The sequence below is a fragment of the Rhododendron vialii genome, chromosome 6a (assembly GCF_030253575.1).
Source record: "Rhododendron vialii isolate Sample 1 chromosome 6a, ASM3025357v1".
Lineage (NCBI taxonomy): Eukaryota > Viridiplantae > Streptophyta > Magnoliopsida > Ericales > Ericaceae > Rhododendron > Rhododendron vialii.
The window spans coordinates 43,517,373-43,587,241 of record NC_080562.1 but is presented as its reverse complement, the minus strand read 5'-3'; the positions used below and the strand labels follow the sequence as shown (position 1 = coordinate 43,587,241).

At 38.0% G+C, this 69,869-nt stretch overlaps 7 protein-coding genes, 1 long non-coding RNA gene and 1 pseudogene across 14 annotated transcripts; 2 read left to right on the top strand and 7 right to left on the bottom strand.

The window, feature by feature from the left end:
• Window positions 1-934: 934 nt before the first annotated feature.
• Window positions 935-5,848, bottom strand: LOC131330260 (uncharacterized). Of its 2 annotated transcripts, none has more exons than XM_058363787.1 (4): window positions 5,648-5,848; window positions 3,190-3,495; window positions 2,880-2,996; window positions 935-2,800 (listed from the first exon to the last, which is right to left on the bottom strand). In XM_058363787.1, exons 2-4 carry the CDS (start codon window positions 3,475-3,477, stop codon window positions 1,406-1,408), a joined length of 1,800 nt encoding a protein of 599 aa, XP_058219770.1. In that variant the 5' UTR covers window positions 3,478-3,495; window positions 5,648-5,848; the 3' UTR covers window positions 935-1,405. The 2 variants fall into 2 exon arrangements, with proteins under 2 accessions (XP_058219770.1, XP_058219771.1); XM_058363788.1 differs by having other exon boundaries at window positions 3,190-3,479; window positions 5,648-5,796.
• A 1,365-nt stretch (window positions 5,849-7,213) lies between these two features.
• On the bottom strand, window positions 7,214-8,760 carry LOC131329281 (uncharacterized). The gene is made up of 3 exons (XR_009200700.1): window positions 8,720-8,760; window positions 7,746-8,460; window positions 7,214-7,597 (listed from the first exon to the last, which is right to left on the bottom strand). It is a non-coding gene; the product is annotated as an uncharacterized LOC131329281 (long non-coding RNA).
• Window positions 8,761-8,866: 106 nt separating this feature from the next.
• On the bottom strand, window positions 8,867-13,794 carry LOC131328772 (pentatricopeptide repeat-containing protein At3g20730-like; annotated as a pseudogene).
• Window positions 13,795-27,370: 13,576 nt separating this feature from the next.
• On the top strand, window positions 27,371-31,275 carry LOC131329217 (putative Peroxidase 48). The gene is made up of 4 exons (XM_058362304.1): window positions 27,371-27,793; window positions 29,103-29,300; window positions 30,175-30,340; window positions 30,432-31,275. Exons 1-4 carry the CDS (start codon window positions 27,479-27,481, stop codon window positions 30,893-30,895), a joined length of 1,143 nt encoding a protein of 380 aa, XP_058218287.1. The 5' UTR covers window positions 27,371-27,478; the 3' UTR covers window positions 30,896-31,275.
• A 779-nt stretch (window positions 31,276-32,054) lies between these two features.
• On the bottom strand, window positions 32,055-35,798 carry LOC131330263 (pentatricopeptide repeat-containing protein At3g24000, mitochondrial). The gene is made up of 2 exons (XM_058363792.1): window positions 32,279-35,798; window positions 32,055-32,247 (listed from the first exon to the last, which is right to left on the bottom strand). Exon 1 carries the CDS (start codon window positions 35,451-35,453, stop codon window positions 32,325-32,327), a length of 3,129 nt encoding a protein of 1,042 aa, XP_058219775.1. The 5' UTR covers window positions 35,454-35,798; the 3' UTR covers window positions 32,055-32,247; window positions 32,279-32,324.
• Window positions 35,799-36,101: 303 nt separating this feature from the next.
• Window positions 36,102-47,784, bottom strand: LOC131329059 (uncharacterized). Of its 6 annotated transcripts, none has more exons than XR_009200607.1 (18): window positions 47,441-47,784; window positions 46,603-46,792; window positions 45,475-45,774; window positions 45,256-45,345; window positions 44,086-44,565; window positions 43,863-43,970; window positions 43,007-43,137; window positions 42,780-42,912; window positions 41,457-41,817; window positions 40,860-41,368; window positions 40,569-40,751; window positions 40,339-40,497; window positions 39,897-39,971; window positions 39,095-39,275; window positions 37,764-37,957; window positions 37,268-37,483; window positions 36,280-37,015; window positions 36,102-36,236 (listed from the first exon to the last, which is right to left on the bottom strand). XR_009200607.1 is itself a non-coding variant. In XM_058362116.1 (18 exons), the coding sequence occupies exons 1-18, from the start codon at window positions 47,647-47,649 to the stop codon at window positions 36,640-36,642; spliced, it is 3,858 nt and encodes a 1,285-aa protein (XP_058218099.1). In that variant the 5' UTR covers window positions 47,650-47,784; the 3' UTR covers window positions 36,102-36,639. The 6 variants fall into 6 exon arrangements, 5 of the variants coding, with proteins under 5 accessions (XP_058218099.1, XP_058218096.1, XP_058218097.1 ...); XM_058362116.1 differs by having other exon boundaries at window positions 36,102-36,678; window positions 36,716-37,015; XM_058362113.1 differs by having other exon boundaries at window positions 36,102-37,015.
• Window positions 47,785-49,995: 2,211 nt separating this feature from the next.
• Window positions 49,996-52,317, bottom strand: LOC131329349 (transcription factor MYB58-like). The gene is made up of 3 exons (XM_058362441.1): window positions 52,132-52,317; window positions 51,289-51,418; window positions 49,996-51,161 (listed from the first exon to the last, which is right to left on the bottom strand). Exons 1-3 carry the CDS (start codon window positions 52,268-52,270, stop codon window positions 50,399-50,401), a joined length of 1,032 nt encoding a protein of 343 aa, XP_058218424.1. The 5' UTR covers window positions 52,271-52,317; the 3' UTR covers window positions 49,996-50,398.
• Window positions 52,318-56,606: 4,289 nt separating this feature from the next.
• LOC131329171 (ubiquitin-NEDD8-like protein RUB2) lies at window positions 56,607-59,315 on the bottom strand. Its single transcript, XM_058362252.1, has 3 exons — window positions 59,010-59,315; window positions 57,089-57,348; window positions 56,607-56,876 (listed from the first exon to the last, which is right to left on the bottom strand). The coding sequence occupies exons 1-3, from the start codon at window positions 59,100-59,102 to the stop codon at window positions 56,765-56,767; spliced, it is 465 nt and encodes a 154-aa protein (XP_058218235.1). The 5' UTR covers window positions 59,103-59,315; the 3' UTR covers window positions 56,607-56,764.
• Window positions 59,316-66,823: 7,508 nt separating this feature from the next.
• Window positions 66,824-69,419, top strand: LOC131330180 (uncharacterized). Its single transcript, XM_058363676.1, has 2 exons — window positions 66,824-67,194; window positions 68,763-69,419. Exons 1-2 carry the CDS (start codon window positions 66,997-66,999, stop codon window positions 69,264-69,266), a joined length of 702 nt encoding a protein of 233 aa, XP_058219659.1. The 5' UTR covers window positions 66,824-66,996; the 3' UTR covers window positions 69,267-69,419.
• Window positions 69,420-69,869: the final 450 nt, after the last annotated feature.

Genomic DNA, 69,869 nt, shown 5'->3' with positions numbered 1-69,869 from the left:
ACAATTCATATTAGATTAATCATTTGTCTCCGTTAAAAGAAGTGTAAAAGATAAAAAAAATTACGATCACAAGTAGAAAGAAATGGACACTGAAAACAAAAGAGTGAAGCAACTATTTTTTTTTGGTCTTTAAGTCTTATCCCAACTTTCTTTTTTAAACTTCGGTTCATGCTACTAAATGATATATTACTGTTTTAATTAATACAAATAAAAACAAACTCATCGCAAGAAAAAACATTATGAGAATTATGAATCTGGATATAGTTCAAAAAAATTATGAATCTGGACAAGAGTGCCCAGGGTACTTGTAAGAAGAATCTTTTGGCAAAATAAGAACCTCAATTATATTTATATTTATTAAACCAAAGAAACAGAGATGCAAGAAAACTACATTATTATACTTCAGTCATTAATGTGATTAGGAACTTAATTGACAAAAACTTCCCAACTTTTTCAAGCAGCGAGTTGATATGAAACATTACTCCTAGGAGTTCACTATAACAAGAATCTGGTAGTAATACTATATTAGGAAGAGGAAGGAGCCAGTGTTAAGATTTTCCTCAACATGCCGTTCAAAAAAAAAAAAAAGAATTTCCTCAACATTCTTCACTTTTTTGATAGGTTTTTATTACTGAGAGAGATTATACTGCAATTAAGTTCTAGTAGTGTATTGAAGAGTCAATCATAGAGACGAGCATGACCAATGATGTTTTTTCAGGAGGTTGGGGTGTTAAACAACATCCGCATAAACCTCACAACAGACAAGACGAATCGATCCACCACTGAATTAGGCACCATGCTTGCACACAATTGAGGATGCTGCTGGCAATCCTAATGCAATGAGGGAGGTAAAACGGTCCCATCCAATGTTTAGCACAATTAATGTCAAGCTAGCCTCACATTAGAGTGAGGTCGTATTGAAACCAGAGTGATATAGCTATGGGAGTACATGCATATCTATTCAACCCAGTCAAGAATGTCACCAGAAGATCACATTTGATTCAGTGCCAACTGATTTACATGCATGGACAGAATTTTGCAGAAACCGAGCTAATATTTACCAAACAAACAAAGTCAGTGGACACGAAATCTTGTTCAAGCAACCAGAATAGCGTAACGAGAAGGATGTCGCCCAAAGTGCTCTGTACCAACCAATTACTGTATTTCAGATATCATCACAAGCTGCAAGGATCCTATTATGTTCCTACCCTATAACCACTAGTGGAATTCAATTTTCGTTCCAATTCCTATTAGAACTATTACTAGCATTTGTCCCTACAAACTTCTTTCATTTACACTCATGCCTAAACCAGAATAATAAAGATGCTTCCCTTCCCCAATTTCCTTCAAAAAACACTTCCTCAATATGTAGAGATTTCAGCACACTTTGGCAATAACCAGTTCTTCAGCACATAACATTGCCAGTTTCAATACTAACAAGAGAAACCAGCTCAGTATCGCAAACCCGACGACGACGTTGGTATGTCTTCAAAGGTTTTGGGTCCACCTCGATAAAACAGTTGGCTATGGAACCATCTTCCTTTCCCAGCATCAAATCCATGTTGGTCAAGCCCCTCCCTTGCTCTTCACCTTTCCCATCACTAGTGGTTGGGTATATGACAGATAATACTATGTCTTTTGGAGGAAACCCAATCTCATTATCACCACTTTTATCACTTTTGGTTGAACCTTCACAACTTCCACCTTTCTCTTTGCCAGCAGAACTTTCCTGAGGTTGCATCTGAACTTCCAAACACCACCTATCGCGTATTTCAGTGTCGACGTTTAACTCGTCTCTAATAATAAGACTAACCAATCTTCTCTTCTTCTGCCTATTTTCAGAAGAACAACCACCCACCTCACCATCTGCATGGACTTTGGCCCCAGTTTCACGCCTCCAAGTGTTCCAGTTCTTGACATTGTTTCTTTGTACCAAAGCAATACTTAAGCGAGAAAAAACACTAGATCTGTTTTTCAGAGTTCTATCTCCTATTCCATGTACGACACTTTCAGTTTTCCTATTTGCCTTTTCCCATTTTTTGTGAGACTTTTGCAACTTCTTCATAATTTCATGAATTGATTCAGTCACTTCCGAGTTGTCTTCATTCTTTTCCAAAGAAGCTTTAGACTCCAAATTTAAACGCGAAAACACACTACCTTTTTTGTCTGGAATATCAGAATATAGGCCCTTGACCCTTGGATAGCTATCACTTTGATGAGCTGGAGAGCTTTCATCACATTGACCCCCATCTGCGTTGTGTACAGAGGATGGCTGAGTTGAATCCCCCACTCCAAAAGACATTGGAAATATACATGCTTCAGCCAAGGACGAATCTTTATGACCATCACAGGTAGCCTCTGAGAAAGCTTGCCCAGTCTCTGTTGGTTCGAACTGTTCAGGGGAAGACAAAGGTATGTAATCGCCAAGGCCTGATGAAGCTGTATAAGAAGAGACATCTATGCACTCTGATTCTTTTTCCAATGGGACTGGTTGACATCCAGAAAAACATGAGCTTGCTATTGCATCACTAGAGGGAGTGATATTTTCATGCAAAGAGGTAAAAAGGTTGCTGGTTCCAGTGGTGAATGGGTGCTTAAAAGGAGAAGTACTTTCATTCAGTGTCTGGGGAACATCCACTAATTTAGTAGCCTGACTTTCAACCACAGAATCCTCTGTAGGATCTAGGGAGGAATTTACTTTAGCCATAGCGTTAGAGTGCCTTTTCTTGTCTTGCTTTTTGCTCAAAGATTTCTGAACTCCAACCATTACAGAGTGAAATAAGTAGAGGAGCCTTTCAACCTGTAAAGAACGAGGGTGTGAACCTTCTCCAAACGAATATGCTTAGATTCTAATTAAAGAGATGTGATAAAGATAAAACCTGATATTTAGACAGACCAATGTTGAACTTCCGCTCTGCAAAGTAATTCTCTCTAATCGCGTCACGAAAATCAGGTTCAGAAAGTGGACAACAATTCCAAATCACAGTAAAACAAACCTGGACAGGCAAAACCCGCAGAATTGAGATAACTAGGTTTGAAAAGGGGAAAAGGTTTACAGCTCAAAGCAACAACGTCCATTGCTTCACATTACCTGAAGGTATTATATAACGACTATAAACCAAGTGGAAAGCATGAAAGAATGAACCTGGCAAGAAAACAAGACAATATGGTAGAACCATTAAGCATTACCTGTGCAGGGAACTTTTTCCCGGTTGACTGATACGCATGGGGTACAATATCCATTCTTCCATCAGACACAGCCCGAAAGACACCATAAAGTTTTTTCTGCTCATACTCAAAAAGAAATAAAATCATTCCAGCTTTGACTTCTTTTACAAACTCAGCACAAGCATGTGGAAGACCAAATAGTTTTCTCTCGAAACACTCATCTTTTGTACTCCGGTTTGACATGAAGATAGCTCCGAAGCCAGGAGCATTTCCACAGGCATTCTTCTTCCAAAAATAGTTTGGCGTCATAGCTATTTTCGTGACAAGCTATCAGTTTAAGGAGAAAGTGTTAACAATGAAGAATCCCAATAATTCTCGTACAAGAAACAAGCACACAATAAGAATGAAAACATTGCACGCAAAAATATACTAGTCATTGGAAAGTAAATTTTCTATTTCAAGAAGTGAACATAACAGGAAAAACGTTAATTCATTTATTTCTGCAAATGGAGTAAGTTATAGGCATATAAGATATCACATATCGAAATTAGACAGGAAGCAACAAGAAAAACACTGCACTTCGTGGAATACATGATGACTGTGCAGATCATAAATGTGTTGATCCAGGAAAATGTGGTCCCGATCCAAAAAAAGAAAATAAAAGGATAATGTGGTCCCAAACTAGTAATAAGACAACATAATAGATACATAGAACTCTTAAGTAATGCCAAACTGTCAAAGCAACTTATGCCAAGGGAAGTGTCAATTCCAATTCAGATGATAAATCTGCAAGTACTTCAATTAGAGATTTAGAGCTATAGATGATCTAGTTCTTAGCTCTTATGGATCCAGAACCCACCACACAGCTATTCCCCTTCTAAAAATCGAATTTAAACTCAAGTTCAATTTTTGGTCACTTCGGCACAATCTAACTAAAGAAACTGTGTCGTCTATTGACCTTTCTTGATGAAGTTGAATGTTCACGTTCTTTCAACTGTCAGTAATTGTCAAGTGGTGTTCAACATGATTAAGAACTTCAACATAATTAGGATTTATTTCGACAAAGCATGTCATGCTTCTTAAATTTTGATAAAGCAGTTTAGGAACAGGTGAATGTCATGCTCCTTAAAAACCACAACTGAACTAGAACGCACATAACAGTTGACCAAGGATCTTGACTTCAATATTCAAGAGATTTATCAATGCATTACAGAAGCTCCAAAATAACTACAAGAGGTAGACATAGAACTCGAAATGCAAGATTAGCTCTGACTGTGATGAAAGGAAAACAAACAACTTTTAAAAAAAATAAGAGATTACGAAGATGACAGTACAAGTTGAAATAGTTGCGAGATATATAAGCACTAGAACACCCATACACATCTTCCGAAGTACCAAAAAAAACCCTTACACATCTTCAGAAGTTCCAAAGAAACAAAAAAGAACACCCCTACACATACTCTCTCTCTCTCTCTCTCTCTCTCTCTCTCTCTCTCACACACACACACACACACACACACACACACACAAAAACACACAAGTGCGCGCGTGCACTCGTAGAGAGGAAACTAGATATCAAGCTTACGCTTAAGTGGACTTAAAGAAGGCAAGAATAAGGTCGGCCAATGACAATAAACCCATTAAGCCTACCAAATTCCTATTAGACCTGTATTGCTAAATATGAAAATGAGCTGTATTTACAAGGAAGACACAGAGAGAAAACCAACAATTCAGAAATGAGCAGAGCAAGCAATGCACATAACTAAGTTCATCTCCAAAGTATAAAAGGGAAAGAAGGTGTAGGTATATCTCTCTTACAAACGAAATGATCGAGTGACGACAGACAAGCTATATTCATTGTACCCAATACAATACATACAAGGAAAGCCAATATTCCTTCAACACGAGGATAAGAAACCTATTTTACCCTGGAAAGAATAAGGGAAATAACTCGTCCATATCTTCAATAAATTACCTAATAGCCCGTCTAAAATTTAGAATGAAAGTTGTTTGTTACATGCAACCAGAGTCTTGTTAAACAAACAGTCATATGTGTTGTATACAGGGATATTTTATATATTTTGATTATTTTCTATTGGATAAGTCGACGTACTCGGGGCAGCTTTCGCACGTGCGCGTCGAGTAATCCATACAAAAACCTATGTAATCAACATTTCCTCAACAATACAAACCAATCTCATGATTCTCATGTATTTCAACGTATCTATTCAAAGGCTATATACGGAGTAGTAGAAACTTAAAAACCAAACTCACGAATGAAATCCAAACCAAACCCATGGAAAATAAAACGTCAAAGCAGAGATACATATATTCGTGTGTGTTTGTGTTAGAGAGAAAAGTAGTATTAGTGAGAAAATGGGGAGAAATGGCAATGATGATGCTCTTAGGAGTGTACTCCTTGTGCATTTGATTGATAAATGCAAACAAATGTGCAATCGGGTGTAGGAGTATATACAACCTGTTCCTTCCGGACACTAGGGAAGGGGAATGCGGCAAACCCTAGCTACTCTACTACTCAGTATTTATTCTCTCTCTCTCTCTCTCTCTCTCTCTCGATCGAGAAAAAGAAAGAAAGAAGGAGCTCAGGCTCAGCTCGTAGATGACGACGACAAACGGTTGTGTGGAAATATTCTTCCGCTTTCTTTCTTGGGAAATGTAGCGAAAATGCAGGCAAGTTACCCGGGTGGGTGAAAAGTTTAACCACTTTTACAATAGTGTGTGTGGGGCCTATATTCTAGCGTATGGGTGTGTATTTTGGTGTGGTTCTAAAATAATTTTTACCCTCCCTTTTTGTTTTATTGTATTTACTTCTAGGAAATTGATTTTTACATCCCTTAATTTATGCACACTTCTTTTTTTCATATTTTAGTTGGTGAATTTAGAAAATAGTCCTACATGCATACACTTTTTACAACTTTCCTATTTCATGTGTTTCAAAGAGAAAAGGATGAAATGGCAGCAAACAATATTATAAAACAAACCATGCAAATAAAAAAAAGAAGTGCGGATGAAACAAGCTGGGTGGAAAAACTAATCCTCAATATTTGCTACTCCTTTCGTTCCTAAATAAATGTTCATGTTACTATTCCGGACATTTTTAAAAATCATTTATATCTTCCAAAGTATATTATTTTTTATATGCAATATGGATCTTATTTGATAGATCTCAATTAGTTCTATTAGACAAAATTTAATTTGAAAATTATAAAAAATGATACTCCATCCGTCCCTTTTTAAGTGTTCTGCTTCGTAATTCCAACTTATTAAAAAGACATCATCATTATACCTTTCACATCAATTTTTTCCTCCACTTTTCCTACTTATCCATCATCATTACACTTTTACTCACTTACTTTTTAAAATGGAATCTACTTTTAGGGACAAAATAGACAATTCACCAACTTTTACCCACTAACTTTACAAAATAGACACTTATTAAGGGACAGCCCAAAATGAAATACCGGACTATAAATAAGGGACGGAGGGAGTATAAATTAAAAGATATAATTAATTTTAAAAAATTTGGGAAAAGTAAAACTGGACATTTATTAAGGGACGGAAGGAGTATTTATTTCAAGTTTTTTATATATTTTTTAGTCAGTGAGAGTGATTTTTTTCTTTTTTCTCAATTTCTGTTCTTTTTTGCAAACTCCTTCCTTTGTTAAGTAAAAAATTGAATAAAATCGAGCTGAAAAGCGCAAGTGAAAAAAATTAAGCTCACATAGATTGAGACATTCCTTTTCGTGGTTGTGTAACTACACTTGAATGCTCTGAGGTCGTGGATGCAATGTCAGGGCCGGCCCTGATTCTATGATGTATGCGTGTTCATCTTTACACTTGTATTTGAATTATGAATTTGTGGTGGCATTTATAGAGCGAAATAAAGTAATAGAATTCCCTCTCAAAAGGCTTCCTTGAATTATAACTTCTCTTATTATCTATCATCACTGTCAGGGAATATGCATAATCATATCTCTACGAAAATAAATGCACATCGCATCATACAAATTTCATTAATATCAGGTCTACATGTTTGAATAACAAGACATTCTTCTTAGGTTACACAAAGAAACAATTGCCCACTGCATTAATTCTTGACCAGGCCCACAGTGCATTCTTAACCACCATGAATTGCATGTCAAAAAGGACAGCGGGACAAGGAGGGTGAGGACATTGCTAATAACTCTTACAATAGCTAAACTATTACTAGATTATAGGCCCCTGAATTCCACTTGAAAAATCCCTAGGTGAGAAAGCAAATACTGCAAAATCTCAGGTGGTCCATGTAGAGGTTTGAGCCCTCCAGTTGTTGCCGGCAAAAGTCCTTGAAGAATGAGCAACTGGTCCCTAGAGCAACTACGATGTGCTCATTTGAGCTTCATCGCTCCAGGAATTTTAATCACCACCACTGAATATACAACATACAAATATAAGAGCTTAAGCGCTAACAATACAGAGCATATCTAACATGCACGACGGAATGATTATAGTTGTACTATTACACTATCAATGAGGTTACTTACCCCAGAGGAATAAGTACTGATAGTGACACTTACTTACCCAAAAAAAAAAACGATAGTGACACTTCTCAGCAGCAATGTACAATCTCTGAAGGCTAATTTATCAATGAAGACCTTCGAGAAATTGGGCCATCTGCAGAGTATGAAACCAGAGCTGCATATCTTAGTTTACCTTTGTGAGGTCTGTCTCCTCTAAATTATACATAATTAAAAACTAATTGCAAGTCTTCACAGCTATACCTTTTTGGTGGTTGTAGGCTTTTAAACCTCTGATATCGAATCAGATAAATCAATATGACATTACTTCCAACTACAAAGAATAATAGAAACCGGATAAAAGTGCAGTTTAAATGGCTAGGGAAAATCTGGACCTGTGTACATCATTCATATATATAATTGAAGCGACTTGTGTCACTTAACAAACAGCAGCCACCATGTACTTTCATTATGCTCATAGTTTGTAAAGATAGAATGCAATATGGAGATAATTGAGCGTCAATTAACACTCTCTCAGTGAGCCATTCATTGCAGTCCAATGAGTACAATGAGATTCATTTCATCAGTACTTGCACTTGCTGGTTGGTTATGCTTCCATGCTGTTCCAATCACGGGGGATGTTGCTTATGATTCTCCATATGCGTCTGTCAATGCATACCCATTATGTCATGTATTACCCATATTGGCCACTGGCAGCAGGGCCAAAGCCTAAACAGGTTAAAAACGCACTTTTGCTAGCCATATCAACTTTCATCTGTAAATAACCAAGCCATGATATTTATATTCTGTCACTGAACCAAAACATATTTGCAAAGTTATGGTCCATTGACTACTTTTACGAAGTATCCGAAAAATATTATGAAAACACAAAAAGCGTCCTTGAGGCAACAACATACAATATAAGCTGACAAAACTTCAATTTAGAACTCAGACGGAAGGACCGAAGGAGTAATGAAGGGGTAAAATGGACAAAAACTACAGGAGGGCAAATGTTACTGGAGATATGGTCCTACCTTATTGTTGTTAAAGCTAAGGAGTACGAGAATCACACAAGTCCTTCGATTATAATAAAATGAATCAACCAGCTCCTGAATGTCTCTGTAAATCAACCTCCTTGAGATAATGAAATGAACCAAGTTCCAACCATCGGCTGACATTCCCTAGAGGCTTCCAAAAACAGGTCTGGCACATCTCCTCATCGTAGAAACAGAGTCCCACAAGCCCACTGAGGCATATATGCTTGCCAAAACCACATAGTTCACTGACTTCTCAGGTTCCATATTAAACAGATGCCTGGCAGCTACTTCTCCAAGAGACATATTGCCATAGATGTGGCATGCCCCAAGAATGGCTCCCTAAAGAGAGGCAGTAGGTGCAATATTCATCTTGCAAATTAGATTATACGCTTCTTCTAACTTCCCTCCACGTTCAAAAAGACCCACCATACAAGAATAGTGCTCAGCTTTTGGAGATATTTCGTATTTGCGAACCATGCTATTGAAGCATTCTCATCCTTCATTTGTCAAACCAGCGTGGCTACATGCAAAAAGAAGAGTCAGAAAAGTAACATCATTTGGCTTCAAACTTTCATATTCCATCTGATTGTACAAGGCAATTGCCTTGTGCCCATAGCCATGCTTCCCATAGCCAGCAATTAATGATGTCCAAGAAATAACATTTTTTTGCTTCATCTCATTAAAAACAGATTTAGCACCTTCGATTTCTCCAGATTTTGAGTACATATCAATGAGAGCATTGCCCATGGCCACATCGTTATATGGTTGACATTTGAAAGCCAAAGATGAATTTGTCTTCCCAAGTCTAGTGACATTATTTTGGCACACATATTCAGCATCGAGCATAGTATCACACCATCAAGTCCCCAGTGCATTTGATGTATTTCATTGAAAAGATCAAAGGAATCTCTGGAATAGACACCTTGGCGTGCATATCCAGTGATCAACGCGGTGCAGGGTATTGCATCTTTTTTAGGCATACTTTTGTAAATATGATATGCAGTTCTAATACTCCCACATTTTGCATAAGCATCAATCAGTGATCCGGTCAAATCATTATGTGATTCAAAACCTAGTTGAATGATGAATCCATGTACTTGGATGACCTTCATCATAGCGCTTCCTCTGAGAAAGGCTTTCATAACATTACCCAGCGTAAAGCGATCAGGGATCACACCTGTTAAAGTTGAGTATTGGATCAACTTAAACGTATAAGTATTCACTATGTTCAGATAAACAATAAAATGTTAATCAGACAAGATTGTCTACACGGTGGGGATTGAAACATATATAACTATATGTCCACATAGCTATGGGAAAAATGAATTTAAGATGAAACACGAAGTATGTTTAAATCTTATACTCCTACATGATCTCATGAGGTTCCCAAGCAATTGAAGCAAATAAACTGACCAGAAGTTAGATATGACTTGAACAGGGATAGTGACTTAAATGAGGGAAAATCTCCTAGCCATGTCTTATCTCTCTTCAAAAACATTGATTGCCCACTTCCCGAATAATTGATGTGCCAAAATTACGCTCTCAAGTCTCAACCCTATGAATCTGATGTAGCCTGACTGTCAAAACAAATTCACCAGTTGTGATGTGCCATGAATTTACTTGTCTGTTCTTTGAGTACTCAGGGACCAATCCTTTAAGAAGATAAAGTTTGCATGCTAAAGTAAGAATAACACATATCGAGACCGCAAAAAAACTAGATGGCCAAATATTATATACTAGATGCATAAGAAAGTACCTCCTCTAAGCATTGAACGAAATAACTGAAAGGCATCATCCGTGAAACCCTGAATGGCATACCCACCTATCATCACATTCCAAGAAACCACATCTCTGTCACGCCCTCGATTTTTAACATAAATTAACAATACCATTTGAAATACAAAGTCCTCACAATCGTACGTACGTAACCCCAAAATACAATACAGTTTCCAAATATCCACAAACTGGCCTACAATTACAACTTTTCAAAATAGGAGTTTCATAACAAGCGGTTTGTTTTACAAGGAATATAAAGTACTCTCCAAAAATAGCTTTACTTGATAACGCCGGCATGCACTTCAAGCATTCCATGACCATGACCTGCAATGAACCTGAAATGGTAGGTTGAGCAAACACGTGCCCAGTAGAGAATTCTATGCTCAAACTATATGTAAATTTGATGAATCATGCACCATGAATGAGTGAATAATGACAGATATGCCTATAGTACGAGTGACTACCAACAAGCTGCAAGCTATAGTCTAAAGGTCCTAAACTCCACATAAATGTCACTAACCATTTACTCATCGGACTAGATACATCAATGAGCCCACGTCCATCCACCTTAGTCTACAACCCATTTAAATCATTTTATTATTCTTCGTACGATATTACAATCTTTCTCGTGTCTACAGTCATCATCAAACCCCTTCATTACATAATCTTTCCTTTCAATCAGATATTTCCATCAATAGTCACTAGGGTCACCTCGGGTCTAGTTCCCTCAAGCGCAGGATCACCCCGAGTCTATTCCTCAATAGCAATAATCAGTTGGGTCACCTCGGGTCTAGTTCCCTCGAGCGCAGGGTCACTCCGAGTCTTTTCCCTCAATGGCAATAATCAGTTGGGTCACCTCGGGTCTAGTTCCCTCGAGCGCAGGGTCACCCCGAGTCTTTTCCCTCAATAACGACCACTTGGGTCACCGTTCACATTTTTCATAATCGTCATCGTTTCATAATCAATTTCATCATCACTCTGCCAAGTGTACCACAAAACTTTAATCAACCCTTGCATAGCTCCATAAATGTGCAGGTTCATACATTTTCATTAGTTTACCCATTCAGACATAGCGTATTAAGCCTGTATGTATATAATCCTACAATACTCTATCCATTAGTTTCTACACTTGGACCTCATAGGGAGGGTGCCAAAAGAATTGAAAGACTTGACGAGTCGTGAGGACACCAGTTATTATATCATTTCAACAGTTGTTTCACAACATCGATTTTCACTTCAAGCATTCTAAACAATCTACCAATCCACCACACGTCCTCACCGTACGTCTAAGTACACCCCTGTACTTTCACATACCACATCTCAACCCACGTCTAGACTCTGCGATGCCCGGTCTTCTAGTTTCTATACTTGGAGTCCGTAAAGCATATACTAAGGAATCTAAAGAATCCTACGAGTCGAGAGAAAATGGATTGCAAGACTACTCATCGGGTCCCTAAACATGATCAAGTGTATTGTTCGGGTATTTCAATGTGTAATAACGCCCATTTCTTATTTCTTAATACAACGAGTTCATTTATGACCATCGGACACTGCTCTAGTGTGAATCATGTAACACTCTTCAAAACACTAGAAATAATGCATAACCAAACCCATCGGAGTCGACGAAAAGTTTCAAAATGTGATTTGGAAGAAATAGGAAAGCAGCTGAAAGATACTGCAGCAGCTCAATCTCCTACCGGTAGGTGAACGAGTCCTACCGGTAGGTTAAAGCTCCTACCGGTAGAAACTGGAAAAAGGAAGGCCAACATTTGAACGAAAACTTGATCTACCGGTAGGCGAACGAGTCCCACCGGTAGAACTGAATACATTGACCAGCTTGACCTACCGGTAGGTGAAAAATTCGTACCGGTAGAAGGCGAACGAGTCCTACCGGTAGAACTGAATACGTTGAGCAAGCTGGTCATTCGTATCGGTAGAAGGCGAACGGTAGAACTAAATACGTTGAGCAGCTTGACCAGCTTGACCTACCGGTAGGTGAAGAATTCGTACCGGTAGAAGTTGCATACGTTGAGCAGCTTTTGAGTTGCTGTTGTACGTTTGAGCTGGTTGAGGAAAAAAATTCATACTTGTCCTACCAGTAGGTAAGAAGTTCCTACCGGTAGGGAGAGAGTTTTTCTGACGATTTTGACAGGATATTCAAATTCCGATCCAATCTCAATAATAACCAATACAAGGCTCGAGAAATGCATAGAAACACTCAAATAACATATAAAGAGAGGTATAATTCCTTACCTCAAGGGTTTTGAGCAAAACCCGACCCTTTGACCAAGTCAACCATAGCTCCACGAGGTCCGATCACGAATTTTCTTGGATATTCGGAAAGTCCGTGCTCCGTATAGCAACTTTAATTCTTGGACTTCGTCCGGAATCACACTCTAAGGTGTTGAGATCGAAGAGAGAAGAGAAGAGGGAGCTTTGGAGAGTGAGATGAGAGAGTTTGGAGAGAGAGAGAGAGAGCCGAGAGAGAGAGAGAAATGAGAGAATAGTCTCTCTTGGGGAAATTATTGAGGTGGGGGAGTAATCCCATACTTCTCGCACCACACACTCACATGTGCACCTCTCGCTCAATTATCGTTATATCCTTCCACGAATACGCCACATCAAATATCCGCACCGTCTATCTCGACGGGCCGTACATTTACAAGAGAAAAATTTGGCCTCAAAATTTCGGGTCTCTACAATCCCTCTCCGCCATTGACTCAAAAATGTAACATGCATCTTCCATCTTTCCACACTTGGAATACAGATCAACCAACGCACTCTGCACAAACAAGTCCTTAGCAAGCCTACTCTTCTGAATACACCCTTGAAATTGCTCCCCTCTAACCAAACACATCAAACTCGTACAGGCCCTCAAAGCACTCCCATAAGTAAATTGATTCGGCCTAACACCTTCGTAATGCATAGCTGAAAAAACTAGTAGAGCTTCCTTTGAACACCCATTTTGAGAATATCCTGATAGCAACGCAGTCCAAGTGACCACAGTCCTCTCAGGCATTTTATCGAACAGTGTACGGGAGGTGACCATGTCACCCATTTTTGAATAGAATATGATTAGTTTTGTGTCCATAAAAGGATTTGAATGCAACCCATTTGTTAGAACACGGCTATGGATCAAACACCCTTCTTTTTCGGCTTTTCTTAGAATGCAGAGTTGCAAAATTCTTGAATACAGAGAATAATCCATTTGAGTTGAGTTGGAGAAGACAAGTGTTAGAGCGTCTTGTAATCTTCCCAAGTCGCAAAGTGAATTGATATATAATGATAATGATATTGGTTGGTGCTTAACACCACAACCTCGCCTTCAAATATAAGGTTGAAACCCCAAGCATAGGGCTAGATCGTCAGTAGCATAATAAACCGGTAAGACCGGGATCTTGCCACAGGGAATCAGAGATAGCTTAATCGGATTGTAGGTATTCGGTAGCATAATAAACCGGTAAGACCAGGATCGTACCATAGGGAATTGATGAGCACCCAATATTATAGATATCTGGTGCGACTAGTCCCGTTTTATGTGGTTTTAACTTGCGTTATTTAGCTTTTATAGCGATATTGCACGTAAGGTAAGTTTTTGTATGTTTTAGGTAATTCGTATAAATAAGGCGTGTTTGAATGCCAAGGAATGCTCTGGGTGCAACCAAGTACTCAAGGCCACGTGCCACCACATTGTGGTGCCCGAAGAGTCATGAAGAGATGGTTTGGAGGTTGCTCGGGTCACCCAAGGGTCAAGGGAATTGAAGGAGAAGTGAGGATTTTACCAAAGCTACTCATCTTCCGACCAGCTGAGGGTAGAATTATCATAACTTTTTATGTATAAATTACTTTTGAACCAAACCACTTGGGTTAGAAAGTAGACTCGACAAGCTTTCTAACGGTCCAAAGAACACCTAAATCCGAGTTCGGGAGTGTCCGAAGCGTGCCATGGGCCGTCGGGTGTCAAATCGGGGCACAAGGGACTTGATCTGCCAGAAAACAGAACCGTATCGATACGGATTCTGGAGTATCGATACTTCATTGAAACAGAGAGTTTTGAAGGCTTCAGCGTATCGATACGGTTATCTGCGTATCGATACGGTTTCCAGAGTATCGATACGGTTCCTCTACAGGGAATCCTGAGTTTCAGCGCAAAACAGCTCAGTATCGATACGGCTTTGGAGTATCGATACGGGAGGCTTACCGACTTACTTTTTGACAACTTTTAACTTTCCATAAGTGGCAACTTTCTACTTTTGGTGTGTTTCTGGATATTTTGGAGGAGAGAGAGAGAGTCTTTTTGTATAAATACTCCTCTCTCTCTCACTTGTAAGGGGTAGGTAGTTAGTTTAGGTTAGTCTTTCTCCATTAATGTCTTCCAAGCTTTCTTAGTTAAATCTTTCAAGAACACTTGTAAGTCTTTCTCGTTTGTTAATTTTCCGTTTATTAAAGTTGTTTGTACGGATTAGATTCTTACTAATATCAAGTTTATTTTCGTTTTTATCGGTTAATCATGTTTTCATTTCCTAGTATAATTTCTAGCCTTTTCAATATGTGTGAGTAGTTTCTTGGCTAAGTCTTGGGCTACTCTTTCCTAAAGACTTAGGGTGTTATTTGGTTCTCGAACCCTCGGGCTTAAAATCATGATTTTCGAAATTTCATTAACCTAGCCATTTTGGTCTAAGCGAGGGGTGTTAACTTCTTGATATGAAGTTTAGTCAAGCGGTCTTGGCAAGCAGCATACCGAGGGCTCGTGGCCTCCTACGTTTTTTTTACATTAGCAAAAATAGGTTGGTTTAGTTCCGTTTAATCACATCTTTTGATAAACGTAGTCGTTAAAGTTAAATCTTCCGGGCGTGAGCACGCGGTCGTGTCTCTTGCTTGAGTTATTTTGAGAACCGGTAGCGGCCTTTGTCAAGGGAAGGATGATCCCTAGACTTACCGTTTAAAGGAAAACCAAGTTGGCCATCTTAAACGCCGAAACCACCATATAAAACCTACAATCCGATTAAGCTATATTTGATTCTCTGTGGGTACGATCCTGGACTTTCCGGTTATTATGCTATCGACGACCTAGCCCTACGCTTGGGGTGTTTCAACCTTATTGGAAGGCGAGGTTCGGAGGCTAAGCAGGAATTAGAGATAGCTTAACCGGATTGTAGGTATTGTAAGGTGGATTTCGACGTTTAAGACGGCCAACTTAGTTTTGCTTTAAACGGTGGAAATCCTAAAGAAAAAGACTAAAAGTGTTCTTAATGAACTTAAAAGAGGCAAGTCTAAGGATCGTCTATCCCTTGACAAAGGCCGCTACTGGTTCTCAATTATAACTCAAGCAAGAGTTACGACCGCGTGCTCACGCTCGGAAGATTTAACTTTAACGACTTCGTTTATCCAAAAATGTGATTAAACGAAATTAAATCAACCTATTTTTACTAATGTATCTAACACGTAGAAGGCCACGAGCCCTCAATATGCCGCTTGCCAAGACTACTTGACTAAACAACATAACAAGGAGTTAACACCCCTCGCTTAGACCAAAATGGCTAGGTTAACTTAACTCCGAAAACCATGCTTTTAAGCCCGAGGGTTTGAGAATCAAACAACCTACGTCATTGGGAAAGAATAACCCAAGACTTAGCCACGATACTACTCACACGTATTGAAAAGATTAGAAAACATGCTAAAAAAGATAAACATGATTAACCGATAAAAATGAAAATAAACTTGATATTAGTGAAGATCTAAAGAAAAGCAACAACATTAATACTTGGAAAAATTAACAAACAACTAATACCTTGAAGTGTTCTTGAACAAATTAACTAGAAAGCTTGAAATGACTTTAATGGAGTATAAGACTAGAAAAGTAATGTGCTAGGGTTCAAGAGGGAGAGAGAGAGCTCTATTTATACAAAAAGACATTCTCTCTCCTCCAAAATATCCAGATTACAGCCAAAAGTGGAAAGTTACTACTTATGGAAAATTAAAATCTACCTGTTGAAAAATGTATGCATTATAATTTGTGAAAATTTATATGCATCTCTATTAATTATTTTGATGATTAATTCAATGATATTTTTATTCGGCAAATACAAAATTATCGAAAAGTCGATTCCCGAATTAAATATTATCGTGACCTTGAAATATAGCATAAAGTCTCTTGGATTCATGATTTATATTTACAAAGACTTTATTGAGCTCAATACATGCTTTAACGGTTTATTTAGATGAAATTGTGAGTCACAGGTTGACGAACCGGCTGACAAGCCGGCTGTCTGAACAGAAAGCTGTGACAACCGGACGACCACCCGGATGACCACTCTATCAAACGGCTAGTTTCCAACGGCTAGTTTCCAACGGCTAGTTTCCAACGGCTAGTTTCAAACGGCTAGTTTCCAACGGCTAGTTTCCAACGGCTAGTTTCAAACGGCTAGTTTCCAACGGCTAGTTTCAAACGGCTAGTTTCCAACGGCTAGTTTCAAACGGCTAGTTTCCAACGGCTAGTTTCCAACGGCTAGTTCCAACGGCTAGTTTCCAACGGCTAGGAAGCATATGGATGGCTATATAAGGCATCAAGAACTCATTAATGAGTACATACACAAGCTACAACATTCCATATTATTGTAAGAGCAAATTCTCAAAAGATCAAAACCAAAAATTCTCATTGTTCTTCCACTTTCATATTATTCTTGAGAGAAAATTTGTACAAGTCGTGAGCGATAATTTTCATACCTTCTTCACATACTTGTATTTCCTAAGTGAGTGTTTGAGTCAAACACTTGAAAGCTTAGAAGACCAAATTCGGGTTGGAATTTGGGTGTTATTGTTTTTGAGAAGTTTTCGGAGAAAATTCTTGCGGTTGTGCTAGCTCCTCGGGAAAGCTAGAGGCATTCGGTTCTTGTAAGCACCCGCAAGACTTACAAGTTGTAATCTTTTAAAGATTAGTCTAACCTTCAAGTAATTGCTTGAGGAGAAGTGGAGTAGGGCCGGACCGTGGACAAATCCGGACCGAACCACTATAAACGGGTTCTATCTCTCTATCTCTCTATTTTGATTGCATACTTATTGTTTGCATATATTGTTAGAGATAAATTTTTATTGGTAATTATTACTAGCAATCCTATTCACCCCCCCTCTAGGTTGCATAATTTGAGTAACAATTGGTATCAGAGCCTCGGCTCTTGTTTGTAGATTTAACCATCTAAGAGTTAAGATCCATGGCAACCACTAGTAATGTTTCTTGTATCGAAGGTCAATCGTCCAATAGACCTCCCTTGTTCACCGGAGAAAATTACTCTCATTGGAAAAATAGAATGATGATCTTTATTCAATCCACGGATTATGATCTATGGAAAATTATCAAAAATGGTCCCATTATTCCTACTAAGAAAGTTGGAGAAGAGACTATGCCTAAACCAGATTATGAGTGGAGTCATTTGGAAAAGGCTTCAATAGAAAAGAACTATAGAGCTATGAACCTTCTTTTTTGTGCTATTACTCCCAATGAATATGATTGTGTTTCCGCATGTGAATCGGCTAAAGAAATATGGGATAAGTTAGAAATGTCACATGAAGGAGATAGTCAAGTTAAAGAGTCCAAAATTGATATTCTTGTGCATAGCTATGAGCTCTTCAAAATGAAATCGGATGAATCTATATCTCAAATGTTTGCTAGATTTGCTAGTATTACTAACGGTTTAAAAGCTCTTGGAAAGATTTACAGTCAATCCGAAATGACAAGGAAGGTGCTCCGTTCCATGCCAACCAATTGGGACACTACCACCTCCATCATCCTACAATCCAAAGATTTCTCAACATACACGATGGACAAGCTCATGGGATCTCTCATGACGGAGGAAATGCATCACAACCTCAAGGGTGAAAAAGAGAAGAAAGTTAAGGATCTTGCCTTCAAAAGTACAACAAGCAAATCAAAAAGCAAGGAGGATTCAAGCAACGAAAGTGAGGATGATGAAATGGCTCTCATCACAAAAACGTTCAAGAAACTCCTCAAAAATAGAGCATCTCACAAAGGCAGAGGATTTTCAAGAAAAGATGGAGGCAAAGAAGAAAATAGTAAAAAGGATCCAATCATTTGCTACGAGTGCAAGAAGCCCGGCCACATCAAAAGTGAATGTCCATATGCAAAAAAATATTCAAAGAATGACAAAAAGAGAGCTATGATGGCCGCATGGGACAATAGTGACGATAGTAGCTCCGATGAGGACGATGAGCAACAAGAGGTCGCTAACTTGTGTTTCATGGCCATCGAAGAAAACGAGGTAGATCTCGACTCATCCTATTCCTTTGATGAATTATTTATTGCCTATAAAGAGTTGAAAGTAGAATTTGAAAAGGTTGTTTCTAAAAACAAATTTCTTAAAAAGGTTGCTAAAGATCTTTCACTAGAAATAGATGATTTAATTGAAGAGAAAGATATTTTGGAGGAAGAAAATGAAAGTTTAAGAACCTCTTTGGAAAAAGAAAAAGAGTATTTGAAGGATACTTCCAAAAACGAATCTTTAGAAAAACAAATTGATGATTTAACTAATTCTCTTTCAAAACTCACTAATGGAAAAGAAAGTTTAGACATTCTTCTTGGAAAACAAATGGTTTCTTTTCACAAGGCCGGAATTGGTTATAATCCCACTCAACACAAAAATCTTTTTGGAAAAGATGTTCCTCCTTCTAGCCATTCTAAATTGACATGTCATTATTGTGGTAAAATTGGTCATATTTCTCCTACTTGTCCTATGAAAGGATACTCATCTTCTAATGCAAAAAAGGTCTGGGTTCCTAAGAACCGTATCAATGCTAACCTTCAAGGACCCAAGATGATTTGGGTACCAAAAGTCAAGAATTGATGTGCTATTGTAGGTATGCTTCAAAAGTTCTCTCAAGGAAGGAAGTTGGTACCTTGATAGTGGATGTTCAAGACACATGACCGGTGACAAGAGGGCTTTCAATTCTCTTTCGTCTAAAGATGGTGGACATGTCACATTTGGAGACAACAACAAAGGTAAAATCATAGGAATCGGCAATATAGGTAATTCTCCTATTATTGAAGATGTTTTACTTGTTAATGGTTTAAAACACAATCTTCTTAGCATAAGTCAATTATGTGATAGAGGAAATCGTGTTATCTTTGAAAAATCCAAATGTATCATTGAAAATGACAAAAGCAACAAGACACTCTTCGTTGGACAAAGATTTGAAAATGTATATGTTTTTAATCTCAATGATTTAAGTAATTGTGATATAAAATGTTTTTCCGCTTTGAGTGAAAATAGTTGGCTTTGGCATAGGCGCCTAGGACATGCAAGTATGGATGCTATTTCAAAACTCTCTAGAAAAAATTTGGTAAAAGGTCTTCCTAAAATCAAATTTGAAAAAGATAGACTTTGTGGTCCTTGCCAACAAGGAAAACAAACCAAGGTTTCTTTTAAGTCCAAAAATGTTGTTTCAACTACTAGACCTTTGCAATTACTTCATATGGATTTGTTTGGACCAACTCGCTCTCCAAGTCTTTGTGGAAACTATTATTGTCTTGTTGTTGTTGATGATTTCTCTAGATATACATGGGTGATGTTCCTAGCTCATAAGAATGAGGCTTATCCTAATTTCACTAAACTTTGTAGAAGAGTTCAAAATGAAAAAGGATTTGTTATTTCTAACATTCGTACGGATCATGGAAAAGAACTTGACAATTCTTTATATGAAAAGTTTTGTGATGAACATGGTATTGGTCATAACTTTTCTGTACCTCGTACTCCTCAACAAAATGGAGTAGTTGAGAGAAAGAATCGTACTTTGGAAGAAATGGCCCGCACTATGCTTTGTGAAAACTCTTTGCCAAAATATTTTTGGACGGAAGCCGTTAATACCTCATGCTATATTTTGAATCGAGTTTTAATTAGGCCTATCCTCAAGAAAACTCCTTATGAGCTTTGGAATGGTAGAATACCCAACATTAATTACTTTCATGCCTTCGGTTGTAAATGTTATGTATTAAACAATGGAAAAGATGACTTGGGTAAATTTGATTCAAAATCGGATGAAGGCATCTTTATTGGTTACTCTCTTACTAGCAAAGCATATAGAATTTATAATAAGCGCACTAATCTTGTTGAAGAATCTATTCACGTTTCCTTTGATGAATCTAATCCTTGTGCTACTAAGGATGTTGTTGATAATGATGACTTAGAAATTACACATGAGATTCATGACTTGACAATTCAAGAAAAAGTTGATGGTGATACTCAAGTAGAAAGCTCTCAAATCAAAGAAGATGAAGTTATTAATCAACCTCAAGATGCCATGGGAGACAACCAAGATCTTTCCAAGGATTGGAGATTCGTGCAAAACCATCCAAAGGACTTGATTCTTGGAGAAGTTTCGAAAGGGGTAACCACTCGCTCGTCTCATAGAAATTTTTGTGAAAATCAAGCTTTTGTTTCTCAAATTGAGCCTAAAAACTTTCCGGAAGCTCAAGATGATGAAAATTGGATTTTGGCCATGCAAGATGAGTTAAATCAATTTGAAAGGAATAAAGTTTGGGCATTAGTACCTAAGCCTCTTGATCACACTATTATAGGTACTAAATGGGTTTTTCGTAACAAGCTAGATGAATCCGGAAATATTGTTAGGAATAAAGCTAGACTTGTTGCTCAAGGTTATAATCAAGAAGAAGGTATTGATTTTGAAGAAACTTTTGCACCGGTAGCTAGATTAGAGGCTATTCGCATATTGCTTGCCTTTGCATCTTTCAAAAATTTCAAGCTTTATCAAATGGATGTGAAAAGTGCATTTTTGAATGGGTTCATAAATGAGGAAGTTTATGTCAAACAACCTCCCGGCTTTGAAGATCATGTATACCCCGATCATGTTTTTAAACTCTCAAAAGCTTTATATGGTTTGAAGCAAGCACCACGTGCATGGTATGATAGACTTAGTTCATTCTTGCTTGACAATGGCTTTACTCGTGGAAAAATTGATACTACTCTTTTCATTAAAGCCAAAGGTAAAGATATGCTCATTATTCAAATATATGTTGATGATATTGTCTTTGGTGCCACTAATGATAATATGTGCAAAGAGTTTGCTAAGTGTATGCAAGGTGAATTTGAAATGAGTATGATGGGGGAGCTTAACTTCTTCCTCGGACTTCAAATCAAGCAAACTAATGAGGGGATCCTAATCAACCAAGCCAAGTATGCGAAAGAACTTATTAAGAAGTTTGGCATGGAAGGATCAAAGCCAACGAGCACACCAATGAGCACATCAACTAAGCTAGACAAAGATGAGAATGGTAAGGCCGTCAATGAAAAGATGTATCGAGGTATGATCGGCTCATTACTTTATCTCACTGCAAGTAGACCGGATATAATGTTTAGTGTTTGCATGTGTGCTAGATTTCAATCATGTCCTAAAGAATCGCATTTAAAAGCTATTAAACGTATCTTTAAATATGTTGGCGGTTCTCATGACTTAGGATTGTTTTATCCACGTGGAGTTGCATTTGATTTAATTGGTTATTCGGATGCGGATTTTGGAGGTTTCAAAGTTGATCGTAAAAGTACAAGTGGGACTTGCCAATTTCTAGGGCACTCTCTAGTGTCTTGGCATAGCAAGAAACAAAATTCCGTAGCTCTATCTACCGCCGAGGCGGAATATGTAGCGGCCGGAAGTTGTTGTGCCCAAATATTGTGGATCAAACAACAAATGGAGGATTTCAATTTGCAATATGATCATATTCCTATTAAATGTGATAATACTAGTGCAATTAGCTTAACCAAGAATCCGATTCAACATTCTCGAACAAAACATATTGAGATTAGACATCATTTTATAAGAGATCATGTTCAAAAAGGGGATATTGAACTTAACTTTATTAGTACCGACAAGCAATTGGCGGACATTTTCACAAAACCCCTTGGTGAAGAACAATTTTGTTTCATTCGACGAGAACTCGGCATGTCTAATCATTTATGAAAAAGTTGTGTTCTTGATGTCAAAAGTTTTTTTTTGGATTCAATGTTGAGTTGATTGAATTCGTAAATATCATACTTGATGGAGAGTACAAATGATCTTGATAAAGAAATCACCCTCCAAACATTTTATCATATGATTCATTTTCCTGTGTTTGGTATGCAGAAAAACAGTTTTATGGTCTTTAATGCTACTCCTCTTAAACGTTTTCTGGACTTAACCTGCATTTGTCAGTGTAGAGACCCGTATTTTATTTCCATAATTCTTTATGTTTTATTAAGGCATGAGTTGTGATATAAAATGGAGAATGAGTTCGGATGTCGAATGTGCTAGAATTTAGAAGTTCGGGATGCAAGTGTAATATGCATGGGTGTATAAGTGAAGGTGTGTGTAGGGGATAATTCTCCCCCACATATATTTCTTTTCTTTTCCGGGCAGACACACACACGTTTCTCTCTCTCTACTCCCTCGACCGACTCTCTCTCTTTCTCACCTCTCGTCCAAACTTCTCTCTTCGATTTCATCGCCTTAGAATGAGATTTCGGAAAAATCCCAAGTACTAAAGTTGTTCTACGCGACGAGATCTTCCTATTGATCGAAGAAGAATCATGATCGGAGCACTTTGAGGTTTCCTCCATGTTCGGGCTTGCTTCTAACCCTCGAGGTAGGGATCTCCTACCTTCTTTACGTGTTTAAGTGTTGGTTAGATGTACAAGAATCAAGTTTGATCATTTATTTTGAGTCTTGAACAAATCTGTTATATGCTGATAATTTCGTGGGTTTTGGAAATCTGTCTTTTGGGAGCCCTCTGCTAGAAATCACTGGCATTTGTCATGATTAAGACCTCAAGGGGCGGGTCAGGGTCGTGACAGTCAGTCGGATGTCCAAGCGGATGTCCAACCGGACAACCGTGAGGATTGAGACTTATTCAAGCTTTTGCGTTGCTAACTCTGATTTATTAAGTCTGTTACACTTAGTTTGTATGAACTTCATGGCTTAGTGCTTAAATTGTCTCTTATATACTTCGCCGATATGAATTTCTTGTCTCTAAGCTTGCAGGGATAATCATTCTCGGTAATACCCCTCGCATTCTTTAAAAAGCTCTCTTTTAGGGGGAGCATGTATTAAGGGGACACAACAATAAACACCCGAACACAATTTTCTTCCCCTATTCTTGTTCTTTTCGGCGCCACCCCTATTCTTGTCCTATTCGGCGCCGCATCCCCTATCCTATCTCTATTCGGTGCCGCATCCCCTATTATCTCTCTTTCGGCGCAGCAATTCAATCAATTCGGCGCACCATTTCAAACAATTCGGCGCAACATTTCAAACAATTCGGCAATCTCATACTCTATAAATTCAACAACACAATCTCTATCTCCTCATCTATCTATCTCTCCTTCTCTCTCGGCCTAAATCTCTCCAAATCTCTATCCTTCCAAATCGAGCAATGGCAAACATACCGCAAGGGTTACCGTTTGAGTTTTACGAAAGAGATGCCGAACGAGCAGAGTTCAGGTTGTTTATCCAAACCATTTGGATGCAACTCTTTATCTTCATTCTGCTGTGTGCGTTACTTACCATGAGAATACCACCATGGTTCGGATGGAATGTAAATGTGGATACTCTGTGGTATTGGATTGGCATTATAGCTGCCGTTGTAGCAGCCATTATTCGAGAATACGAAAATCAAGGACGCCAAGCTCTCAATGAACGAAGATAGAGTGCTACAGGGCAAGAGCGGCATGGTGCTGGAACCATGGCCCTATTGTTTTTCTCTTTTTAGTTTTTTTTTTATGATGTCACAGGGGGAGAAAAAGCCAAGTTTTAATTGATCTATCTTGCCATTTTGGGCAAATTTAAAAAATTGCTTGCTATGATCTGATGATTATTGCTATTACTCGTTGATCATAGATAACTGCTTTGGTGCATGTATTAAGGGGGAGATTGGCATAACTCCTACTTGAATAAAAACTATCATTTTGTGTCATCATCAAAAAGGGGGAGATTGTTGAAAAATGTATGCATTATAATTTGTGAAAATTTATATGCATCTCTATTAATTATTTTGATGATTAATTCAATGATATTTTTATTCGGCAAATACAAAATTATCGAAAAGTCGATTCCCGAATTAAATATTATCGTGACCTTGAAATATAGCATAAAGTCTCTTGGATTCATGATTTATATTTACAAAGACTTTATTGAGCTCAATACATGCTTTAACGGTTTATTTAGATGAAATTGTGAGTCACAGGTTGACGAACCGGCTGACAAGCCGGCTGTCTGAACAGAAAGCTGTGACAACCAGACGACCACCCGGATGACCACTCTATCAAACGGCTAGTTTCCAACGGCTAGTTTCCAACGGCTAGTTTCAAACGGCTAGTTTCCAACGGCTAGTTTCAAACGGCTAGTTTCCAACGGCTAGTTTCCAACGGCTAGTTTCAAACGGCTAGTTTCCAACGGCTAGTTTCCAACGGCTAGTTTCAAACGGCTAGTTTCCAACGGCTAGTTTCAAACGGCTAGTTTCCAACGGCTAGTTTCCAACGGCTAGTTCCAACGGCTAGTTTCCAACGGCTAGGAAGCATATGGATGGCTATATAAGGCATCAAGAACTCATTAATGAGTACATACACAAGCTACAACATTCCATATTATTGCAAGAGCAAATTCTCAAAAGATCAAAACCAAAAATTCTCATTGTTCTTCCACTTTCATATTATTCTTGAGAGAAAATTTGTACAAGTCGTGAGCGATAATTTTCATACCTTCTTCACATACTTGTATTTCCTAAGTGAGTGTTTGAGTCAAACACTTGAAAGCTTAGAAGACCAAATTCGGGTTGGAATTTGGGTGTTATTGTTTTTGAGAAGTTTTCGGAGAAAATTCTTGCGGTTGTGCTAGCTCCTCGGGAAAGCTAGAGGCATTCGGTTCTTGTAAGCACCCGCAAGACTTACAAGTTGTAATCTTTTAAAGATTAGTCTAACCTTCAAGTAATTGCTTGAGGAGAAGTGGAGTAGGGCCGGACCGTGGACAAATCCGGACCGAACCACTATAAACGGGTTCTATCTCTCTATCTCTCTATTTTGATTGCATACTTATTGTTTGCATATATTGTTAGAGATAAATTTTTATTGGTAATTATTACTAGCAATCCTATTCACCCCCCCTCTAGGTTGCATAATTTGAGTAACACTACCAAAAAGTATGTCGGTCAGCACCTCGTATCGATACAAAAGTAACCGTATCGATACCGAGCAGTCTACTCTGCATTTCAAATATTCCCCGTAGTGGACCCGTATCGATACAAAAATAACCGTATTGATATGGGAAAACTTTGTATCGATACGCTGAAGCTTGAGATTCTCTCTGTTTTGATCTAGTATCGATACACACCAATCTGTATCGATACCGAGCTGCTTCCTGGCAGATCAAGTCCTTCATGCCCCGCTTCGACACTCGATGGCCCTTGGAACTCTCCGGCCCTCCAGCTCCACTTTCTCAAAGCCCAAAACTGCGCTCCATATGGCCTTGCCACTTGGTTACCCTCAAGGGTTGTCCATGGCATCAAAACACGTCCTTTTATCGCATTTTGCCTGAAACACTCAACAAAATACCTTATGAGCAAAATTACTATAAATGACAAATAAGCATACGATAAACGACATAAAACGGGACTAGTCGCACTAAATATCTACACAATTGGGTGCTTATCAGTTGGGGTGTTTTGCTGAGATGGTTTAACGTTTTCTGACAGATAATCTTCATGGTTGACTGGTTGTGTTCGTTCCCTGAAGAGAATAGAGAAAAGATACAACGTTGGCCTTCCTCAGCCACTCATGTATAAAATTCAAAACCATAGTGAAATTACACTCATATTTGGCCTACCATCACCATGCATGCTAAAAAGCATCTTGATGTTGGTGTGCATTAACTATTTCTGTCGAGTCACGCGGGAGTAATTATTCAGTAGTCCGGGAGCACCGCCGAATCATTTTAGAATCACATATTTATCTAGTGTTCATACACTTGGTCGTGCACCCAATGAGAATATGTGCTTGTGAATGGTCCGGAGCACCATTTGTCAGTGCTCTTGGACTATTGAATAATTTCACATCACATAGGACCCATGATTGATTGAGAAGATGTTGGGGCATCACGGTGCTCGAGGAGCACCCAATTAATTGTCAACTTTTTTCCTCTTTTAGTCGAGTTAGGAGCAAACTAACAAACGAGCCGAGCAGATAATTGATCTGGTTTGAAAACTTAAACTGAGCTTTAAAAATATGTTCCAACTTAGCTTGTTATGAAACAAGACAATCTCAAATGAGCTTTAATTAAAACAAACATAAGCCCATGTCAAATAACTTGAATTTTCATATAAAATAAGTCAAACGAGTAAAGTAATAGTTTGTTTGAATTTGGTTTGAAATCTTAACGAGCTTCAAAAAATTGTCCAAGCTTAGGTGGTTTAAAGACAAAACCAATTTTGAACAAGTTTTTAACAAACGAGCACGAACTTGAAATCGAGTAGCCTGATTTGTTTAACAACTATAAACTGGACACATAGTGATAAAAAGAAACTTCAAGTATTATTTTTAGACTTTATAAATACTTTGAGTTTACCATCGAGGAGAAAATATCGAAAGTGTTGGGAATATATTTGAGTTTATAAATGTGTAATTCAACTTGTGGGGTGCTCTTTTTAAATTCCTCTGCACATAAATTCTTGTAAAGCATTACCCTTACATATGAGATGAATTCCAAGATGCTAAATTAGCCACAATTAGGGGGTAATCTTGGTATAACCTACCCAGTTAGTTACAAGCGGTTGTTTATGTAGTAGTATAAAAATAAAATACAGGTGGTTATCCAGTTAGTTTTCACAGTTGCGTGGCTCCAACCCTCTGAACCCACTCTCTCTCTCTCTCTCTCTAGTTAGTTTTCCCGCCTTTTCACTCTCTCTAGAATTTCTCCATCATCATCATCATCATGTCAAGCTCCCTAGGGCACAGATGGGACATGATGGCGATGGTGCTCTGTTTTCTAGCACTAGCACTAGCAAAGCCCGTCAACGTTATCAACCTCTCTCCTCTTCCCCTTGATTCACCGTCTTTTTCTCCATCTGGGTTTCCGATTTTGTTTAGACAAGATTCACAAGAGACCAGCCTCCAGTTCGATTTCTACAGAGAGACTTGCCCAAGCGCCGAGCACATCATCCGCTCGAGAATGGCACGGATACTCAATCAGAACAAGAATGTCACTGCACAACTCCTCCGTCTTGTTTTCCATGACTGCTTCATTCAGGTTTCTTATTTCTCTTCTTGAATGTCATTGCTTCCCCTTTTCTTCTTTTTTGCTTCATGATTTTCTATCTATATCGCTTGACTAACAGAGTGATTGAGTTCTGTTTGTTCTTGGTTGCGGAAATCTTATACTATTCCCTATGAGTATAATCTGCGACCTTGTCGTATGCTACTCCTCTTGCTTCTTTCAATTTTTTTTGTATCAAATTTGCGTCGATAATATTCTGCCTTTCCTATCCAATTTATGATCTTGGAATTGAGTTCGTGTTCTTGTCCTCAGCTTTGAAGATTGTGTTGCTTTTGTGTGGTGATTGAGTTCTGTTGCATCTGTACTTGAATTTGTTGACTGTATTTCGTTGAAACGGGGGTTTTATTATCTTTCGATACGCATTTTGAAGGGTACTGATTAAATTCCGTGTACAGAATTTATGTTATTGACGCTGTACTTTGCTAAATGGGGTTTGTGATCTTGAGACGCATGTTGCAGGATACTCTCTTTCTTTCTTTATACATTATCTGATTGGATAAATAAATTCGCTTCTGCCCTGGTATTGGGAGTTTCTTGTTCTTGGTTTAAAAAATAATATTCTTTTGGCCTGGATTTCATGTGATTTATGGTCAATGAGTTTTGTTACCTCTGTAATTGTATTTTAGGGTGTATTTCGTTGAGATGGGGTTTAGATATTTTTATTTGGTCGCCTAATATCATAATTCCTTCTGGGTTTCGCTGATCTTAACCTGTGTACAGTGTTCCTCATCTTCTTGATTATGTGGATATTGCGGGGATTTGTCACAACGAGAACATCTCTTCTTGATTACATTCTTTCCTCTTTTGTTTGCTTTATCATTTTTTATCACTGTTTGAGTACGTTTCATTGTTACCTGGTTGTATGCTACGCTTCTCGTAGCTTACATTTTATCTTCAAATGCCCAATGGAAGATAGGTATGATATATACAACCAAACTATGATCTGGGTGTTGACAGTTAAATTTGAGGACTGTCTTTCTTTGGAGCTGATTTCATGAGACTAGTGGTGTGATTGAGTTCTGTTGCCTTTGCAAGTTATTTTACAGTTTCTAGTTCCGTTGAAATGGTGTTTTGTGATCTTTAAACACACGTGGAGTGTCTGCTTCTTGTCGTAGTGTCATAATCTCAGTTGGATTCTCTGATTTGAATCTCGGTTTTGAGTTTTTCTTCTTCATTATGTGCGTAATGTGGGGTTACTACATATACTTGACCTGGAAATTTCCAACGGATTTACTATAGTGTTGAGTGTTCCTTACATGGGTGGTTTTCATTTCGTTTGAAGGGTTGCGATGCTTCACTTCTTTTAGATGACAGCAACGGAAATAACAACCAGTCTACTGAGAAAGATGCTATCCCCAACAGTACACTGAAGGGCTTTGATTTTATTGACGCCATCAAAGAAGAGCTTGAAGACTCTTGTCCAGGAATTGTATCTTGTTCCGATATTCTTGTGGTTTCCACTAGGGATTCGATTGTACTGGTATGCACCATTCCTTGTCTGCTTCCTGATCATTTTCTTTGTTGTGAAGGATGTTTTGCCTACTGCCACCAACTAGTTTTTCCAATAGTCTGCTTCATATCCTTCAGGCATTATGTTAGGTTTCTGGAAAACTAAATGAGTAGGTAAGTAACCACTTCCTCACTAGTATAAGTATATTTCAGTCAACCATAGTGTTCAAACTTCAAAGTATCTGAACTAGTTCTTGTTAAGAATGCTAATAAGCACATCTATGCTTAGGATTGTGAAATTTTGTGATATTTATGTATTGGTTTAGTGCTGAATTTTTTAGGTAATAAAAGTTCTTTAGCAAAGGTTAAGAGCATCAATGGGATTAGGATCTCTTAAACTTCTCAACAACTTATACCATCACTCTGAAAGCAGTAATGGTATTCCATTGCCTTTTTACTGGGATGCACTACTCCTTATCCGCTTCTTAGATAATCTCCTTTGTGTGATCGGATTATTGCAACAATCTGAAACTAAATTTTCTGTGATCTTCATAATATCATCTCCTTTTTTATTGTTGCAGTCAGCAATAAATTCAAACTAACTCCATTAGTTCCTGCTTAGATTGATAACAAGCACTTCTACGTTTTTGCTCAAGCAAATTGAAGATCAATGTACTTTGTTTCCTGTGTTTCCTATTTTCCCCTTTGATGGCTACAGTTTATAGCTTAACTTCTAAACAACTTCTTAATGGTAGAATTTTTAATTGTCTTCGGGTAATTTTGATTTTGAATCTTGGCCATTTGCTTACCATTCACTTTTTATGTTGGTTAGTTCTTCTTTGTATTGTCCCTCTCTTGTATTTTTGACTGATGTTCCTTGTTTATTTTTTCTTGTGGAAAAATAGGCTGGTGGCCCATTCTATCCACTCTTTACGGGCAGGAGGGACAGCAACAGATCCTACTATGCCACAGCAATGGCTGAGATACCTAAGCCTGATGCCAATATTTCAGAAACGCTCCGGCTATTTTCACTCAGAGGGTTCAGTACAAGGGAGACTGTTGCTCTTCTTGGTATTCACTTTTCCTTACTCAGATCCTATAATATCTTTTGAAATGAATTGCCACCCCTTGCCTAAACTGGACATTTCCTTGTGTTCCTCAGGTGGGCATAACATTGGGAAAATAGGTTGTGAGTTCATTCGGCCGAGACTTCACAATTTCCACGAGACAGGACAGCCGGACCCCACCATACCTTCTGATTTTCTTGATGAAATGAGCCTCATTTGCTCGGTTAATGGGAGCACTTCACCTAATGGAGCTCCTTCTCCCATGAGATCAAGGTCTTTGATGGACTCTGCTGTAGGGTCTTCAGTTTCGGCAGGATCAGTCTTTGGGAAGAACTACTATGATAGTGTACTGAGAGGAAAAGGGCTTCTCTTTGCTGATCAACAATTGATGGCCAATGATAAAACAGCTGATCTGGTGAGGGCTTATGCATCTGATGATGGTGCAACCTTCCGAATGGATTTTGCCAGGGCAATGGTGAAGATGTCGAACTTTGGTGTTCTGACTGGTTCTCAAGGACAGGTCCGAATCAACTGCTCCAGGCTTGTCAGTTCCAATTAATACAACCTGACATTATCAACTTCTGCATCTGATTAAACACACAGATGACATTTTTGGGGGGCACTCACTTGGTTATGCCATCTAAACAATCATATCAGGGCAATTATTACCATTTCAAAGTTTTTCTCCTGAATGCTAGATTTCTAGAGATGGTCTGAAGAAAGAGTTGTACAGAATATTATCTGTGTTGTTTAGTTGTTATGTGCAGAAACTTGCTTAGCCCTTCTAAATGGCATTAATGAAAGCATTACTGATTTCTCCATCTTTCTATCGAGATGTAATATATGTGTGTCTTGAGATGCAGAAATTTACGCGTATGCAGTTTGTAGTTATTTACACTCTTGTGCTTTTCATACCAGACAACCCTTGAGAGTTGTGAAGGTTGGTTTCCTTCAGCTGCTGTGCTGGTTGTTATGTTGTTGCTGTCTGTCTTGGTGTGTTTCTGCTGCTTCTTTGCACCCTAGTGTTGTCTACGTAGACATTCCCTTAGCAACTGTCTGGGGTCCAGCTCTGCCCCTTGTTCGGTGTGCTCCGATATTAATTGTCCTTGTATCAATTGAATCATGCCTACGTTTTATGTATGACCAGTTGGTGTTGTGCTGCTTTCTATGCTTAAAAATATAATTTCAGGTTTCTTTGGGGCCTCTTTTTATTGTTATTATTTTTTAATCTTTTTTAGCCTCCTTGTCATAGTACATATTACACATGATTCTTCCTTCTTGATGACAAGCGAGAGGCAAGGAAAAGCTGTGCAACTGCTAACGGCTCCTCAGAGTCATCACAACCCAAAACACAGAAAGCACTAATTCACATGAACAGCGAAATCATATTATTCCTGATTTAAATTTACAGATGCTTTCCTTCTCGATGACAAGCGAGAGGCAAGGAAAAGCTGTGCAGCTGCTAACGCCTCCTCAGAGTCATCACAAACCAAAACACAGAAAGCACTAATTCACATGAACAGCGAAATCATATTATTCCTGATTTAAATTTACAGATGAGTAAGCTATAAAACTAAAAATGATAAATCGTAGTGCTGAGAAGAGATGGTGTTCCAAGTAGTTACCCAAGAAACTGAACTAGAAATCAATATGCCATTGGTTTTCAAATTCCAATTAAACTCATCTTTGATGGATTAAGGAGTACATAAAACATTAACTTTAGGAAAAAATATATATAACATCCACATCTTAGCAACAGAAAGCATTTTAAGAGCAATATTCGAATTAATTGAAAAGAAAAAGAATATCTTAAATCCCTACAAAGAGGTGATTAATTACCATTGCATTGATTTGGCAATGAAAAATAAACCAACAATTGTGATTCTACAGTCAGCTATTGTACACCAAAAACTTATGGAAGTCATAAGATCCAAAGTGAAACCTCATCTTTCCAAAGAAGTTACAAGAAAAACTCATCCATGGCCTCACTACCAATAGTCACCGCAAGAGCACTTTCCACGGCTGAAATGATGAAACCGATACGGATCCCGCAATATGATTTCCTGCTGGATAATTTCACTGATGAACTTGAAAACAGAATGGCAATCGCCACAAACACGAAGGTTCATGAAAATTCTAAGCTTCAAACCTTTCTTAGCGTTGATCAACCCATATGCCAGCGCAAGTCTCTCACTGTGGTTCCAAAGATTATGTTCCTTCTGTTCTTCATCAGTGTCATGCAATGAGAATGTTGTGTCCGGGACATAACCTGCTTCTGTGATCATCTTCCTAAGCTCTCCCAATTTCGTATAAATTTGCCTAGTCTGAGGGTGGGACTGGTCTCCAATGCCAAATGAACTCACTACATTTTTTAACTTGATCCAACTGCAAGCCGGCTGCTTCTTTACGTGGCGTAATTGCATTTGCCCTCTCACATTCTCAACATAGTCCCAGTTTCCAGACTTCGCACAGACATTGGAATAAAGAACATAAGCAGAATCATCTGATGGGTTAAACTGAAGAAGATGTTCAGTGGCTTTCCTGCCCAACTCCAAATTTCCATGGATCCTACATGACGCCAACAAACTTCGCCAGACAAAGTCATTTGGTGGAATCGGCATTTCTTCAATAAAATTTTCGGCCTCGGAAAGCTTTCCTGAACGTCCAAGAAGGTCAATAATACATACACAGTGCTCTATACCAGCTGGCACACCAAACTCCTTCGTCATCGAATTAAAATGTGCAAGGCCCTCATCTACTAGACCACCATGACTACAAGCGGATAGAAGAGACACAAACGTGACATGATCAGGTTTCGATCCCAGTTTTAGCATATCGTGAAAAGTTTCTCTTGCTTTATCAAAACAGCCAAATCTGGCAAAAGCTGATATTAATATGTTCCAAGATAGTCGTGACCTCATTTTTGGTTCAGGAAGCATTTTTTGAACGTCATCCATTTCTCCGCACTTTCCATACATATCCATTATAGCATTTGTGACATATTGAGATGAGTCGAATCCGAGTTTAGTGGCTAGACAGTGAAGCTGTTGGCCTTCATCCAAAATAGCCAAGTTTGCAGAAGCAGTTTGGGCTGCAGAAAAGCTGAATTGATCTAAACCTATTCCAGCTCTATGCATCTCCAAAAAGAGTTTTAAAGCTTCTTCCCCATCACCATGATGAGCATTTGCAGCAACCATGGCATTCCATGTGACAGGGTTCTTGTCAAGCAATCTGCTAAAGACATAGCTACATGAGTTGAGGTCACCACACTTGGCATACATTGTGATCAGGGAATTCTTCACATAATCATCTGACTCGAATCCTGTTGAAACTGTATGTGCATGTATGGGCATTCCATGTATCAATAGGGCATTAGGAGCCAAGCAAGCACCAAGAACATTAACAACAGTTATGTAGTTTGCAGGAGTGCGTTCCACTCTCATCAACTTGAAAAGCTTCATTGCCTCGTCTAGTTCTTCATTTTCAGCATAGGCACCAATAAGGGCATTCCAAGTAACCAAGTCTTTCTTGGGCATTTTTAGGAAAACCTGCTTAGCTTCACCCATTTCCCCACACTTTCCATACATGGTTACTAGTGCATTTCCAACAATTAAGTTGTCATGAAGGCCAGCCATTATGACAAGCGTGTGAATCACCTTTCCTTCTGCAAGGAACTCAGGGTTTGAGCATGCAGCCAGTGAACTAGCAAATGTCACATAGTTCATTGTACTTCGCATCTTAAGCAAATTATCCAATACTTTTAAGGCATCTAGACACTTCCCATCCAGTACATAGCCAGCCATTATGGAATTCCATGATATTAAATCCCTTGCCGGCATTCCTTTGAACAATTCTTTTGCATCTTCAAGTCTTCCAGCTTCAGAGTACATAGTAAGAAGAGTATTAGATACCCAAACATCGGAATCCAAACCCAATTTGACTGCCAGTCCATGAATCCCAGTCCCCCACTTCAAAGTTTTAGAAGTACCACAGACAGATAACATAATGGAAAGTGTGATTGAATCTATTTCACCATGTACAAGACGCATCAAACAGAAACATCTCAGTGATTCTTCCGAAAGCGCATTATGTGCATAAGCTGAAACCATAGAATTCCATGAAATCGTATCATGCTTAACCATGTGTTCAAAGACATAGCAAGCATCTTTGACGGTACTGAGACTACCGAACATTGATACCAGAGAGTTCGCAACAGAAACATTTGTCTCATACCCTGACATAATAACATGTGCAAGCACTTGATGACCTACTGACTCATCCTCAAGCAAGGCACATGAACCAATAACAGTAGTGAAAGCGTTTTGACTACAACCAACCCCTTTGTGCCTCATTTGTTTGTACACATTTAAAACCTCTGCAGGATCTCCATTATCCGAATAGCCAACCATCAATGAAGTCCAAGTAACTACATTCCTTACTGGCATCTCATCAAATATGCTCTTGGCGCTAGAACAAAACCCACATACGCCATAAAATTGCAGCAATGCAGTGCCCACAAACACATCCCACAACAAGCCGGCTTTGAGTATAAAACCATGAATTTGAAATCCCTCATACACCATATCATTAGACCTACTGCATGCAGTCATCAAACTGGCAACCATATACCCACTTGGCTCAATCCCTGGATCACCCATATCACGAAATAGTTTAACTGCATCTGGGTATGAACCTGCTCGAACATACGACGACATCATGGTGTTCCAAGAAGCTCCATTCCTCTCAGGCATTGTGTCGAACAAGTAACGCGCAGGTTCAAAATTCCCAAACTTTGAGTACATGTTTATCAATGTATTCATATGGAAGGTTGCTAAATGGGTAGAACCCTTTAACCAAACCGCGTGCAGTGCTCTTCCAACAGCCTCGTCGGTGATTTCTGAGAAACCTTTGTGGGAAAAGCTCGAGATTTCCGGTTTCGGGTGGTGGGAAAGGTGATGAATTGTTTGGTCTGCGGTTTGTTGTATGCATGGTTGGAAGTGGTTTGGAAGGGGAAATATCGATGGAGAAGTGGTGGAGAAGTCAAACAGAGAGCCAAGCTTGAGAGACGATGGAATTCGCGTTAGAATTTTCAGATACTTGGGAGGGGATTTGATCATTAGCAGTGGAAAGTTGCAATTCCTTTTGTTTCTTCATAAAAAACGAGCGCCAAAAAGACAGGTTTATCTTTTGGAAAGGGGTACAGAGGGAAAACATCCGACGGCTGTGTTTGGAATAAAAAGAAAGAGAACATGAAGGGGAAAAGATCGAAAGATTTCCTTCCTCTCTCGTTTGGCTTTTAATTTTGGAAGAATAAAGGAAACCATGTGAGAGTTTATTTTACCCTTCAAAATTCCTAAATTTCTTCCTCATTAAGAAGCCTTTTAGTTTAAGTAATGAGTTAAAGTTAAATTAAAAAAAGAAGTTAAAGTTAAAAGTTCAAAAAAGTCATAACCAAACAAGGAAAACAAATTTCCTTTTACCTCTCTTTTTTTTATGCAAATTCAAAGAATTCTCTTATTTTTATTCTCTTCTGGAATTCCATCATTTCGGATTGATTTGAACGATTGGGTATATGCTCTATGCGAATTATGGATTTAATCTTGTCAAAACTACTACTTTTGACAGATTGATAACTAATACAGTATAGTTTTGCAATAGGTCAACATCTATTTTTTGTTTCCAAGAAAACAAGCAAAAATGATAAAGCTTTAAGAGAGAGAGAGAGAGAGAGAGAGAGAGAGATCTAAATCAAGAGAAAAAAGATATTCCAGGTAATAGAAACATCATTTGATCCAATTTTGCCTCTGAAAAAGCTTGTTCACGTTGTTTCCTGTAGTATATACAAAAACCTATGGTGCTCTAGCTGATATACCCCAAATAACTAATGAAGTGCAATGGTGCTCTAGCTGATATACCCTAAATAACTAATGAAGTGCAACACACCTAATTCTACAGATGACACTCTTACCACTACAGTTATCTTTTCCCTCTTTACAAGTCTAAATGTGCACCAAATACATACATAAAACACTTAACTGTACACTTGTGAAGTAAAAACCCGGGAATGCAATATCTTGAAAACCGTCTCCACGGAAGAAAAATCAATATCAAAACCGTAACTCTGCCCTCCATATTGAGCGTAAAGATAACCTTTAGGAGAAGAGGGTGGGGTCAACGTTTGAGAGACTTCTGGTAAATCAGAGGTGGGCGGTGAAGGCATGTCTCTCTTCTTCGAGTAATAGACATCAGCCAAGAGAAGCCAAATGAGATCAGAATCGATGGACGCGAGCCCCACAAGGGCATTCACAGATGCCTCGCGAAGCCCAAGAACGCCACTGTATGCTATCCCCACAACAATTCCACTCACCTTTTTTAGTACTGCTTCCAACGCTGAAGCGCTCCTTTTATCTCTGGATAAATCAGCAATCATGTTGAGCACTGCTGCCTGGACTTTTAGGTTTGAAACCTCCGCCACTGAGACCTCTGAAGAGATTGAAGTACTTCTGTAAGGAAGTTGCAAGGGGGTTCTTTCTTGTTTTGAGATGGGTTTAGTCTGAAAAGGCGAGGTGCTCAGAAGCTTCCAGAAGTGGGGTCCATCTGTATAAAACCGACGAGAAAAGAAATCCCCTCCACAGATTTGCACAACGTTGCTTATCACGCATGCACATTTCCTGACAGCCTGTGAAAATTACCGGAGTTAAAGATATATAAGATTATTTGCTTATGTTGCAAATTACTGAAGTTTACAGCAAAAACGGTGGGTCAAAAAAATTCCGTACTATATTTCCCCTTTTTATTGTCGCTACCACAATTAGGAGGATAACCCTTTAATAGCAGCATGAAGCAAAAGAGTCAAAAAGAGAATATGGAAGTAATATTGATCCATGCTAGTTTTAGAGAAAGCAACAAAAGGAAATTGAAGAACACTGACCAGTGGGTTCTTATTTCGTATACAAGCAACCAAGAAAGGCCATATTTTATTCATTGCCGGAAGCAACCTATTTTCATCAGTTTCATCGTCAAAAGCATCCAAAGTATCACTAAGACTATGAAACGAACACAATTTGCACACTTGTTTAACTGCTTCTTTAGTCTCCCTCTCCTGCTTGAATGCTTCTTCCACTTTGGCAAGTGCCAAAATGCCATCCTAGAAAAGAACTACCGTAAGTGCGGGAAAAGGGAAACAAGAACCACATTAACTTGAGGCATAAGAGCATTGCTTGAACATAATGTGATTCAGAAATTATCATCTTCTACACACTCCATGGTAAAAATTAAACTATATTGGGTGATCAATCCAGTAAGTCTCCTTCAAAAAAGAAACTAAATTTTATTACTTTGACAGGTTTTAAGCTTAATAACCATCATACTCACCACTTCCAAAAAGGAAAAATCAACACACTCAACGAGAAATATAAGAACTATACCTTGACTATATCCAGGGATATCAAGCATGCTGCTTGGTTCAGTGAAGTGAGCAGCGGCGTTGCAGCCAGTAAACATGAACCAGCAATAGATCCAACTGTTCTTCTATATCTTCTGGAATCATTCAAACTGAACAAAAAACTCTCCCATTGCTCTATGGGTGTAGCAACACCATCAAAGCACACACCACCATCTTCTCCTCAGCAAAATATAATAATCAAATCTCAAAATCTAATCCTTCTAGGCTGGGAAAAATCAGCAAAACTCCTACAGTTACCATAGTCGACCAAACAAGAATTCAAAAGCAAACATATGTATATACTTATGTGCACACAAACCCCACGATATAAGCTCGCATCTAAGATCACTTAAAGAAACGCAACTAGAAATTATAGAAATCTAAAAGAGTATGACAGTTAAGGTTGTATAAGTCAGCTGGAAGACAAACACGAGGAGAACATATTCAGCACCTGAGAAGTTCCAGCCAACATAAAGGCACACCAAATATTAATCAAAGCAAAGACATTTGCAAAAAAAAGAAGCAAGAACAACAGCACTTACATGAAATGAATAATCTGTATCGGATCTCATCTTTCTAGCCTCTCTTCACATTTTTCTTTTTTCTCAAAAAGTGAGACAGGACCAAGCGTTCAGTGCAAAGAAAACAATATTTCAGGAAGCCAGAAAGCAATCCACTTTCTAGGAAGGAATTAATGTCTCCTAGAGAGGTGGCATGCTTTAAATCTCCTCTAATACTTCTGCTAGACACAGGATTACTTAATCCTCAGACACAACAAAACCAAATATGTTAAGTTTGTTGAAACACTATAAGTGAGTCAAACTGGAGAAACCTGTTTAATTTCTGTTGCTAGCTAAGCAGCATAAATCTTCATTTTAGATTGCAGGACTGCATTGATTTTGGAAGCATTTCCATAATGCAACAAGTTTTCCAGGATCTAGCTAATTCTTTGGAAGGACGTCCATTTCAAGAAAGTGAATTTTGATTGTGGTTAGGAAATGAAATGTAGGATATTTAATTACCACAATTATAGTGTAAGAAGGGAGTTTATTTTCTAATCACGGGGCATAGTGTCCATTCATTATAATATATATGTGCTCCCCAAACGTCAAACAGTATGAAAATAATAACATGGAAACAAACCTTGGGAATAACTTAAAACCCATTTTGCTATCATTTAATGCCCCAAAGGTTGTTTCATAAATCAAGCGTCAAGTCTAATAATCGAAGTACAGTTTGAGTTCACCCAAAAACTTGGTCAAAATCTGACAATTAAACTTGATTAAACCATCACAAATTTCCTAATATACTAACCTGATTCCATGGGAGAGACATCAATATCAATGTCATGGCGTGATTCTGAACAAACTGAACCCTTCATGGTCTTCTTTTCAACATCAGACATTTTTGATTTAACATCTTCAAAAAGTGACACTGCTTGAGGGAGAAGCGAGCATGCTTCTCGGTTTGAAGCCTTTGTAATTTCAGCAACAGCCTATTGAAAAGCAAATGATTTAGAAGATGGTATCTTCCATGTAATTACACTAGTTACATCAATACAAAATATAAATACATCCATATATATTGCCATATCATGATAAAGCCCACAAACATTGGTGGGGTAAAAAGAAGTGTAAGGTAATAACTAGCTCATGCACATCAACTCCTGTGGAAGACTAAGAAATCACGTGTTTAGAACCAACTAGACGAAACTTATAAAGCAGTTCACCACTGTGGAGTATCTAGACAAACAGAAACAAGGTAACTTATAAGCACTTCAATTGCAGGAATATCTCTAGAAGACTAGAACTCACAGACCAAATGTTGTGATGATCACTCAAATAGCACTACCGTTGAAGTTGGACTTTCGTGGCTCTAGCTCCACTTTTGCTTATCTATTACCACAGCCTAAAGTGCCAGTGCGCCTCTAAAATTCCACAAACTACTTTCTATGCCAAGAATTTTCTATAGGTACACATCATACCAATTACATTTGAAAGCTTGTTGCCACAGAATCCTCGCAAGGGACCAATGATGTTTGTATTTGGCCAATAAGAAAATCAACATGAGCAACAAAAAGATCGCAAAATGATAAAACATTTCCATCAAATATCACCTTCAAAAAGGGAACAGTTAAATCGGGGTGCTGATGACGGCCAAGAATCTCAAGTTCCAGCGAAACAGAACGCATCTGTGCAATTCCAATGGGCCAAGTATTACAATTCAACTCTTTTTATAAATCCTTTGCAACAATTTTTTTATTCAAACAAGAAAGAAAGGAATGAAATATTGTTAAAGAAAAAGGAAAGCAAAACAAAATCATGCACGAATCTGAGTTAAATAAATGAACTCCCTTGGGAGAACTAACTAGCTCAAATGTAAATATTATAATGTGGAAATTAAAGGAAAGAAGACAACAAAATCGATAACATGGGATCTTATGAAAAAAAATATCCAGAAACTTTAACAGCAGTCTACATGACATGTTCGGAACAGGGGCAACTGAGGAAGTAAATTCTCCAAAGAGAAGCTTGGTATGCCAAGCACGATAAACGTACCGGTTCCTCCAATAAGGGCAATATTTTATGAGCCAATCCAATATAAGAAAGCATGGCAGCGAGCACGTTGGGTACATGAGAATTAAGATCCAAATGACGTAACTGACGGCATATTGAATCAATGACATAGTCTGAATTTGCCAAAACTAAGTGCCCAACCTGCAAAAAGGACATCATAACCATGAAAGCTGAAAGATAAAGAGAGAATATCAACCATGTCTTGTACTCACCGTTGGATAACCACATGTAGAAGAAACGACATGTAAGACAGCATCAGATGCACTTCTTATTTGGAAGTTTGAGCAAATTAGATTCTCAAGCAACACATAAAGAGATGAATGAAGAAATCCACAAGAAGCAAAAGTTTCCCCGAGGCACATACTAAATATGCCAATCCCCTCGATGATAACCTGCTTGAAGAAACATGACAAATATCAATAGAATGTACTTAAAACCCAACAGACACATTATAATTTTTATCATTAGGTGCAGTAATGATGAAGGAAAATGTATCTTTCCTGGTAGAGCAGAGCAGCATCATGGAAGAAGTGCAAAGTTATATCTTCTTCACCGTCAGGCTGCTCAAAAGAAGATTTATGATCTAAAGGGAGACTCCAAAGTTCAGGAGATAGGTATTCGTGTAAAATACTACCAATGCTATCAATCAAGTGACTCTTTGCACGCTTCTCCTCAGAAATCTTCCAAATGGATGCATAAGGCACAGAATGGGGAGGCTCAACATTATCAGATCCTCCCCCACATCCCTCTGTATCCTCCCATCTTAACCCAAACTCGTCAAACATCAATGCAAAAGAATCAACTAATTTATCTGATATACCAAAAAGTATCTCATTTAGAAGACATACAGCAGTACAAGCCTGCCGCAATAACTGTCCCGAGCCGGTTCTATGATACCAAGATTGCCAGCTTTCTTTACTATTCTCTTTCAACCTGACCTCAGAAACCAATTTCCGTACGTAGCTCAGTGGAACATCAGTGACAATTGACAAAGACCGTTCACTTCTACAATCTAGTCACAAGCAAAAACAGACAAACCAGTAAATTCTAAGCAGAGATAATCAATAACTCAAGCAAAGAATTTAAATCGAAGAGCCAACCTGCCATTAGAGATAAACCTACAAGTCTAAGAATTCCAGCGAGAGCGAGGTATAGTTTCTGACTGCCCACATTAACAAACCAAGGTGGCATGCGCGGAAGCTCGTATTCCTTGTGAACGTTTTCCAGCGGGCATAATGCTTTTTTGCTCTGGGTACAAGAGAACTTTGAGACTTCTGAGGGAGTAGCATCTGTGCCAGCCTTATTCTCATTGGTAAAGATGCTAGCTCTCATCTCAGTTATGGAGTGAAGGTATCCCGCTGAGGATGACCTTGCTGAAATAATTTTGTCCAGAGAACCAGCAAATGCTGAATTCTGACTGAAGCAGAGGGCAAAAACATCCAAGAATCTAGCTGTTGTCACCTATACATTCAAGAGAGCAAATCATGATTAATAATTGACATGATGTAATTAGGATAAAAATATACAACATTATGGAATATCTGAAAGAAGCACCCAGTGTGCTTGTTTCCAGTAACCTAATTATCCCCTTCACCGAATGAAGAAAATGATAATCTAGTTAATATCCGGACCTTTGATATGTTATGGATGACTCCCAACAACCAGCTGAAGTTTGAAGCTGCATAATTATACTGGATTAACTCCTAACCCCAATGACAAATTATCTACGAACTACGTTGGGTAAAGTGACAAGCTCAACAAGGGAAAGTTAGCAATATTAATTATCAGAAGGGGACGGATGTGATTTTGCTGCAAACAGCAGAAGTCAGGGTATGCTGAACCAGAAAAGCTGAGACAAGAATGGAAATTCCATGGGAAAAAAAGCAAAATTGGTTTTCCAAACACTCATGAAAGATAAGGGACAGCAGCAATAGATACTAGAAAATTAGATCCATCCGCACTGCAAACAGTAGACTCATTGTGAAAATTGGGTCTCAAGCTGTTGTCAAATTCTACAGATTGAAGTCTAAGAAGGGAAAAAAAGAAAAAAAAAAGACGTCATCGGAGTACAACACCTCTGAAACATCCAACCAATCAACATGAAAAACAAGTCTGACAAATCCTACAAAAGGGTGGCACAAGCTTTTGCATGCACCTTTTTCAGTCCTTCAGGTTACTGCCATCTACCATACAGAACTAGACAAAAGAGAAGGAGATGGTGTGCATGGTTTGGATTGTTTTAAGTTAGAATACACCTCCAACTTATAAAAAGAGGAGCATGGCTTTTTCTAGAAACTACAGGTAGCAACAAAACCAGGGAAAATATAATGCAATACCCTGTTCAGATGATGGAAAAAAGATAAATAACAAAGCATAAATAAAATCCTCATCACCGGGACATTAATGAGGGAAGTGGCACATACAGGAGACTGAAGGAGATGATCCACCACAAGTTGAGGACCGGAGAAATAAATAACTACTAGTAATTTCTGAACTTCAGACACTGCAAGAGAATCCTCACTTCCCAGCACCACTTTTGGGAGCTTTTCAATTGACCTGTTTGAAAGCAAATTTTAAAGCCAATACGGTGCGCATAAGATGCTGAAATTCACTCCAAGGTTTCGTCGGTAGAAGAAAAACAATCATAAACCTGCTAAAGATTTCAGCAAAGTCACATTGAACATGATGTTTCTTGTTTGATGAGAACAGAGATCTAAGGAAAATCTGTGCAGTTGAAGACACCTCTTCAGAGTCATCACAAACCAAAACACACAAGCATTCCTGCGTAGTAAAAAGTAAAACATATGAAGTTAAATGCCCGAACAAAAAGAACTATTGAACTCTTCATATATACAATCTCTCTCCAAATTCTTCATCTATTGCCCTTGTGTGTGATGCTATGATACGATTCCAGACAACGATTATACAAAAATTAGAGCATAAATCATCTTGTTGAAAGTATCGCTTATCTATGGTATCCCAGAAAGAAATTGTTTATTCCATAAAAAATGCACATCCCTGTTTCTCTTCTTTTTGGCCAAGCCAGCTACAAGCCTCCTCCGGTATTATCAAAATCACCATAACCAGAAAACTAGTTCTCAATACTCCAAAAAATTTATGCTCTGGACATATAGAAAGGGCAATGACCAATAAATAGAGTGAAGGATATGTGCACTAGCTAAGGACTTGAACAAGATGAACTGATTAACGTAATCGAAGAAGAGGTCCCATAGTCACTTTCCCTAACAACAGTGTGAAATGACCCATTGCTCGATGCGATGATATACTTTGGCCATAACTTGGCCCAAGTGTCCAAAGTGTGTCCAGCTCTAGAAATAAGGAAAATGAAAGACAATATTATCGTACAGATGTGTCATGTGTGTCAAAAAGTGTCAAGGATGGAAGTGTCATTGTCTGGCCAAGGACATGCACCTTCTTAGAAGTGTTGTCGTTCTTGTCAACGCTCTAGCACAACAACTACCTCAAGAATATGCATCGGAGCTTACCAATAGCATCAGTCTGCTATCCTTCAGTGTATAACTGCATTTTGATAACAATCCTCGAATGGCGGCCAAAACTCCTTGTCTCACTTTTTTCGCTGAATGAACACAAAGCTAACAACAGTGCAGATAATTAGAAATTGAATGACAGCTTAAATGAAAGAAGTAAATGAAACATGTATGTAACTATGGCCAATAAATGGCAAAATAGCCAGCTGTAAGAACTCACATGTGGAAAAGTCGCAGACAATAGTTTATTCACGTGAGCTGAAGTTTTAATAATCCAATCTTTTGTACGGCTCACATGAAAAGATCCAATCACATTGCCAGAATTAACACTCCCCTTTTCTTTCAACCCGAATTTTGGAGTATCTGTGCGTACTGCTTCACTTGGATTTTCCACAACCATTACACTCTGATCTTGACTTTTAACAGGCAATTGACGGAGTTGCTCCAGAAATGATATTGCAGAATCATTCGTGTTTGAATGAAATCCAGTACTTGCATTCACAGACATACCAAGACCAGATATATTAGCATCATCTTCGAGAACTAACATAAGGAACTCAGCTAAGCCTCTAATTGCTTGGTCAATGGCTTCAACACTTCCAGCAGCCCCACTAATCATAGTTTTTGAGACATGCAACACTTTGGCAAATTGACTAACAACACCTGGTAAAAAGAAAGCTAGGGCATCAGCAGTACCAACCTGCAAGAGAAAACACAAAAGGAAGGTCATAAAATCTACTTCACATTCCACACAACATTTAAACCACAAAACTTTGCACACTAAAGCAAGCAAAGGTATCACTGAGCTCAAATCAAACGATCTGATCAAATTAAAAAGCGCTATAGGAGGCATTTGGTAAAACTCTTCTGTGGTGGTTTTGGCTTAGAATTTGAAAGCGTATGTTGTTGTGGCTTTATACCTTTCAGATATTCACATTCTTTGCTCGTTCAACTCAAAAAACTCAAAATCAAGTGTAACAACCAAACTGCAATCTGAGGTCTGGGATGCTTTTTAAAGCTAAGAGCTGCAGAGAACTTTTACAGGAAGAGGACATAATCTTTCCAGAAGGAAAAACTGGTTATGAAGCTGAAGAGGCAAAAAGATTATTCACCGGAGAAAGGCAATTCGATAGAGACTCAAGAAATTGCCATCTCACCATAACACAGGCACATTGTGACAAGTTGACAACTTACAATTAGAATACACACTACCAACCAAGAATTATATACATTTAAATCTCTTATACCGTTCCAGCAAGAAGCTTCAGGCTTAAGCCTTAAGTAAACAAGCATTTATAGATTACATTAAGCTATCATATGTAAGGCTGTTCATAATGTTGATCTCATCTCATACTGAACAAATAGCTGGATCAAACAAACCAGAAATTACCTTAGCAACAAGCATGCGAAGTGTAAAAAAGGCTTCTACACGGACCTTTGCACTCCCTCGATGTCCTCGTCCAGCCTCAATATCTGCAGCCTTTCCCATAAATCCAAGATTGAGACAGAGGAATATTATGTGGACAAGTACAAAGAAAAAAGGAGGAAACATCAGATAGAAAAATGTTCATTATTCCTCAATAAAGGTCCGAGAGAAGAAATAAGTTACTTTGAGGAGAAGTGATAGCCAGTGGCCAACAGCAGCAGAAGCAGTTTGAGAATGGAGAAATGCAAGCAGGCATTCTTCAGTTTCTGAGGCATCCTTTGGAAGTATAGAGTGCATATCTCTTCCATCTAAAAGTGCAGGCATGCCGTTAACTTGTTTACATGAACAAGACTTGTTAGGGCACAAATGTAAACAAAGAAGCACTGCCCTGAAACACCGTAATACTCCCTCACGAAACTCTTCTGAAGCCTCGGATGGAGAAAGCATTGCTGCATACGTCAATTTTTTCAAAATTACAACCATCTGCAAAGTCATACAGCATCCTTCAGGTGGCTACACAATTATTTACGTAGATTTGAACACCAACCCACATACAAAGTTAAGAAACTACACATGTAGATGACAAATTTGACTAATCAAAGTGCATCAAACCTCTATCACATTGGTATGCAAAAAAGACTTAAAAAAATATTTTTGGTCTGTCACAGTCACAGGTATCTACAGCACCATTTGCTACAAAAACATGGGTGAGCAGTTTCCATACATAACTTCTCTTTGCCTCGTTTTTATTACCCCAATAAGTGTCACTCAGACCATAAGCAAGAGACTTGCAGGACAAAATAAATAGATTGGCAACTTAAGTCAAGAGTATCATGAAGCTAAAATATCAATATACTGCAACTTTCATCGATTAACATAGGCAAGCACACAATAGTATGACAAACAAAACATAGAGAAGTGCTCAAAAATAAGTACATTAAGGCAAGCAGCTTCAAACAATAAGGACCGGGAACAACATGTAGGAAGGCAAACAGCTTCCAACAATAAGGACCTTCAATTCAACCTAGCTATCAGTATATCATTATCGAACAACATGTAGGAAGGCAAACAGCTCCAAACAATAAGGACCTTCAATTCAACCTAGCTATCAGTATATCATCATCATGAAATGCAGCACTCATAGTCAGTTTGCCTTCCGCAAAAAAAAAAAAAAAAAAAAAACTATCTTTATTGTTTAGCACATAGAGACATAAATAACATCGTAAGACTATGAATACAAGCACGGAATGCTAAAGCTGAAACAGGTCAAAATGCACACGTGCAACCCAAATGGCATTCTAGACAATATACCTGATCCACAGAGCCTAAATGACACTTCTTCAGAAGTTCCTCCAAACACCGAAGCACACCTTCAGCTGCAACATCACTGACCTTATGCGGCACTTTTGGGATATCAACCATCACAGATCCCTCAACCTTTGGTGGAGATCTGCAATTAACTGCGGCATCCAACAGAAGCAGCAATGGAAACAATGTATAGCTGAAAGAATAGATAACAAATCCACAAGTCATAGTCCGCACAAGAAGAAGGAAACAAAAAAAAAAAAGACTTACAAACCAAAGGATACTTCTGTTAATTTGGTAGCAATGACAAATATCACACCACAGCACAGTGATGCTATTTTCCGAATGAATGCATAGTCCCGTCAGTACAATCAGCCACAACAAACACTGAAACAAGTTATTCATTCTCCTTTATTCTCCATCTGAATTGAAGGAGACCTATCACGATTAACTGACCCCAATTACATCACTACATTTATCTCAATTCTAGCAATTTCATATAGACCACCTACATTTATCTTGCTTATGTACAAACTAATGCCTGTTTTGATTCTACATCCAATTCTACTCATGGAACTCCAAAGAATTTTAATCTATTTGTTTTTCAAGCTTGCTTTTCTGTAACATCTGAATTGGGGTGATTCGAGCTTCCATTTTGTTTTGAAAAAAAAGGCGAAAATTGTTCTCATGTTATCTTTGTTATCTGCAGGGGTTCTTGACCACCAAATAGATGACAACAAAATTGCAAGCAAAGCCACCCACTTTCGAACACTAAAAGAGTAAAATTTACATGATCAAGGGAAAAAAAGAGAAAAGAAAAAGAGTAATACAGAAAAGAACATACTCGAAGAATGGCTGGAGAGTGTGGGGCGACGACCGGGAGAGGAAACGATGGAGTTGAGGGAGAGAGGAAGGTTTTTTCTTAGGGTTTTGGAGGAGGTCTAGTAGGTCTAGATTATAGGTTTTTAGCTCTGAGAATGTGCGTTTTCGAGCTTCGTCTTCATCGAAATTGGTTGCCTTCAAATTTCCATCGTCTTCTTCAATAGCTTCCATTTTCACCTACCCGCACACAAACACAAACACCCACACGAGAGAGAGAGAGAGAGAGAGAGAGAGAGAGGTGGAAGTGGGAAGAAGCGCGAAACCTGCAAGGGTCCGGAACAACCGGACAGGGGAACTACTGAAGAAGAACAGAAACAACAAGTGTCAATAATGTCATCTTAGGAAATGTCGGAGACCAAACCGTAATTTCGTAACATGTGGGCCTAGACGTTCCTATTCATTTGAGTTGGGCCGGTGTCCGTGGGTCATCCTTGAGACCTTTGGGCTTCAATTTCTGCGTCTATGGGCTACAGCCCTACGCCCAGATTTTGTTTACATTTTATTTTTTTGCTTTTTCCCCTGCAATTGATTTTGGAAAATGCTAACCTCCGCCCTCAAAGTGGAGGATAATAAGTAAAAGACGCATTGATATCCACAAAAAGTGCATTGATATGTATGAAATATTAACAACTGTGAGATATGTATTGATATCCAAACTTGTTTGTGAAATTATTTGTGTATTATCTTCTGTCCAGCTTAGTGAGCAGAGATTAGCAAGACCGATAATGTAAAACGTATATGTTATCCTTATAAGATCAAAGTTATCAAAACATTTTTCTTTTACAATGATGAATATTTCAATTTTCAAAGTTTTGCTTGTGGTCCATTTTGTTTCAACATGAATGACATTATTAATATATAGAGACGATCGAGCCATACAAGCTAAATAAAATAGTAGTTCTAACAACTACATAAGAGGGTGCAGAATATGGCCCATTTTGAGCCTAAAGCAACCATGCTATTCTTTGAGGCACAACACCCATCCATCCCCAAACCTCAAAGATATCAATAAGCCAAATTTTGGGGAAAAGGGAATTAGTAAAGCTGCAAATAACAACTAGTGTAAAACTCTTTTTGGATCGAGTAGTATTAGTATTGGAGTATCTTAGTTTTTCAACTGTGTGGTGCAGTGTGACGACAATGAACTATTATATATACTCCATAGTAAGAGATGCTGAGTTCCTTTGACAACATGACAGTTTTCTGACTAGTTCTCTTTAATTAAATTTTGTCACTTGGAATTATAGAAGGAAAGAGGGGGGGAGGGGGAGATTTGGAACTTGAAATAGACAAAAGTTCCTATTTAATTAATTACATGTCTTTCTTATTGGGCTAGCTGGGATTAAAATTGACATTTAAGAAAAGAAAGCCGAAACTTACTTTTGTCTGTTTTGCCATTAGGCTGCAGGCTAGGCACCACGAATTTGAACGTGTATGATCTGTTTCCAATTAATTTCCTCGTACAACAACTTTGGTAACTTCAACATCAATCCAAACAGTACAGTAAAATTAGTAGTAGTTGTTTAATTGACTGTTTGGATTTTGGCAACCAGTTAGTTCAGTACTACGTTCAAACTTCAAATTAGGAGTATTAATTATTATATACCATCCATCCATCCATCAACTTTAAAATTGATCGAGGAGACATTGATTGATCTCATTTCGACCAAGTGCATGCATCCCCCTTTTTTTGATTCAAACTAAGATATATGCTAGCTGGCTAGGAACACATCCAAGTGTGTGTGTGTCTACACACACATTCATTTGTACTGTATCTTCTCTCACAAGTGATTAGTGAATAATTTTAAAACCTTCGTCTAAATAGTGTGTTGTGGGTTCTACGTACCATCACTTGTGAGAGAGGGGTAAAAAAATTGATGTGTTTCTATCATTATATTGCTCTTTTTATCGCCAAACAAAGAAAGTAAGTACATATCAGCCTAGCTCAACTCGCGCGCGATACTTTCCCACTCCATATTAATCGTTCTCAAATTTCCCATCAATGGTGCTAGTACCACACCCACCACTCATGTGAGTGTGGATGTGTGTTTGGGTGTGAAAATTGATGTGTCACTAGAATTATTGATTTCCCATTGCTTAAAGTCACATGAACACCAATATTATTTCTCATTTTGTTTTGTTCTGGGGTTTTATTCATCCCAATGAATGAGTAATACTTATTACCTACCACTGATGCGAGGTGTCTGAAAAGTAAAAGTACTCTTGGCGACTCCACTACCTCAAAACTCTTTTGAGGAGTGCTAGTTACCCCGAAAGAGTACTCAGAAATTATCCCGAATTTGAAAATCAATGGTTCAGATTCACTTAAAGTTAATTTGGACCATCGATTTTCAAATTCGTGGTAGTTTCTGGGTACTCTTTCCGGGTACATAGAATTTTCCAACTCTTTTTTATCAGCAAAGAAACACAGGACTCCTGTTTCACGTTGCATACCAACTTGGCACGACAAACACAATTTCTGTATAAATTGTTACGCCAATATCATACAGTACATCATGACAAATACAGTAGCTCTATTTAGCTTTTTACTACTAATTTGTTTCGAGAGTACATGTGAGATAGAGTACCCTAGCTAGTATATATATATATAGCACTATAATATACTATATATATGAGCTAGCAACTGCAATATTTCTTTTCAAGTGGGATATCTTAGTATCCGAAGAAAAAACTGGAACAAGCACTCAAAATCTAACTTGCCGACGCGTTCCACTTGGATTGGCTAATATGGATGATTGACCATATATATAGTGCCTGCCTATACAAGATGAACGCCTCAGTTCGTTTCTGTTTAGATTTTGACTTTCATATACTTTGTTTTTTCTTTCCTAAATAAAATGCGTATTTGTGGTCTGCTTAGCACGAACCAAGCACATATATATATATATATAAGAATTGACTAGGAAATTAGATCCCAAAACTTTTGAGGGGAAGAGGGCCACAAATGAAAATAGCAATCTGCAGGGTCATTAATTTCCGGTCCCAAAATCGTCTCTGAGCCTAATTGATCTCCAGCTGCATCTTTTGACAGATCGTGATTGTGGTGGAGACCTCCGTCGCTAGTTGCCTCCGCTAGTCCAAGCTCGTTTTCCAAGTATTTCAACCACTTACTACATTGGTCAATTTCTTCCGTACCATCACAATATTCAACGTCTCTTAAGTTCGAGCTGTGGGAAGCCTCGAAATCTCGTGGTAGGGAGTCATCGGGGTACTGGAAAGGGTCCAGGTTATCCAACATGCCCCATAAATCAAGATCAGGCTCCAATGGTATTTCAAACATGACTTGATCATCTGAAATGACACTTTGGTTGTTCCCTTCGTATGCGGCCGCGTTATCAATCTTATGATAACCGGGTCCTGGAAAATCAAGCAACGAATTCGGGTCTTCGTTGGGCATGGAAACATCAACTTGATTGGAGTTCGAGTCATTCGACGCGTAAGATGAAATGGAGGACGAAGATGATATTGCGTCTTTCTGCTCCTCGTCGGTTGTCGAGGAACAAGATTGGGAAGAGATTACAGACAACTCCTTTGTCTGATCATCTTTGTGTCCATTGGCATCTTTCCTACCCAATATTGATCTTTTCTTCAAATGTGTATTCCACACGTTCTTAATCTCGTTATCCGTTCTTCCAGGCAAATGAGATGCGATTTTCGACCACCTGCATCCAATATTAATCAATGTGAAGAATTAAACTTAAGAATGAAAAATGCCTAGGTAGGTAGAGTGTAGAAAAAGGAAAGGATTTTCGTTTTCTTGAAGGGTCCCCTCCGGGCCTAGCTACTTACTTGTTTCCCAAAGATTGATGTAGCTTGATTATGGTTTCCTCTTCTTCTTTGGAGAAATTCCCTCTCTTTACGTCAGGACTTAGGTAATTGATCCACCTCAAACGGCAACTTTTTCCACATCTCAACAACCCTATCAATTGACAAGCAAAAAAACACAAAATTAATAAGCAAAATTTTGATAAGCTGAGATCCTCTGTACCTGTCCATTAGTAACAGCTAGCAAACTAACCATGACTTTTTTAGAGTTACGTTTTGTATTTTGTAGGACCAGTTATTATTAGTCCACTAAAAATCGATCTACTTTTCTTTCTTTTTTTCTTTCTTTTCGGCAGCTTTGAATTTACGTAATTGTTTGAATGCATGAACTAATAATGTTACTTGTTAATATCAATCAGTCAAACAAACAAAAAGCAAGACTCACAAAAGTCGGAGCACTACTTCACGTACCCTACCTAGCTATTCTCTGGTCAAGTTTAACTACGTACCTAAGTAGTCCTCCTAGCTAGCTAGCTAGGCCTTTAATTAATTAGTCTCTAGCTATATAGTGGAACATTTTTTCAGTATCTCTACTTTTGGGATTGACTCCCTCTCTTTCTCTGAGATATACGCGGCATTAATTCAACTTGAAAATTTGAATATCAATCGGTTTAAGCGGAGTATGAGAATGCAAAAAAAAAAAAAACTACATATGGCAAATTAAGAGGGAAAAATGAAATGTCCCTCGAACACCATCTTATCTGATTTGGCAACGGAAATTCAATAAAATTCGATATCAAGAACCTCTCTTGCAACGATGTTGAGTGAGAGGGAGCGAAACAGAGAGGGAGAGAGAGAGAAAGAGACCTGCTTGTTTAGGGAGATGACGCCAGTTGCCATGGCCATGATTCCGAATAAAAGTGATAAGTCTCAAGTCCTCGGCAGGGCTCCAGGGACCCTTGTTCACCTTACTCTTGTCACAACAAGGTGCCCGCCCTCTACCCATTATATCAAAATCTGATGAATTCTAATAAGTTGTTCCTCCTCCTGTCTCTCTTCTCTATATATAGGACTAGGATCGGAGAAAGAAGCAGACCCTACCAAACAAAGAAAGGGGCAATATCCCATATGATATGATTGTCTACGCATGCACTATTAATTCTTAGAAAAATCAATGTGGAAAAGACTAGCCAAAATTCTATGTCCGATTCTAAAGCAGTGTACTAACTGCCCAAAGTTGGTAAGTCCTCTCCAAGTTTGGTAACCAGATTAATGAACATGACATTTTTGTACTTTACTTCACCCAAATCCGATTTTAACTTATTTACTGTTTAAGAATAGTGATATGGTGATCACATTTGAACGTTATGCTAAGTAGGAGTAGTTAGTATCTTGATGCATGGCAGTACTATTCATACATTTGATAGCCTCTGTAACGCAATTCATGCGTCGTGATTGGTGCTTCAAAGGTCCCACATTTACTGCAACGCAAAATGATAACTAGATGTGGTGGTCAACTCATATGGGATACTACATCAATTGTAAAAGTCCACGAGATAAGCAAACCCAATAATTCAACCAATATAAAAGATAAACCCATCATAGCTAGGGATAGGGAAGAATCAAAGAAATAAAAGAAAAGTTCCCCTAAGAAAAGAACACGTGCATGTGGAGATATTCGAACTTTTTACCTCTCAGTGAGATGCAAGAGCGCCAACTGAGCTAGCTCAAGTTGGTTGTCATCAATTCATACTAATTGTGAAATATTGAAACGATCGAGCGTTACTGTATCGAGACTGTTAGTGATCAAATTAACATTAGATTAGAGCATCCGCAATGGTAATAATCAAAACCAATAACCAAAATTAATGTGCCACCTCGGCATTTGATTATCCATTTAGTCCATAATCAAACTTAACAACCTCTACCTCCACATTGATTATTTTTGCATTCCTAACCAAAAAAAACCCCACAATACACAATGCACATTTATCCAATCGCAAATAAGTTCTAATCAAGCACCCGACCACACCAAATTATTCGTCTCGATGAGACGATTCCAATGTGAGGTGTTTTTGAGTTTGGTTATTGTTAAAAGTTGTTAAGTTTGGTAATGAAATGGGTGAAATTTTATTATTTGCTAAAAGATTTGTAACTTTGCTTGATTTTTTTTGAACATTATTATTAAATTTGTTTATCCACACTCATTTACTTATTACAATGGAGATGCTCATAGACGACTTAAAAGACTATTACTGTAATCAAATTATCCTGGCGGCAAGTGGAGCCGTGATATATAAGCATGCCTTATAATATTATTACTAGCATAAGTACTTATTTAGTTTGAATGTACTATCAAAACCGTCGTTCGTTTTAGCATAACTTATATATGACGTACTACTTGCGATCGACTTCACCACATACCTCATATATCCATTTTTCCTTTCTCATGCATTTTGTTATGTTTTATTTATCCCAATGGAGGAAATTAAAGGAGGAAATTAAACAAGTGAGTAGAGAGGTGGTTATTTCACGAAATTAAATTAGCAATGGCAGAATTCAACTATTCGAGGACGAAGTTTGAAATGAAAATGCTAGAGTAGTGCCATAAAACTAATTAATTAAATGGGACAATCCAGTGGTTCAAATTCTATTTTGTATTCTAACATGATTGCAACAAATTAATTAGCCGTTGACGAGTAGATTTGGCGACCCGTACGGAGTATTTTATTTGAAGGGTTAAACGCCATTTGGACCCCCGATTTTTTTTAAGAAATCTGTGAATAAAAAGTAATAGAAACCAAAAAAAAAAGAAGCCCGTATATCGATCCCATCATTCCCACATGCAGCGAACCATTAGAACAGATGTTACACATTTATATATCACATTGTTTTTGTGGGCTACTAAAAGTGGACTATATTAATGCAGCCCCCATACATGTCCATTTCAAACCACCGGACGACAAGCGCAAGTAATGTGCATGACAAACAAAGAATTTTAGTAGTAGTAGTACAAGTCTTTTTAAGTGATTAAATTAGGTCACCAGCCCAAAGTTAGTGCGTATTGAATAGTACTATGAACATTGACACACCACCTTATAATAATAATAATACTTATTACCACAATTAATTAATCTGCCTAACCCCTCCATGCAATTATATTTACATGCAGTCTATTACTATTAAAGTCCAACCAGTACTTTGAATGCACACACTACTACTATTACTATTACTCCTACGTACTACTAGCTAGTAGTACTAAAAAATCAATTAATCTCTTCCCAAGTCTGAGTTAGGAAAACCAAACATTTTAATGCTTTTACCATTTTGTTACCTAATTTTTTGACATATCCTAGTTGGGTTAGTAGAACCTTCACTAACCATGAATGACTTTTCTTTATCTAAACCAGTAACTTAGAAAGAGACAGACAGACAGAGAAGAGATCAAATGAGAGAAACACGTACTACTACTCCATCCAACATAAGCATGACAGAGTTGTTACGCATGCAATATTATGCAAGAGTACTACTTACTGCTACTCAATCTCAATACGGTGACAAGTGGCCTGGTGCGCTTTTAACTTCCTCAATCTGATCTCCAAAAGATGAGCTTTATAGTAATCAAAAAAAAAAAATTCTATGGGTACATCCGAAACAGGGGCGGGCTAATTCTCAGCCCGCCCTTTTTTCAGGTGATTTTTTTTTTCTGGTTTAACACAAGTGTCCGGGCAAATTTAACGCGCACCTCGACCAATCCTAAGGAATCCAATCTCATCACTCACTTGCGAGGTCCAGTTAAAGCTAGAGCTTTGCTTTATTTGCTCTATATATGGACGTACTAGGCCCAAAGAAGTTAATAGCACCTGAGAGATTTCGAATGTGAGACTTAAGGAGAAAGCAAGTCCCTAAGTCTCAAATCTTGACCACTGAACCAAATTATTGGGATTGACTTTAGGTGACTACTGAGGAAGGCGGCAAGGCATGCCATGGCATGTCTCTCTCGTCAATGGCTTCTAGTTTTTTCCTGAAGCTCAAAAATTTTCAAGTCTAACAAAGGACTATTAAGCTAGATTAGTAATTAACAGAAGTTGAAATTTGGAACCAAGTATACACTGCACTTGATTTGGATGAAGATATTCTCCGGCATTTAGTTTGTCGTTATCGGAGGTACCTTTCAATTGTTTTATCTTCTGATTACCTTTGCTAATACAAACTTTAAGGTGTTGGAATTTCAATTGTCATTTCACATTATGATTATCTTATGTCCTGACCTAAGCACCCAGATATAACTTAACCAGACATTTGCGACCACATATCGATATTAGTGTGAAACCTAAAAGTAAAATTTCACACAACATGATGTACTATATATTTGGTGTACATCAAATAGTGTACCCACAGCTAGGCTCAACAACCAAATATGACATGATAGAATAGATTGCACACCACTTTAACACACTTTTCCCGAGGGGAGTAGAAAAACCAAATGCTTAAAAAACACTTTCCTTAAGGAGCCACAAAAAACTAGTCATATCTGCCAAACCTACAGTAAAGACTAGCAAAGATGAATAAGGATAAGGAGACTGATTAAAAATCCAAGCAAGAAATAAACCAGGTTAAAAAAACACTTTTTAACCCCGACTTATTAGGAATCGTCCAAACACGGCATCCACAGAAACAAGAACCTGATTCCATTTCACATTTTGCGTTACTGCTACTGTGAAAAATTCATATCTGGAGTAAAGTCTCATCTCAGTATTCATGAGATGTAAGCCAGCTGCTTGGAAAAATGAGAGCATAACCACAAATAAACGGGTAGAAAAATCAAAGATCAGTTTTAGAAATCATTCGCTGGGTAACTCGCATACACTTGCTCGACCCTAAATCATTGAATGGGACAGCCAATTTACATTTATTATCAGAAAACACAAAAAACTCCATTTTCGAAACATTTGAAGTAAAACAAATCCAAGCCACTAGCCAATGGCCCAATAGAATGCCATACGCAAGATGACCTGGATCGCCCATATATTAGAGAGAACTCAAAAGGCAATTTTTGTCCTCATGAGGAAAGAATCGATGTTGCAAACCACAGAAACCATGAAGATCAAGTAAAAGTTGCCCTCAAATATGCATGCAAGATTGCAAGGTTTCGCTTGCTTTTCAGAAGTACCTTCCAGAACTTAATATAACTTTGGTCACCAGAAGATCCATTGAAATCGCAACCTTATTGTGCTTTTCGCAACATTTTTCATGTCCCAGATACTAAAGCCGCATGAGCAAAGGTTCTCAATATTACACAACTGAGTTAATGAGACAAGCAACCTAAACAAACAGTTCAATTGAAACGGTAAGAAAACCTGCATATAATAAATATCTTTTTACCACAAATCTTTTTGTTTTCCAACACATTACATGCAACTTGGTCGTTCATCACATACTAGAATGTAATAGAAGGAAAAGGAAAACAAGTTCATTGTCCTCACATCAATAGCTTTATTTAGAGACCACCACCCCTCAGTGCAAGCACAAGGTGAAGTACAGAGCCACCCTCAATATTGTAATCTTTAGCTGTTTTGTCATCTCCAAGCTGCTTTCCAGCATAAATGAGCCTGCAAAGATTGGAAACATCAACAAGCAGAACAGTCAATAGTCTAACAGTCAATAACCACACAACGTCGTTGCATATGAGAAGAAGAGGAACATAGATTTCCATGCGATAAACATTCCAACGGTTCAATCCTAAGGAAAACCCAATTTCTATGATGATAACGCTGCACTGAACCATGTAAGACAACACTGAACCATAAAAGAGAACACTAACCGTTGCTGGACAGGAGGAATTCCTTCTTTCTCCTCAACCCTTTCCTTGATCCGGTCAATGGTATCAGTTGGTTCGATGTCAATTTCAATTTCTTTTCCAGTAAGAGTCTTCACCTTGATCATAGTTCCACCCCTAAGCCTCAAAACCAGATGAAGTGTTGACTCCTTCTGGATATTGTAGTCCGCTAGAGTTCGGCCATCTTCCAATTGTTTGCCAGCAAAAATCAATCTCTGTTGATCTGGCGGGATACCTTCCTTGTCCTGAAAAAGCAAATAACTTTAGACTCCAGCTAATAGTCAGCGCAGCAACTTATTGAAGAACGTGAAGAAAGGTTGTATAGTCCCTTATAGATTCCTTGCCCCTATCACAAAGAACCCAACAGCAGGGCAGGAAGAAGAGAGGCACGAGAGGGAGCCGCTTGGGGTTGGAAAAAAGAATTACAAAAAGAAAGACACCAAACAAGCATAAACAAAACTAGGTGTAAAGGCTTTGCTGGTTCCTTTTAAGAATACATGATCTGTGACTTGCATTGACACGAACAAACCTAACTATCATCCTTTCTTATCTTTCCTGCTCTCATATAAACTATTCCTCCCTATTTCACTCCTCTTTTTTCTCCAATTCTCTCACTTGTCATTGCTTTCTTCCCATTACCACCCAGTCTTCATTATCTCCCAAGAAGGAAATCAATTACTGCTATAAGAACCCATGTGGCTCTTACCTTAATTCTTCAAGCTTGACTTCTTTGAAGCTTATGTTGGATAGCAAGGGAAAAAAAACAAGCTGATACCAAATAGTATTTACAAGTGAGTCAAGTAAAGCTAACAGGCCTCGCTCGAATTTCTAATACCACAAGCTTTGACAGTGTTGTAATGTATTTAAGGGGAATAAATCGGTCAGGTAGTGAATCGTAAGAATTTCCGAGGCAGGATAGATTGTTTCCACTTTATGCTTGTTATGCAGTTAAACATTAAGTCAATAGATCACACACCTCCCCAGGCACAAAAGAAGAAGCATGCCGATGAGAACCACTGAACCAGACTTGCTCTTTTCCATATGTTCTTGTGGAAAAAGTTAGACCTTATTGCTTTTAGAGACGCAAGCAGATACAGATGAGATATTTGGCGGACAGAGGAACAAATTGAATTGAGGGAGATGGCAAAACATTTTTTAAAGACAGCCTGTAGTGGGAAACCGGAACCCCCTTCCTCAATCACATGACGAAATTTTCAATGCTACACTCTTTTGAACAAAAAGACTAGTTCCACCAATGGTTGTTAATAAAGACAGGATTGTGCAGTTTTTTGGTTGTCTCTGCTAATGATCTTATCAACTATATGTGAGAGATAGTTTGAGTGGTCAGTAGCATGGGTCGCGACATAGTGCAGTTATGGTCGTCAACTACAGTATGCCTTAGGGTATTGCTTAAATTAATGAAAACAAGCAAAGAGTCACATAATGACTTTTAGTAGATGACCAAAAAAGGTAAAAAAATCGTTTATTCAATCCTTACGATAACACGAGGGAAAGAATAGCCATCCACAATAAGAGATATTAAGCGGAAAAACGAATTTTAAACAGAATTCAAGACTAGGTTTACATAAAGCAAGAAGTATATGCCCTGTGTTTGTACTAAACAGATAAAGGAAGACATAGAAACCGCACCAAGACCATCAACATTTAAGAAAACCCTGAACTATTTCAGAAACCCTAAATTTCGCAAAACCCTCGAATCAGCAATAAACGGAAGAAAGAATTTTTTTTCTACTACAAACTGAAAAAGTATTGATGAATCGGCCGATATATGGAGGCAATAACCAAAGCCCTAAACCTGTAACAAATAGATTGAATCATACAGGTTGATAATTATTCATACGTATTTTTATTTAAAAGAAAAGGGTAAAGAGAAGGAGATGGGGACCTGAATCTTGGCCTTAACATTGTCGATGGTGTCGCTGCTCTCAACCTCGAGGGTGATGGTCTTCCCGGTTAGGGTTTTCACGAAGATCTGCATCGCCGTTTCTCACACAGACAGACTACTGATGAGAGAGAGGGAGTATAGACTCTCTCTTTTTTTATATCAAAACGGTAAACGGGGTGGCATCAAAATCCGAATATCATAATGGAATTATGATTGGTCACGGAGGGAGATATGGACCATACCAATTATTCCTATTTTGTGATGACAAAAATCCAACATTTTGCTTCTTATTTTTAACAAACAAATTATTCGTAGAAGAAAAAAATATCTAAAGTGGTCATATTATGAAGAAAGAAGGTAAATAATATTGACACTCCAAAAATTGATATAGGCACTTCAAAATTAGTGTAATTTCAAAGCCATTTTCCTTTAGTTTTTAAAGTATCTTCATCAATTTTTTGAGTGCCAATATCATTTTCCAAGAAAGAATTACTAACAATTTTATCAATACAAGACTTAGGCTATGTTTGGATGGCGAGTATTTTAGGGGAATAAGAATGTGATTCTGGAACTCTAACATTCTTATATTTTTGCAAAAGTGCTACACACACAACGAATCTCTAGCCGTCCATTACTGTAATAAATGGCCAGGATTTATTCAAACTCTTTTCCATAAAAGTTAGACTTTTTCTTGGAAGAGTTTGTTTAAAATCTAGACCATTCAAATACATCTGGACGGTCAGAATTATGCACATAACCAACACAACGGTTGTGCAAGCAACATTTTTGATATTTTTGTGAAGAGTGGGAATAGAAATGGCAATGAGATTACTAATCTCCCAATTCAAGAGGAATCGGAAATCTTAGATTTCTGGCTTGATCAATATAAAAAGAAAACATTTGACTTTAGAAGATTACTCAATTAATCCAAACGTCGGAATAGAATTAATCTGAGTATCGAATTACTAGGAATTTGATTCCTAGTAATCAAATTTCTGTTCCTACGAAAGATTACAGGCATCCAAACTGAGCCTATGGGTTTTTTTTTTACATTTACATTTTCATTTGTCCATTTTTCTTGATTTTATAACTTCTTCTTTTTTTTATTTATTATCTTTTGCCCTAGTTAGGCTGCGTTCTCTTGAACTTTACTTAAATATGAAAGTTTTGTCTTTATTTGAATTTTTTCGTATTTGTTAGTTTTGCGCCAAATTTTTTGTGGGTTATTGATTCGTCTCGATAAAAAGAATCGGAAAAGTAAAAAAAAATTACTTTTACCCAAATATTTTGAAAAATAACCAATTTTTAGCAAAAAATATGTTTTGTGCTAAATGATGTAAGAGCTTTGGGGAGGGGATATGCAAGCTATATTTTTTCTTTCTCTAGGTGCTCTACTAATAATGTAGCGCATGTATTGGCTAGTAGAGGTTTAGTTGGGGAGAGGTGTAGTCTATGGACTGAATCTCCTCTTGTGTGGATTCTTGATCCTTTACTGAGGGATGAAAGCTCCGCTTGATGATTTTGATACATAATAATATCCTCTGTTATCGATTTTGACAAAAAAAGAAAAGAAAGTACAATTTAATCCGTCTCACCCCTAAAATTCACCAATTTAGGCGTAAGTAACAATGTCTTTCACCGGTATGATTTTGTATTTCTATCCCGCTAATTTAAAGTTAATTTAGTTCGGGTGAGCAATCGCAAAAAATTTGAGAAAAACAATTCAAGGGACAAATTTTTCTTGTGAAATTTGAAACGTTCTTCTGGTGGCCTCGGTTACCTCCTCGGTAACCTGGTCAGGTGTTTCGAGCCAGAGCCCCGTGGGAGTCCGGTCAATAGATCGGTTGGAATCTACGGTCCTGCCATGCTACTTGGATAATCGCTTGATAGTAAGACTAATTTTTGGATAATGCTATCAGCACAAGTTCTTGCTTCGGCGCATCCGAAGCATTCAGAAAGAAGCAGTTACACCAGATGGGTCCCCCCAAAGATCGTGGAGCAGGCGCAATCATGGGGATCAGGTCTGGCCATGTGCTCCGTAACCACTTCATCCCTTTCGTCATATATGACGTCATCCGAGGCGGTTACCTAAGCATATCCTCCACGCGCTAGCTTGGAGGCCAAGAAAATCTAGGTCTATAAATACAAAGGGATACTCACCAGGAGAGGTAGGCCATCATTCCCTAACCCTAGATCTACACTCTCCCCTGAGATCTAACTTGATCGTCGGAAGGTCACTGGGCTTTCCCAGCCCTAATGACTTGTTGCAGGTCAAGCGGTGGAAGCGCGAATCAACGAAGGGAGGAGCTTAGCCCATATCGTGGTCAAGGTCCCGTCAAATCGAACCCCTACGGTTCTTTTATTTTTTGAAAACCTTTAACTATACCTATATTTGAGATATTTGGGTGTTGTTGGGCTTGGAGGGATGGATTAGTATCTGTTCTATTGTGAGGATGTCATATTAGCTTATGATAGCCCATGCTCGAATGGGCCTGTAAAACGGTCCATATCTACATCCGAATTCAGATCAACTTACCTTCACTAATGTTCCGTTCAGCTGTCGAAAATATTGTGTGAAAAATTAATTCTCAGAAAAAGTAAAGTAAAATAAAATTTATTTTTTTGTGTGTGTTATCTTGACAATAAATTTTACAGAAAAACAAGAATTCATTCCTTTTGGCAATACTTATTTTTTTCCAGTGAAAAAGTTGAAGTTGTGCGTTCTACAACTTTTCTGTTAAACACATAAAGTTATAAGAAATTTGATTTTTCCATCTTTTTCGTGCAAATGAACAGGACCCTAAGTTGGAAAAAAAAATAAAGGTTTTCTCAAAGTCAGTTCCAAATTTGTACGCATAAGGATTTGACAACAAAAAAATAAAGGGTTCTCTCTTCGTCCCTCCTCCCCAAATCCTGCCAGGCCTCCTCTCCTCTTCCTCCTCCACGCCATGCACCAACGCCCCCACCTTCTCTTGTAAACCAGAGGTTACCATCAGTCCAAATTTGTGTTTGATGCTCTGGCATATGATTACGGTGATATTCGGTGTATCTCTTATGCAATTCAACATTGTTAGTTTTTTATAAAGACCAGCTTACGTATGCATCGACTAATCATATGGACCAATTCTACGTTTTGTATATCTTATGCAATTTAGTATTGTTAATTTTTTATAATTCAAGTATCCGGATCACCTTACACATGCATCACTAATGATCATGTGAACTAATTCTATCGTCCACTAAGAGAGGACCAATACAATATTGTTTGTTCATTTGGAAAATATCGAATTAGCATCCAGTTTCAATTCTATGGTCGTCTACTTGTCTTTTATTTGAAGTCGAATTTGCATGTTACTCCATTTAGGGTGTTTCAACTAAGAATTTGAGGCGGATAAAAAAAAAAAAAAAAACCCGAATAATTTAAGAAAAAAACGTAAGCGTTTTTACCACTTCGTTCATACTAATCAACAAGTTTTGATATTTTAGCTTGTTGTTTATACTAACTTTGCAACAACTTCTTTATCAATAATTTTTTCACTCACACATTCAACAATAAAACATATACAACTTGACATTTCTCAACAACTTATTCGCTGCCGGATACACCTAACAACTTGATCACAACAAATTTTTTCTCAAAACTTATTCACTATCGGAAACACCCCTTATCGATTTTGGGTTGTGAGCTTTCATCCCCATACCTCCTATGTGTCTCTAGAGTGTAGTTTTCATAATAGATTATCGGAGGATCCATTATGAGAATAGAACTCTCAAATAAAAATTGTGACCGAATAATAAATAATCACAATCCATAATCTATCTCCCAAACGAGTTTTGCCAATGGAGGCGAACTTCCAAAACAAATTTTGCCAAAATTTTCTTGCACTCATATATACTTATGATGACTGAAAATCTATCCAAAAGACGACCGTGATACTTGAAAGTTCCAAAAGACGATGATGTAGGATTAATTTGGTCATCCCATGGGGGGGGAGGCCTCACCACAATAAATGTTGCATTCCAATAGCAGAAAGTCTAAGGACCCCGACCGGGGATCCCGACCGAAATTCCGACGGCTCGTCGGATCCACTCCAGTCACCGGACGGCTGATCGGAATGTATACAAAAAAATAGAGTGTTTGGATCGGCCACCTACACACATCGGATGTCGTTGATTCTCCCGCGAACCCACTCGTTTTTTTTTTTAGAATTTTTGGTCGGCTCCGATCAGCTGTCCGGTGGCCGGAGTGGGCCCGGCGAGCCGTCGGGAATTCGGTCGGATCCCCCGTCGGGAACTGTAGCACCACTCTTCCAATAGCTTTACGGCAATACTACCACTGGAGTACTCCTTTACCAAAAAGATTTTATAGTAATCCCCAAGAATTAAAACCTACTGTAGCTATTACTAATACTACTACTACTGTACTTCCCAATAATTGGGAAAGATGTACAGTCGATATGCTTACAAATTACTAGTAGTATTTTAATCACATCATAAATGTTGAATCAAAAGTCAATTGTTTACCTTTAATTAATCTCTGCATGTTCATTTCTCTTTCTTTTGGGGCATTGTGTGAGACTTATTTGTGAGAGAGGAGATACTCCTCCTATTCTCAGTAGTCATCACCAGTATTTGTGAGTGAGGTATTTCCATTGATTCCAACTGAATAGTGAATAAGTCCTCCTCCTCAACCATATTAATTAGGCTTTGGTCATGTGGACACACGACAAGATAAATTAGTACAGTATTTGTCTTCCATGAGGATGTATGTTTAAATCCTATACAAAGGCTACACATTATAAACTTACTTTACCACTGAAGGATTTGTCCGATCATTAATTTTATGGACCCTTAGTTGAGGTATATCCGGTCATCAAAAAAATAGTCCTCCCTCCTGATTCTATGATGAAATAGTGCGGATCAAAAAAATAAATAAAAATGATGAAATAGTTTTTTTCCCACATCAAGATGTGGCATGTCCCCACATGGCAGTCCAATGTTTACACATCAATATAAAGTATGCTTTCTTTTATATCTGGAGGGTGATTCTAGAAGAATATCTTCGCGGAGGAGAAAGCAATAAGTGCTCCTCCATTAGATTACATGTTTCATTCTTACGGAAGTCAAACATTTCAAATGTTGGGGGCCATTGGGGGTTATGCCTGATTATTACCTTCAAGGCCCTAGAATTAGTCGAGGTGTGCGTAAACTGGCCCGGGCATCCAGTTATAAAAAATGAAAAATTCATTTTATGAGTTAGAGATAATGTACATACGATAGACGCATTTTATGATCAATATGTATTAATAGCTGGAGTATTATACTACATCAGAGCCATCATAAAGCCAATCATTTCTCAACTTATACAATCTAGCCATTTTGGACCCACGCCTAAAGCAAATGGCATACAGTAACACTATTAGTAGTAGCAAGAATAAGTCTGAAGCAAAATTATAATGGTATGGTGGCACATTTGAATACGAGAGAAACAACCAACTCGTAGAAAAATATGACATGTTCCCTTTACCTAAAATACTTGTGACCTATGTTTACCAGTAAATGCAAATACTCAAAACAATTCACATTTTGAAACGAGCATTCAAAATGTGGTGCCCTGCCCCGCCCTGCCGTTCCAATACAATTGATTTAGCGATCCATAAATTCCTCCTATAAAGACCAGAAGTTATTAGTTCTTTAGCAAGACAAAATCCACTCGCACCTTAGTGGGACTATGGTGACGGACTGTCCTCCTCTAAATAGTGGTTAATTTGTAAGAACGCGATGTGGTAACGACCCTAATTAGCACAGATAGCCAAAACTCAACATTCCATCCATCTTGTTTGTGTTGGGGTCCTTTTGGTTTTGGTTTTGGTTGGTTCCTTACCAACCATTGGGTTTTTTTTTTTTTTATAGGTTTTCCCCCTGGTTTGGGCTCAGCCGTTGGGCCTAAATCAACTTCCTCCGTGTGGTTTGAAGAAGAGGGTCTTGGGTGGTCAGACCAGTGTACCCAAACAACTATTATCTCTGCACTTTGTGTTATGAGTTAATGAAATTTATTTTTGCCGATAAAAAAAAATCATGAGGTCTACAATCTATGGTTGAAAAGAAATACTCGAGCGTTTGGAGGAAAGCGTAGAGGAGTTGATAATGTGCTTGCGAGTATTGAAGATAACGTGAGACTTCGGGTTTGCATCTGGGAGCATTTCCCAAACTCTCTGGAAAATCAAAGTCTTTGCCGAAGCTGGAACATTTCAAGTAAAGTGCTTGGGTTGTAGAATTTTTGTAGCTTTGGTAGAATGTTTGAGGATTTCCTTTTGTATAGGTTCTTGTTTGAGGAATTAATCCCCTTGTTTTGAGTTGGTTGGTTATAAAATGCGCAAGTTATAAAAAAAAAAAAAACATTCCATCATGGATGGGAACCCCGTTGATCACGCTCATGAGGGAAGCTACACTCGTCACCCCTTTTCATCCTTTTCCTTAGGGAAAAAAAAGGACAAAATATAAGAAAATTTTGGTCATGTTGCTTCTAGAAATGCGTTGTACATGAATAATTAGACAAAACATACTTATAATTTCGTTGGATGTTTTATATTTTCAAAAATAAGAAAATTCTTGGATTGTAATCTACGATTCTACGAAGCCTACACATGTTCCGGAATTTAGGACATGTGCATACATCCGGTTATTAAAAAAATTAAGGGTTAAAAGAGTGAAATAAAGACAAGTAGAGGGGGGGTATGTATGAGAAAGTAAATAGGGCATGAACAGTTATTGGGTCATTTTCTTTCATTAAAGAAATTCATTAATGAGGGGGACTTAATTTAGGTAATCTAGAAAGTTAAAGGGTGTAGGTGGGTATAAAGTGTGGGCAATAAAGCACAGCTGTCCTCTCCTTCCCACTCCTACTAGTAGTATTAATATTTCCCTTTCAACTTAGCATTTAATGCCGCCATTACTGACGGCCCCCTCTCCTCCTCCTTTCTTGAATTCTTCCCCCTTTTTTCCTTTTTATTTTTATTTTTTAAAACTCTTTCAAACACCTCATTAATGACCCCATTTAATGCACTTGGATTTGAAATACTATTATTATTATTACTACTATATACTCATAATTCAAATATAATTGCCCTAGTTAATCTCCCATTGAAGAGAAAAGAATGAGGAGCGCTAGGGACAAAGAAAATAAGCAAAAAAAAGATCCTTAAAGTATACATGAACGGCTTAGATTCACTGTGCAGTGCATCTGAGCCGTTCATGTATACTTTAAAAATCTTTTCTTTACCCATTTTCTTTGTACTTAGCATTTCTCGAAAAGAATTCTATGCGGTTACATATCAAGCGTTCATCTTTTAGTACGTGGGCTCACTTTCAACCCAACTTCTTGATCTCATCCCTTAAGACTTTTTGTATTCCACCTAAACATTGTTTTTTAAAAAAAAAATTTAAATCAACCGTACATCGTCAAATATTCTTTTATTTGTTTTCTAGTACCAATTTTTAAATAAGACCGAGAGCTCAAGAATGTATTTTTTGATCTGTCACATAATTTTTAGCAAGACTTTCTGCTTCAGTTTTCAATTTTTGGCATACGCTTACGTTCTCAATTTGCAGGATTAAATAGTATTTGAGGTTTTTAAAAGATGTTTATCCGCTCGTGCATGCAAATTATACGAGATTATTTTTTGCAATTTTGATAAGATGAACGGTTCAGATAGTAACATGGTGGGCCCGGATAAAACACTTGATTAGAGATTTGGGTCCGCAGAGAATCGAACTCCTATAACTTTCTGTCTAAATGGAAAAATCCGTATAACGGAACTCCATTTACTTCCCGTCAATCTCCCTCCCCCCTCTATTATCTACCCAACCGCATTTCATTTCATCCAATTGTTCTCTTGTTCTCTCTCTCTCTCTCTCTCTCTCTCTCTCTCTCTCTCTCTCTCTGTATTCTTCCCACCCTCGTTTCTGTCCCTTGCCTTGAGAAGAAATGGCGGCTGATGTAAGCTCTCTGGTTCGGATAATGAAAGGGTACAACAAGGAGGATAAGCAGGTGGTGAATGATTCAGGGAAATCGACGGCCCTGATTACTCAGGATTTTCTTGGTGGGTGTGGTACCATCGACTCCAAAGAACTCGACCTCGATTTGCAGGTCCCCACCGGCTGGGAAAAGCGTCTCGATTTGAAGGTATCCTAGTTTATCTCTCACCCACTTTAAAATTCTGTTATTCTTTTTCTGGGTATTGTCAAAATCATAGTAACAAGAAGGAAAAGGGGAAAACGGGGGTGGGGGGATTTTGATTCTTTTCAAGTTTTTTGTAAGCAGAATTTTGGTGTTAGGTCCTTGTGAAAGAAGTTTCAAAGTGTTAATTGATGTTTTTCCCTTTATTTTCTCCACATCCGAACTGATACCAAACCAAACAGAATCGGGGTCGGCTAATATAGAGTTGCTATAGTAGTATTTCATTGATTGTCCACACCAATCTACTATTTTTTTGCTTACTCATCACATGTTATGATTTGCCTTAATCCTTGACGACATGCTCGATTATATATCCAATATGGAACCAATCACAAGCATCCAACTATATTGCTTTTTTTTTTTTTTTTTTTTCTGTTGATAAATTCTGGTGAGATGAATCGGTTTTCATGTGTGGAATATGTATGTCCTTATGGAATTACTGTACTTTCCTACGTTGTAATTGATGATCGGTAGTATTTCCCAAGTATTTGCTTTGCCCTGCTTCTCCGGTGGTACGTGATTATTGTTGTTCTACTATTTAAGTGGTTTAATTCTTAGTTTGCAGACGTTTTCGTGTTTTTACTCGAGAGTATTTGATTATAGTTTTATTGCCTTATTTAAAGATAAGAAAGAAATTGATTTCAGCTTTATTGCCTTATTTAAAGATAAGAAATTTAGTAGTAGTAATTTATATGGTTGATGATTTGCGATTTAAAGTAATCCATTTACTCACTGGTACGATAAATCCTCAATCAAGATCTTCAACAGTTATTATTTGTCATCATTAATATCTCAACTTACCTCTTCTTCTTCTTTTTTTAATAATTATTATCCATTTATTCTTGTATCTCCCTCCCTGTATGTCTCAGTGTCTGTATCCATTTGGATTTTTGTCTTGGTATTTCATGTGAACAGAACAGAACAGAACAGATTTAATGTACTCTAATGGGGTCTTTGATTTCTCTATTTATTTTGATTGTTATATTGAGTTACTTTTGAATTAAAAAACGCCTTAAATGACGTGAAGATGATGGTTTTGCTCTTTATGTATTCATTGATTGCGAATTGCGATAAGATATCTCCTTTTAATACTTATATCATGGCATTGGGAAAGATATGCCATTTATTGGATATTTCATTTTGATTATATTTAAAAGTACTTTGCCGCTAGTTTTTATGAGAGAGTTTTTATTTATAAACAAGGATTTGCTTCTTTTACTGACACAACAAACTGATTTATGTGTAACTTAAAATGCCATGTAAAGATCATTTGCTGTTGTTTGGCTGATCATTTCCTTATCAATCTCTATCCTTCCCAATCCCTCAACAACCTAACGATGAATCCCTAGATCCTCTTTAGCGATTAAACTGTTGTTTATTAGACATTAGAAGTGGAGAGAATTGGTGAAATAGTTTTGCGCATGTAGTAGCCTTCTTGCTTAGCTTGTCAAAAAGATGTATAAATATCGAATTAAGTTGTTCTAATTTGTGTCATCTTGATTTTACCATTACAGTCAGGAAAAGTGTACCTTCAAAGATGCAACTCTCCAAACTCATCCTCTTCATCGGATCATAAGAGCCAACAGTCCAATGGAACAGTTCCAAAGCTTCAAGACCTAAACTTCCCACCATCATCTAAACAGCCTCTAAACCTCTTTGAGGACACCAACTTAGACCTAAAGCTTGTCTCATCATCGGCAAGTTACCAAAGCGTATGCACGCTGGACAAGGTAAAATCCGCGCTCGAAAGAGCAGAGAAAGAAACAATCAAGAAGCGGTCCATGTCAGTTTCCATATCAAATTCATCATCTCCGCCATCTTATAATTCCTCTTCAACCAAAGAAACCAAGATGGAGTACGATGAGAAATCATCGTCATCGTTTGCTGCTGCCTGCCCTAGTTGCCTCCTTTACGTGCTGATATCAAAAAGCGATCCTAAGTGCCCTCGTTGCCATACTTTTATTCCATCACCAATTCCCATGAAGAAACCTCGGATTGATCTTAATATTTCGATATGAGAAGTTGAGGTGAACCTTTTATGTTTGCATTGAATTGTTTTGATTTTTGTAAATGTTAGAAGATAGTTAAGGGAAAGAAAGGAACGGTATATATATGTTTAAAAAGGGCTGGTGTCCTCTATTGGAAATAGGAAAAAAGTCCAAGTTTTCATATATTCCACGTATACTTTCACCAACTACTTCGCTAATTAAACTAATGTAGTAGTAATGGTTTGACTTGGCTTGAAGCCAAGTATTGATTGATTGTGTTTGGATCTGATCAACGTTGAATCGTGGCACCCCCATGGTATGAAACTAACGTAGTGGTGTCTCCAATCCAACCGAGGTTACAGTGGTCTCGAATTCAAGCCAGATTTACGACTCTGTCCACTGGCACTTGCTTCGTTGCGTATTTCTGACCCGGTTCAATCCTGTATAGTAGGGTGCTCCAAAAATGGAGTATTGGGGCCTTGTAGAGTTTTAACTCGAAATAGTTGCGTCCATCACCGGCTCTTTAATAGTAAATTTTTTCACCGGTCTTCACCCGTTGTTGATGTACACATCGATCAGCTGAACCATGTACACATGACATGATGAATGGAAACAAATCGAAAAGAAATCTAG

Excerpts from the sequence above, each read along its gene's own strand:
- LOC131330260 (XM_058363787.1), bottom strand. The coding sequence starts at position 3,477 with ATGACGCCAAACTATTTTTGGAAGAAGAATGCCTGTGGAAATGCTCCT. Across the intron at positions 2,997-3,189 it reads GGAAAAAGTTCCCTGCACAG|GTTTGTTTTACTGTGATTTG; the intron begins GTAATGCTTAAT and ends TTGCCTGTCCAG. Across the intron at positions 2,801-2,879 it reads TTGGTCTGTCTAAATATCAG|GTTGAAAGGCTCCTCTACTT; the intron begins GTTTTATCTTTA and ends CGTTCTTTACAG.
- LOC131329217 (XM_058362304.1), top strand. The coding sequence starts at position 27,479 with ATGTCAAGCTCCCTAGGGCACAGATGGGACATGATGGCGATGGTGCTC. Across the intron at positions 29,301-30,174 it reads CTAGGGATTCGATTGTACTG|GCTGGTGGCCCATTCTATCC; the intron begins GTATGCACCATT and ends GTGGAAAAATAG. Across the intron at positions 30,341-30,431 it reads GGAGACTGTTGCTCTTCTTG|GTGGGCATAACATTGGGAAA; the intron begins GTATTCACTTTT and ends TGTGTTCCTCAG.
- LOC131330263 (XM_058363792.1), bottom strand. The coding sequence starts at position 35,453 with ATGATCAAATCCCCTCCCAAGTATCTGAAAATTCTAACGCGAATTCCA.
- LOC131329059 (XM_058362113.1), bottom strand. The coding sequence starts at position 47,649 with ATGGAAGCTATTGAAGAAGACGATGGAAATTTGAAGGCAACCAATTTC. Across the intron at positions 45,346-45,474 it reads GGCTATCACTTCTCCTCAAA|GCTGCAGATATTGAGGCTGG; the intron begins GTAACTTATTTC and ends TTTATGGGAAAG. Across the intron at positions 39,276-39,896 it reads TAACTGTTCCCTTTTTGAAG|GCTGTTGCTGAAATTACAAA; the intron begins GTGATATTTGAT and ends GCTTTTCAATAG.
- LOC131329349 (XM_058362441.1), bottom strand. The coding sequence starts at position 52,270 with ATGGGTAGAGGGCGGGCACCTTGTTGTGACAAGAGTAAGGTGAACAAG. Across the intron at positions 51,419-52,131 it reads TCATCTCCCTAAACAAGCAG|GGTTGTTGAGATGTGGAAAA; the intron begins GTCTCTTTCTCT and ends GTCAATTGATAG. Across the intron at positions 51,162-51,288 it reads CATCAATCTTTGGGAAACAA|GTGGTCGAAAATCGCATCTC; the intron begins GTAAGTAGCTAG and ends TATTGGATGCAG.
- LOC131329171 (XM_058362252.1), bottom strand. The coding sequence starts at position 59,102 with ATGCAGATCTTCGTGAAAACCCTAACCGGGAAGACCATCACCCTCGAG. Across the intron at positions 57,349-59,009 it reads ATGTTAAGGCCAAGATTCAG|GACAAGGAAGGTATCCCGCC; the intron begins GTCCCCATCTCC and ends TTGCTTTTTCAG. Across the intron at positions 56,877-57,088 it reads ATTCCTCCTGTCCAGCAACG|GCTCATTTATGCTGGAAAGC; the intron begins GTTAGTGTTCTC and ends CAATCTTTGCAG.
- LOC131330180 (XM_058363676.1), top strand. The coding sequence starts at position 66,997 with ATGGCGGCTGATGTAAGCTCTCTGGTTCGGATAATGAAAGGGTACAAC. Across the intron at positions 67,195-68,762 it reads AAAAGCGTCTCGATTTGAAG|TCAGGAAAAGTGTACCTTCA; the intron begins GTATCCTAGTTT and ends TTACCATTACAG.